This window comes from Hirundo rustica, chromosome 2 (assembly GCF_015227805.2).
Source record: "Hirundo rustica isolate bHirRus1 chromosome 2, bHirRus1.pri.v3, whole genome shotgun sequence".
Taxonomy (NCBI): domain Eukaryota; kingdom Metazoa; phylum Chordata; class Aves; order Passeriformes; family Hirundinidae; genus Hirundo; species Hirundo rustica.
In genome coordinates this window covers 53,793,464-53,865,552 of record NC_053451.1, presented here as the reverse complement: position 1 = coordinate 53,865,552, position 72,089 = coordinate 53,793,464, and the positions used below count along the sequence as shown (strand labels likewise).

At 40.0% G+C, this 72,089-nt stretch overlaps 1 protein-coding gene across 3 annotated transcripts; it reads left to right on the top strand.

The window, feature by feature from the left end:
• Positions 1-16,960: 16,960 nt before the first annotated feature.
• On the top strand, positions 16,961-59,442 carry RNASEH2B (ribonuclease H2 subunit B). 3 transcript variants are annotated; one of them, XM_040054736.2, is made up of 11 exons: positions 16,961-17,078; positions 27,951-28,022; positions 30,932-31,039; positions 33,269-33,345; positions 35,901-36,018; positions 41,879-41,943; positions 43,166-43,271; positions 46,357-46,435; positions 47,226-47,268; positions 52,302-52,382; positions 54,342-55,992. In XM_040054736.2, the coding sequence occupies exons 1-11, from the start codon at positions 16,979-16,981 to the stop codon at positions 54,447-54,449; spliced, it is 957 nt and encodes a 318-aa protein (XP_039910670.1). In that variant the 5' UTR covers positions 16,961-16,978; the 3' UTR covers positions 54,450-55,992. The 3 variants fall into 3 exon arrangements, with proteins under 3 accessions (XP_039910670.1, XP_039910669.1, XP_039910671.1); XM_040054735.2 differs by having other exon boundaries at positions 35,898-36,018; XM_040054737.2 differs by lacking the exons at positions 52,302-52,382; positions 54,342-55,992 and adding an exon at positions 57,698-59,442 and having other exon boundaries at positions 35,898-36,018.
• The last annotated feature ends 12,647 nt before the right edge of the window (positions 59,443-72,089 follow it).

Here is a 72,089-nt window from a genome sequence, read left to right as displayed (position 1 = left end):
TCAAAATTCTTCTTCCAGAAACCTCCTACTTTGCCGCTCCGGGTAGGATCTGGATCCTGAAACTGTCTATATGCAGGTATTTATCTGGGAGCATGTCGTGTAAGCTCCTGTTGCAGTAGGCTGAAATCTATTTACTGCTGACAATGGAGTTCCTAAAAATAGGTGTCTAGTTGAGATTTCCTGGTTCCATAAAGAGGCATCTATACTGGCTGGCAGATGTGACAGTTAGGATAGGACTAACGGCAAACCAGAACCCTGCAGTAGAAGGACGCTACAAAGATACCCTTTACTATCTGACTCTTGACTGTGTTTCAACAACTCAGTTAAGCCCAGTGACTTCTGGTTTTGGCTTTATTGTGACTGTAATAAATGCACTATTTAATATATTGTGCCTTTATTGAGTGACCTAGTCCTGATCCTGACATGCAGGATAATTCTGAAGAAGCTGTACACGACATTTTTAAAGGGAAATGATACCCTATGAGGCACAGCAATGGGGAAAAAAAAAAAAAAAAAAATCCCAATGTTCTTTCAGCTAAAGGGCTGGTCTAGCACTGGTGGCAATCCTGCTTTGGGAGGAGATTACACCCCATGACCAGGAAACCTCTAGGCATCTCTTCCAACTGACATTTCTATGATGCTATGGGCCTGGCTTACTCATTCCTACACAACAAAACACCCTCATAATCTCCTCACGAGATCTGTTCCATTCTTGAGTGGAGCCTGAAGTCAGTATTTACATTTTTCATGACTTTTTTTTTTGAGTCTGAGTTGGTTCAACAATTCCCCTGACTGTGTCTCTACATTTGTAAAAGATCCAGCACACCCTCAGTGATGTGCAAATAACAGTGTCTCAAGATACTGCAACTGTTCTTTAACTGGATCTAATTATATGGAGGCCTTACATGGAGAAATACCTCACCAACTTAAGGAAAATTAAGTATGAATTTAAAGCTGATCATATATTTAAGTGCTTTTCAGAACACAGGTAATCAAGAAAATAGCAAGTATTGATTTTAACCAGACCAAGGCACTTGTTCCATAAGCAGCAAATTCTTCCTGATTGTGACAATTCATTGTATTTATTTGATCTTTTGTCAGGTTTGAGCTGTTAGGAAGTGTGAAGGTGTGCTGATACAAATGGAAGGAGATAAAGCTGAGCTTGAGCACAAAGTCCAGTTGACCCCACTTCTTTACTTTTAGCTTTTTCTCTGCCTTATCTCCAAACAGTTCTCCCCAAAGCAAACAAGAGAGAGAGGAGCTGTAAGCGGGGCAAATGGAGGCACTGATTGCTTCTAACCCTCTTTTATTTTGTAGTAGAAACAGCACTGTTGAGACAAGCCTAGAGCAGCTTGGGCTTAGAGATTTCACAGATTTACCCAGAAACTGCAGGCAGCAGAGGAAAGGGGGAAGAAAGGGTGGATAATACCAGTACAGTAGGTGTGTTAGAAAGTGCCTCAGGGCTGTCCAGCTTTGGAGGGCTCTATTGCGTGGTGTTATGGTGAGTACTAGTACAGTTAGAACAGCTGCATCAGCAGTAATGCAACAAAAAGGCCCAGAATAGGACATTTATATGTCATTTATCCTTTTCACCTAAGAAATTAATTTCAGAACAGAATGAAACAACTGGATGTAATTGAACAGATATCCAGCTTAATACTTGTGTTTGTAACATTTGATAACTACATTTTTTTTTGAGAACATGGTGTTGGATTCTCAGTTGACTCATTCATTGTGCAAGTATCCACTAGATTTCCAACCACTGAGATTTATTTCTTTTCATTAAAAGTCCATGTTATTATTTATATGGTCAAGAACATAAGTAATGTTGGAAAAAATAAGTATTAAAGTCTAAGAAAAAATATTCAAATCAGTAATAACAGAAGAAAAGAAAATACGTAGTACATATTAAAAATGAAAACAATTGTTATAAATATAATGGCTTTAAATGTTTGCTTTTATGTGACAGATGTTTTTAACAAAATGTCTATGTTGGCAGTTTGAGCACACTTATGATTTTAATTTGTGTAATATTCCCTTTTAGTATTGATGTCTATTTACAACATCTGTGAAGGGTCTGTAACCTGAATGTGACAGGGAAAAACTAACAGACTGCTATTGGAATCTTTCCACTGGGTCCATGTAACAGACTATTAACAAAAATCTTAAATAGCTATTCTAATCATCAACAGCGATCTTACACAAATTATATCAGACCCAAAGGACCCGATTAACTTTAAAATGCCTTACAGACCCGAAACATAAATTTTGCTCCTCCTACCTTCCTCTGTAGAGTCAAAATCAGATCATATCACAGGCACTGGTTTTAGCTAGGCACACACAAAATCAGTTTGGAAGGCAGGCTACAGACACACAGGCAGGGTTCCACTTTCATGACAAGGAAAGCACATTTCTGAGTATTAAAATTAAATGTAATCCTCTTTTTTTTTTTTTTTTTTTTTTTTTTTTTTTTTTTTTTTTTTTTTTCCTCATGCTGATCTATAAATCTCCAATTGGAATTCCCATTCTGTAACAACTCTTTCAAACAGCTGGAACTTGGACAAATCCTGGCATGGGGAGGCATTAATATATCATTGAAGCGATACCACTGATAGAGGCAGATACAGGATTTCTGCTGGAGGAAAGCCAAGCCTTACCAAGATGGTTTTACATAATAGGAAAGCGTAAATGAAAGAACATGAGTTGGGTTTTTTTGTTATTAATTTCTTAATATTTGCACCAAAATTTGAAAAGCTAACTGTTATTGTTATGTCCCAGAGGTCTTTTCCACAGAGTTCGTGCTTGTTCACGCCTTCTAAGACAGGAGCCAAGATTCCCCCACTTTTTGCCACTTAGGCCCTCTCTTTCCCTCCCCTCCCACACATACCCTTTGTTTGACCCCATCTATACTACAATAACTATTTAATTAACAACAGTTGTTAAATTTGTTTATGGCCTGACCTCGTAAGTTTGGCTGGCCAGTTAAGATGGAGCCAAACTGTTTTATATCTCGGTTACAAAAAAAGCCTAGGTAGAGACCTCAGCTAAAGAGCGTTTTTTTAATAAAAACTTAAACCCAAAATGCAGCGAAAGAAGGTCAATCCATTTGTATCCCATTGTTGGCCTCATCCACCATGGCTGTCCAAGCTCCATTTTAACCAAGTCCTTGACAAAAGAGCCCAACAGCCATTGACTGCTAAAGTTTTCTATTTCTCATGCAGTGGAGGAGAAGGGGGGCAGTCCTTTGAAAGATTTTATTTAAGGCAAAAATCTTTCTTCATCTCTTACCCTGTTTTGCTTGGCATTTGGAAGTTGGGTCTAGTGTCTGTCAAGACAGCCCTAGGGTCTCTGACAAATCTGGGTCTCTGCTGCGTACAGCAGCTTATGTCTGAGCTGCTGTTATAGTCCTATGGGTAGGAAATTTCTAGTGTTCCCTGCAGTTACTCCTTTCTCCCTCACTAGACTTATTTTGCTTCTCTGTTTCTTTTTATCCTCCTTTACCAAAATCCTCCTTATTTCTTGTGAGTTTATTTACAATTGCTCTTTTCTTTTTCTGCTTTTTGTCCCTCAGAATTTCCACATTAAACCACTTAAGAATTCAGCATAGAAATCTTAGTTCAACAACGACAAAAAAAGGTGTTAGCTTTGGTTTACCTCTCTACTCCTAAGTGCATTAAATGTGGGAATCCTGCGAGGCAGAACTAAGATAGCCTCACCAAGGACTGATAGCATCCTAAATGTGTTCTATGTAATTCACAAATTATATATTGCACAAATAAACCCGGTTTTTTTCCATATTTCTTAGGCTTTCTTCTTTTTTCAGAAATATTTAGAAAACAGTTTTAGCACTTTAGTATTTTTAATACCTCAGTGGAAATACCTCTCCCTGAATCCAGGATGGTTCCCCAAGCATTCTGCTGCTTAAGCAAAACTCACTTGTGAAATTTTATTTCAGCTCTGGTAAGAAAAATGTGACTGCAGTTGGGTCTAGGGCCAGACCATAGAAGGCTTTCAGAGTATTTGCAAGGTGCAGAAGAAAAGAAGCAAATCCTGGCTGCAAGGGAAGGAACTCCCCCGTTTGCCCTCTGAAGGAAGGTTGGTTGTTGGTGGCAAGGAGAACTGCTCTTCCTTGTGCCAATGTCACTGCTCACAGAAAAGGACACAGCATTCCTGTGGGTGCTGTCTATGAAACAAAGCCAGCTCAGGTGATCAGAAATTTATTAGCACTTTTCATGAATGCATACCTTGGCCAAACTGGCACTTAATTGGGGAAAAAAAAAAAAAAAAAAAGGACCGTGGGTGGACAAATAGACAGGCATTCCATACTGTGAACATCAAGGTCTCATAGTAAAATCTTCAGACATTCACTGAAGAAAAGAAGGTATTCTTACTCCTAAACAGCTCAATTCTTCTGTTGTGCAACTGAGTCTGAAACAGGTTTCCTGTAAGACCTCACCTTCACCTACTTCCCAGTCACACTTGTGGTTGAGCTAGAAAAGTGTGACTGCCATCAGAGTATCTCCTCACTCCAGCTTCACCCCAAGAGGACAAGAAGGCAAAAACTTTAATCTTACAGTATTCTTTGTTATTCAAATGTGCAAAAGATTTCAGCTTGAAATCAGTCAGATATTTTGACAACAGGTTTCTTCTTTTACTCGAACTGACTCATTTCAAATTCTGTTACTATCCCTTTGAACCAGCAGTTCTCCTGCTCTTTTATGTAATGAGCTGTACAGGTTCCAAAATAGTCGAAGAGAATTAAATCATAAGAGAGTACATCTCTGATACACCTGTGTATCAAGGAAAAATTAAAACCATATTTTGGAGAAAAATTAAGGAAGCACATCAGCCACTGGTCTGGGTCCTTTCAGAAGACACAAGTATAATAGAAAAGCTGAGTTCAACTGGCGATACATGGCTTTTCTACAGAAGTTCGTATTCAAGAAGTTTTCATCTTCTGTTCAACTCACTAACAATCAGTTCCCTTACCTGAAATGAAATTTTGGCCAGAACTCTTCTACATTTTTGAATTAAATTTTTCCATATAGACACAAGATTTGGTCTTGCATTCAACTATTCAAAAGAAGTTTTAATGAAACTAAATGAAAATTTATTCTATTTCTGCAGTATTTTTCTACATTATCTAGAGAAATATTAAAGCACATAAACCACTATATTAAATACACTTGCCTCCTAGTTGCTATTACTCTTAGCATAGCTTCCCACAATGAGGCAATCTGTCTGTCTTCCTCTCCTGACCTCCATGGCCAGTTTCAATCAAATCGGAAAGAACAAAGCTCAAACTGGAGTCTTACCTTAGGTTTTTAACTCGACCAAACTTTTCAGAAAACTGAAGAATAAGCTCTCCTAGAGCAAAGTTTCCCTCTATAGTCAGTGGAGACAGGTGAATACCTTTGGATCTCTCGGAACACAGACCTTGTCTGCAAAAATTAGATGCCTAGTCTCAGAAAGTCAGCAATGATTGCTTTGGTAGGGCAGAAACACTGAAATAAGGCTGGCTTTCTGGTCTTCTTGAATTCAAGCTCAAGTTAGGTCCCTCAGTTAGGCAGGCTTGAACCCCGCTCAGGCATCTAAAAAACAATGCACTTTTTCTGGAGGACAGAGGTCCCCAGACAACTTTCCCTCAGTGAGACAGAGACACGGTGAGCTCAGCTATGGCAGGGCCTGAGGGCCAACAGCACACTCCAGCTCTGAGTAAGCTGCAGCATGTGATGAGTCTCAGCTGGCTCAAAAAGTGCAGAGGACCTGGGCAGGGGAGCTGGGGTTATGATGAGGGAGGCTGAAGAACAAAGACAGAATTCCATAAGGAACAATTTGTTCCTTTTAGAATTTGTTTGCATTCATTAGTTCTGCTGCGCACAAAACAACTTATTCAAGTGTGTCAGTTGCTTTTGTTTACTCTTGTAAATGCCAAATGCATTCCAAATTCAACTGTTGCAGTAATGGGTAAGCCTGTCCTTACCGTACCAATTCCTTTTCCAGGACATCAAATGAAAATTCTTTGTTGTAGGAATATATCTTTTGTGGGTGGATTTGCTGATATTGCAGTCCAAATGCCTAAGTCTTACAGGAACAACCATTGCACTGACTCTTGCTTACATTTTTAATCTTTCTTTGGCCCCTGGCCATATTCTAAATAAATGAAACATGCCTGTATTGTTCCATCCAGCAGACAGATGATAAAAGGTCTGTTTCAGACTATGGGCAAGTCAGTCTTCAGCCAGTGACTTCTAAAGATATGGAACAAGTACAGCAGTCTTTGAGTTTAATACAACCCTTTCACATTTTAAATCAATTTACAATCTTTCTTTGTAATCAGTTTGGTTACTTCCCAAATCCAGTACAGGGGATGTTTTATTGCCAATTCTTCATTTCTGGTATGATGTTCTTGATAAGGGTTATGTCAAAGACAACAGTTCTTGATCTGTACAGAATCTTTGAAACAGCATCTCACACAGATCCTTTGTTTTAATAAAGCTATGGATGGTACATAAACCTTAATAAGTTATTATTCTAATTATCTGCCTTGAAGGTCACAAAATACTATTAATGATGTTCCAAGTAACAAGGACCCTTTGCCTCCTAGAATTTCCCTTGAGAACGTACTTGGCTGAAATAAAATTTTATGTATATTAACAATATAATCTTTTTGCAACGCTCACAAAGTAAGACTTACTTGCATTAGTGAAGACACAACACTTCATAAGCCAATACATAATTCAACTGAGAATACTAATTTTCAGTCTGAATTAAAAGTAACCTGAGAGTATAGCTAGTTTCAGTATGATTAGCACATGCAGACAGCTAAGAATTCACCAAATACCTAATTACCAGTAAGATTTCTTTTGCACGTGAATTCAGGAGACATTTATTTAAAAATAAATGAAAAACTGGTGTAAACTGTTGTGAAGTGAAAAGCTTTATATGGTATAGGAGCTGAAACTATTAACTCAGGAACAACTGAAAATCCTAAATTCTTAGGTATATCTTAAAATTTCCACAGAAAATATCCCTTTTTCTTCCTGAAAATTTCTACTGTCAGAAAAAAAAAAAAGAGAAACAAAAAACAAACAAACAAACAAAAACAAACCACAAAAAACCCCAAACAAAACAAAAAAACCCCCCCCACACACACAAAAAACCCCCCCCAACCATGGTCAAGGCAAGGATTCCTGCATGCCTGGCTGTCCATTTGGAGCCATGGCAATCATTTTGCCTGGGCTGGTAGTTCTGGGTAAATGGACACCGTGCATGCACCAGTGCCTGCACTCCTCTGCAGTTGTTACACAGTCTATTTCACACAGATGCAGATCTACAGTAAGTTTTCTTCATGTGCAGTAAGTCTTAACATTTCCAGAAATGTCAGCCTCACAGTGCATGAACTAGCCATGCCTATGAAATCTTCACCCACAAGTCCTAGAAACAGGTGATCCTTGCAAGATTTATTTGACTAGTGACCTGTTGTGCCTGCTTGCAGTGGTCCTGTTTGGCAAAATTCTCACTGGCCATGTTATGAGCTATACTGAAGCATGGCTGTGTCTGAACTAGCAAATAACACAGAGAGCCTTCCATGGACCCAAGGGAAGAAGCATGATGTTGACACTGTACTCTTCCCCCAAAACAGGATGTCCCTGTGTGGTGAGTTGACCCCGGCTGAGTGCCAGATGTCCATCAAAGCCACTCTGTCACTCTCCTCGTCAGCTGGGCAGGGTAAAAAATACAAGGAAAGGCTTGTGGATAGAGATGGGGCAGGGAAAAATCACTCAACAATTACTGTCATGGGAAAACCAGATTCAACTTGGGGAAATTAATGTACTGCAAATCAAAACAGAGCAGGGTAATGAGAAATAAACACACTTAAAACACACTCCCCTCACCCTCCCTTCTCCCAGGCAGGGCTCAACTTCACTCACAATTTCTCTACCTCTGCCCTGCCAGTGGTGCAGGGGGATGGTGAATGGGGTCTGTGGTCAGTTCATCACAAGTTGTCATCACACATCCTCAGCAGGATGACTCACTCTTTCCCTGCTCCAGCACAGTGTCCCTCCCACAGGAAACAGTCCACAAACTTCTCCAACATGAATCCTTCCCACAGGCTGCAGTTCTTTCTTCACAAATTGCTCCTGTGTGGGTCTTATTCATGGGGTGCAGTCCTTCAGGAACAGGCTGCTCCAGTGTGAATCCCCATGGAGGCACAAGTCCTGCCAGAAGTCTGCTCTGGCACAAGCTTCTTGTGGGATGACAGCCTCTTCTGGGGCATCCACCTCCTCTGGGTGGGGACATTCACAGACTGCAGATGGATCTCTGCTCCACTGCGGACATCCATGGGCTGCAGAGGCACAGCTGCCTCACCATGGGCTGCACCAGGGGCTGCAGGGGAATCCCAGCTCTGGTGCCTGAAGCACCTCCTGCCCCTCCTTCTCCACTGACCTTGGTGTCTGCAGGGCTGTTGCTTTCACAGTCCCTTCCTCTTTCTGTCTGCAATGGTGCAAGTTTTCTCCCCCTTCTTAACTCTGCCAACCCAGAGGCAGTACCACCGTCACTGCTGGGTTCAGCCTTGGCCAGCAGAGGATCTGTCCTGGAGCCAGCTGTCATTGGATCTCTCAGACATGGGGAAAGCTTCTGGTAGATTCTCACAAAAGCGACCCCTGTAGCCCCTCCTGCTATCAGAATCTTGCCATGCAAACCGAATTCACACTGCTCAAACTACTCATTGGGCAAAGTCTTGTTGTCCCTGGCATTGTCCTGGTGCAGTGTCTGGGAAGTTTACTACTTGGCACAGGACTAAGCTTGGAGCTGCTACCAATTAGACAGTACAGGTGGTTTCTGGACAGTGTTGAGTCCATGCTCTAACCCTGTTTGTTTTACTTCTCCTGATATCACTCACAATTACAGCAAAGAAGCCACAACCAGGAATTATGCAGAGAGCAGAAGACATTTGTGTTCTGCGGGAACTTCCACTCTAACGGTGGAAGAACCAATAACTTGTCTTAAATATGTTTCTTCATCTGTGAGAGCAGTGTTAGTATTCTGCATTATATGAGGCTTCTTGGGCTTAAAACTCGGGTGTCTCCAACTGTTCTAGACCTGGCTGTTCTTTGTAACCCCACTTATACCTGTGCCTTCAGCTTACAGCTCACCCTGCATTCACTTGTAGGCAAAGTTCAGTTTTCACACAACCACTACACAGCCCACACTTCTGGCCCCATGGAGGGATTTCTATGCATGACCACAGATGGGCATAGGCAGATAACTCCTTCTAAAATATTTGGGTTTTAGAATAACAACAGCAAAACAATGTTCTAAATTCACCAGTGAAGCTCGTTTTCTAATGAATTTGAGCTCTGTACGTGATTGAATTTTCCTTTGACTCTGGCATAAGCTCAAGTTCTTGTTAGACATCCCATAATCCATGCACATGTTGGCCATTTTACAAATGCTATTATTCAAAGCTGGGAAGCCTTCAGGAATATTCACACCTACATGTATTGTGCTTTAACCCCAGCTGGCAGCTGAGCACTATTGCAGCTGCTCACTCACTCCCACCCTCCCTGCTCAGGAGGTGATTCAGAAAATATTCAGCCTCATGGGCTGGGGTAGTAACAGTCTAACAATTCAAACAAACAGACAAAAAATGTTAATAATACTAATAATATTAATTATTATAATAACAATATTCGTAATGAAAAAGGAGAGGGAGATAAATAAATTCCCCAAAACCATGCAATGCTCAATACATTCGCTCACCACACACTGTCTGGTGCCCAGCTGGTCCCCAGGCAGTGACCCACCTCTCCTGGCCAACTTCCCACAGTTTAAATATTGGCCATTATGTTCTGCAGTATGGAATACCCATTTGGCCAGTTTGGGTCAGCCGTCCTGATCACATTTTCTCCCAGGTTCTTGTGCACCTGCTGGCTGGCAGAGCACGGGAAACTGAAAAGTCCTCGATTCAGAGTAAGCACTACTTAGTGACAATTAAAATGTCAGTGTGTTGTCAACATTGAGGTATATTCTCATACCAACTTCAAAACACATCACTGTACCAGCTACTCAGAAGAAAATTAACTCTATCCCAGCTGAAAACATGACAACAAGAAGGAATTATTAAGAGAGAGAAATCTTGGCTATGATGTTGATACTCCACTGTCTTAAGGCATTTGATCATCAAAATACTCAAGGCATTTAGAATTTGTGTTTCTTTATCTCAGAATCCTCTTTTTCCCTAGAAAGGTCACTAATGTCATCTGAGATACCCTAAGGTATCTGACATATGTACATGCCACTAAAGGTTATAACAAAAGACCTATGGGAGACAGTGCCCTACTGGACCAGAAGTGGGTGGCCAGGTGTTCCCACTCTGCAACTAAATTGAGCCTACGGTCAACAGATGCCATGGATTTTAGTGAGCAGATGGGCTGTCCAGAGATAGGTATCTGTTTCAGGGGGAGCTGAATGTCACCTGAAAGATGTTTCTTTCCTCAGCCTGGGTATGCACTCTCATAAAATATGAACCTGCATCAGACATGTCTGAAGTCGGTGACCACTTACTGAGGGAGGACTCAGACACTAATACAAATAAACAATATGCTCCTCTAAGCCCTACTTCCTTAGGAGACTGGGATATAAACACTACTCAGAGTTTCCATAATTATTTTACCATTGCTGTTGGTTCCCTGTCCCACTCTGTTGATGGTAGAGAACAGAGACATTTTATGGCAGCACAATTGACAGAAATTCAGTGGGTCTGCTGCAAGACTGTCTGGATTTGAGGTGCACAAATGACCATCACTGGTGCACAAACTGACCATCATTTATGCTTCCCAGACTGGCACACAGTATCTCCTAGGAAAGAAATTAAGTCTACATGGAATTATCTCTCTGAAGACAGCATTATAAACAGCTCTCTTCTTTGAGATTCCACCTGGTAGGTTTTCTGCAAGAGCATAAACGTGTTTGTTTAGATGTGTATGTCTGAAATCAGAACTATTTTAAATTTTAACTATTTTAAATTTCTTAATTAACCATAAGGGATCTCTGTAATGCTGTCTCAGTTGCTACTGGATAAAAGAAATATGAATGTGTTGCTTTGATAATAGAATTGCTGTTAGTATACAGCAGGGAGGGGAAAAATGGCAGAAATAAAGCAATTAATCACACAGTGGTTGTTCAGAGAGATTTCCTCAGTGAGAAGAAATAGGAACATCACAGATCAACAGAAATTATAGCTGTTTAAAGATGTTCAAGGAGAACATGTGGCATTTTCTGAACTATACAGATAGTAACCTAGGATTAATAGTACTTCAGGATACACTAGGATCTTCTAGGATAAATAGTATTCTCACAAATGTCTGAAAAATTTAGACTTCTGTTCCTTAGTATCAAAGAAATGAAGCCTCAATAGAACAACACACAAACATATGCATATACATATTTTATATGGAATATATGTATATATTTAAATGGTTGTGTCAGCATACACAGGCACATGTACAGTGTATGTATCCATGTATATAATAACCTGTGGTAGAAAGGTATTGCTAACTTTTTTTTTTTTTTTTTTTTTTTTTTTTTTTTTTTTTTTTTTTTTTTTTTTTTTTAACCTTACAGATATTGCATTTCTAACCATTGATGTTCTGGAAGGAAAAGTGCAGCATCAAGACTGTCAAAGGACTTTTGGTTTCTAATAATAACAACGATAATACCAACAAAAATAACAATAACAATGCCATCACACGGCACTTACAATGTTCACTGTAACATTCAATCTCAAGTGTTACTTTCTTTCTTACCAACATGGACAGTTTGTTTCAGAGCTTTCATGCTCTGCTTTTCAAGCAAACATTTGCTTTCTCACAGTGTCCTAATGGGGCTGAGAATTTTGTTGAAATACACAGAAAAGGAAGGCAGAGTTAATATGGCTGCTACAATGCTTTTGATGCAACAACTTTTAATCTGAAAACAGAATAAGTCTCATATATTTGGCATTTTTAAAATATATATATATATATATATATATATATATATATATATATATATATATATATTTCAGGGGCTTTGTAGGTTTGGGGGTTTTTTGGTTGGTTGTTTTTTGGGGTTTTTTTGGGGGAGTGTGGTTCTTTTTGGTTTTGTTGGTTAGTTGGTTGGTTTGGGGGGGAGTGGGGTGTTGTTTTTGGTTTGGTTTTTGTGTGTGTGTGTGTGTGTGTTTTGGGGTTTTTTTACCAGCGTCTAAGACATAATGAGGATACTTTGCAGTTACTTACTGCTGTGGATAAATGTATCAAGCACATTAAACAAGCGTTGCTACTGTTCATTTCAAGCCAGCTCACACTCTGTATACTCATTCAACTTTTTTCTCTAAACAGTATACATCATTCTGAGCGGTTTCTATAAACAGACCAAAGACTGCTTGCTATAGCAACACACCTCCAATAAGTGAATTTTCTGTTTGATTAAACAGAGGAACAATTACATTTCTTAGCTCCAGCATACTTGTGTGAATAAATATCTGCTTGTGCTAACCCCACAATAAGGTCCTCATCCATTCTTAGGGTGCGATGGATGCACCAGAAACAGGGGGGAAGGGAGAATGATAACAATGATCACAACTGTATGTAAACTGGGCCCTCTCCCAGTGCCGACAAAGAGAGAGAGAGAAAAAAAAAGTGGAGAAAATTTCTTACCTTTCATCTGAGGTATCTTCAATTTGGATATCTCCCTCTAGATAGGTGGGCTCTGACATAAACTTATGAAGCAGACCAGATGGAATGGATGCTACTGTTTCTCTCCATTTAGTTTGATTATAAAGTGTCTCCAAAAGACACTATATAATCAGATTGAAATGACACATTTACAATGCAAAATTAGACAATATGAATCCCATGGTTTCTGTGGGTGTGCCAACATTTTCCCATCTAATCCTGCTTTCTTCCTTTTTCCCTTTTACTGCTGTTTGACCTGCATACTGGCAAATTTTGGAACTCAGTAAGTTATTTCTATTAAGGCCAAGAACTATAATTGTTACCTACAGGTGCATAAGGTGATGCAACCTTGTTTAGTGCAAAGGACAAAGTGATTTCTGCTCAGAGCTGGTTAGAATATTTTTCACCATTGCTTGAGTGCTTTTAAATGAATACTGTTATTTTCCTTAAAACAGATTATTTTCAATACAAGAAGTACTTGCTCAGACAAATGCTGTCATGAGCAATTATTTAAAATAATTATTTTTTATCTTGACATATTGACTTGAAATTTCAGTTAGAAATTCAAATTATATTTTATAGTTTCTCAATGCCAGTATGTGTTCTTTCAGGTCAATGCCATCTCTGTGTCTGGCCTCCATATTTTCAATTTGTTTCAATGCCACACGTTTTGTTTTGAATAAAGCCAAACAAAGCAATAATTTGGCCTGTGATTAACGTAGAACAGTATTTAAAACTAGATAACTTAAAATGAATCATAATTATCGTGGTACATCAGCTAAAGTTACATGTATCACTCAACCTTTTACTGGGATTAAATGTAACCCTTGCATCCCTACATACAGGTGACCCTTAAATGTGCAGAGCAATGGATTTAACGCCATGCATGTAAATGCTTGAATTACTGAAGGATAAAGTAGATAAACTTGGCCCGTATGTGTTGAAACAGAGTAAAATGAAACATAATTATTGGAAATATTTTTGTCTTTTAATCAACAACCTTTACTTAACAATGAATCACTCTTCTTTCTATACAGTCTTTTGTTTCTCGCTCTGAGCAAAGTTTAAAACTGCCTTCACTTAAAACTGCTGTAGGGGTGAAGGAAGGAGTACATTCCGCAGCTGAAGGTGGACAAGAGGTAGCATTTCTTTGGCACCAAAAGTAAGTAATTTTTGTTTGGCAAAAAGGGATGCTTGCATTTGCACAAATATTTGCATTATAAGAGGCAGGCCTAGCAGAAATGAATGAACAGACAGCATGGAGGTGAAGTCAAATGGCAAAAAAATTGGCATTTGATGCAAATCAAATGGCTCTGAAATGTGCAATACAATTGCCCTCAGATTGGGTTAGGCTTTGTCCCATATTGGATGCATTTAACTTTCTGGACTTAATGAGTCATATGGACCTAAATGAGAATATCCATGTGCACGAAATTAAGATTTGAGTACTTAACATGATATCACTGCAGCAGTTCCGATCAGTCTAGTGTTTTAAATATCAGCATTTCCTTTCAAGGAGACACCACTACAGTTTAAAAGTGTTGGCAAGCCTGAAAGTATTTAATTCTTAAGCAAATAAGATTTTAGTATCATCAGCTCTTGACAGAAATCCTTAATTAGTTTATCTTTTGCTTATAATGATATAGTATATCCTCTGTTTATAAAGGGGAATGGTATGTATCAAGTGTGCATGAGTAACAACAGAAAGTTTTAAATATTTAATATGTATAAATTACTGCATTATTTTTATTCCAAAACTGATGTCATTCTAGAGCCTTGTCCAGGCCTATTTGAGAATTTCCGTTTGGGGCATTTCAAAGTATCTGAGAAAAACATCTCTATCTGAAAGTTCCTGGAAAAGGACATTATAGATCCCAGGGCCAATATACATCTAGCGATTGTGGGAGAAGCTCGTAAATCAAAAGAAATGAACAGCTGAAATGTCCATTCTGCTCAGTTGATGGTAGGAGTACTCAGCACCTCTGAAAATTAGCTTGCTCACCAGGTGCCTAAATAAGGATGGATTGGTGCTTTGAAAAGTGTGAGCTTAATAAGTCAGCTTTGTAAACACACAGCAGTGTTTGCTACAACGTTTCCATCACGCTACTGTCAGGGAGGAAATAGGAGCTCTGGAACAACATCAGCTTATGCTTCTAGACTTGATCCTGACACACGCTGCATCTGGAGGCTTGCAGACTTGGATTCCTGGCTTTTCCGGAGCTTTGTTACGCTCAGTGGTGTACGACATGCTAAGACTCCTCATTTTCAGGGCTAGGAGCCAAAGCTTATGGAGAACCCTTTTTCCTACATGGAAAGCTTTCCTTCTAGGAAGGTTTCAAACACAGCAATCTGCTCTGTTCTGTTCTTCCAGTGGTATTGTACAAATCACAGTGGAACTGGTGAGCTTCTTTTTCTCTTTGCTAACACGAGTAGCGAGCAAGAATTTTACAAGACCCATCAGTGAGTGTTGCAATCCAGGCATACACCACGGCAGAATGCAATCACTCTGAGAGCAAGTGATTTCTCTAGGGACTTCAAAACACATGGTCTTTGGCACTTAAATCTTACTTCAATCAGTGGGAAAAAAAAAAAATCAGAAAAAATTAAAATAAAACAAATTTAGATTAATGTAATCTCAGTGATGAAGGTATATGCTCAAACTTCAGGAAATTATTTTTTTCAGCCTTACATCAGCTCAGCTGCTTTGCATATGCTGGCCTTGGTTGGTTCTGCTCTGTTTTGGGGAATAGATGTTAGTATGTTTTTAATATTTGCTTCATATCGCTGAGATTTACAATTGATATGTATACTTTAATACTTCTGATACCATAATATTTATTCCTAAATCTCTGGGAAGGTGGCCATCAATCCAGTCTTGTGTGGGTAAAGCCAAGTTTACGTACATATATATACATGTGCATGAAAATATGCATTTTGTGTTGTGGCTATGGCTCCTCAGTGCGATCTGGGGGCAAAAAACCTATTTAACAGGATCATGTTGAACACTGGCTAGGATGACATCTATGAGAGAACTGTGGCTCTGCCCTCAACCAGCCTTGTAAGACTGAGGTTCTATTGAATAGCCAAGCATCTGGCAGGCACCTCTGGAGAGGGTCTAGTCCAGCCCCCTTCTCTGGGCTGGGGCAGCTACAGTGGCTGCTCAGAGCAACACCCAGCCTGGTTTTTAATACCTCCACTGATAGAGACACCATGGTCATTCAGGACAACCTGCTCCACTAAAGGTACACTTTCTTATGTTTAAATGGAATTGCCTTCATTTTGCGCCGTTTGTGCCAAGCCCAGTCACGCTGTTAGAAAGAACGAACTACAGTACAGAACTGACATGTCATGACATAGAACAAGATGTGGCTGGAGAAGGGGTCACGCAGAGGTAGGGCAGCACTTTTCCTGGACAAACACCCTTGCTCATCCTGGGGATGAGTGTAACACAGTACAGTTTCAGCACAGGAATGATGAAGCCCGGAAGAGGGCATGGACTGTAGAGGGGGATCAAGACCACCCAAGCCCCGCAAAGCTCTCTGACCCATCTCCAGAATGATCTGAAAGATCAGACTGCACTAGGTAACTAATTTACATGGAAAGTGAGAAACCTGTCTTTATGAGTAAGGTGGAGAAAACCTATCCATATAAAGGTATTCCTCCCAAACCTGAGCAGCGGCCCCTAGGACCATGAGCTAGATCAATGCTGAAATCAGGACTAGTGATCGATCTCTTTTCCTCTTTCTTCCTCTCTCTCATTCTCTCTTCTCATTAACGCATCTCTTCCTTTCTCTCCTCCCTTTCACCCTACCCCCATATCCAAAACCCACAGCCGTGTGCTTACATACTAGGTCAGGGACTAACAAAACAATTTCCACGCCAAGTGCGCAATTCACTAATAAAACTTCCTGATTGTTTGCGGACCCTGAGACCTCTGCCGCTCCTTTGGACCACGAGCGCTTAGGAAGCTCGGGCGCTCCCTTCTCCCTGCGGGTGGGACATCCCGCGGGCCCGGAGAGGCTTCGCCGCCGGCGCTGCGGCCCGCCAGGCCCGCACCGCGGCTCCCTGCGTGCGCCGGGAAGGGGAAGGGGAAGAGGAAGGGGCGGAGCGGCGGCACGGCCGGAGTCATCGCGCTTCAGCGGGAGTCGTGGCCGCGCCCCGCTGCCGCCCGGCCCCTTTCCTTCGCGGCCCGCCCCGCCCGCCATGTTGCCGCGGCGGCGGGAGCGGGAGCGGCGGGATCGCGGGGCGCTCGGAGCATGCGGGGCGCTCGGAGCATGCGGGGCGCACGGAGCGGGCAGGGCGCGGAGCGGCGTCCCGCGGGCGCGCACCCCGCGCAGTGGGTGCTCATTGCCCCAGGTAACCCGGCGGGGTCGCTCCGCGGACGGGCGGCTCTGCCGCAGCGCCGAGCTCGCCCGCCCCGCCGGCCGGCTCGGGCAGCAGGCGGGCGCTCGGCCCCGGGGGCTGGGGCTGGGGCAGGTGCCGGGGCTGCTGCGTGCGGCCCGCCCCGCCCGGCCGTGCTCAGGCCGGCCTGAGACACGGCCCCTACACGAGGCCCCGCACGGTACCCGCCCTCACCTCTCCAGGGACCCCGTTTCCCTCGCTGGATTAATTTATGTGTGTCATTAGGGTTTTGCCAAGGGCTCTTTCCACCGATGCTCCTGATGAGGTTTCCCTGTCCCCACCCCGGAGCTGGCCTTGCCTCCGTCCCCGGAAACGGTTTAGTGCCCCAAGCCACAGCTGTCAAACAGACCAGTCCTAAGCCAGAGTGATATCTCCTCTGCTCTTTATTCTGAAGCAGCAGAGCTCCACATGGCAGCTCTGCAGGTGCGATATCCACTGTGTTGTGGAGGCTTACTGTCTTCCCGTGCTGCTCTGAATCAATGGAAGGTGCCTTTGCTCCTTTACATGTATTTCTGCCTAGTATCAGGTTTAAACAGACAGATCACAAAATGTTTTGCTGTTAAAGAGGATGAGTGAAACAGAGTGTGTTCAAATGCCAAGACATTAAGAGGAAGGAGATGTATTTGTCTTTTTCCTGTTTGGTTTTTGAGGAAATGCGACTTCCATGGTTATCTGTGGGCCAGCTTTGTACTGTGGCTGTTTCTTAGCTTGCCCATAGCTGAAAAGTGTTAATAACCAAACCTGATAAAAAAGAGTTCTTTGGAGTAGTTTTCTGAGCGTTGCCTGTGATGATGTGAGAAATGCTGTAAATGGCACCCCTGAAGGAAAGGTATAGCAAGAGCTTCGTTCAGCAAAGGTTGAAAATATGGCAGGAGCTCAGTCTTATGACATGCACCCATAAGAAACCAGGCTTCTCTAGTTACGTAAGAAACAGAACCAATTGTTACAATTTCACTGATTCCTCTTTTCCTCTAGTTTTAACTTTTCGGTTCCACCCTTTGGTATCTGACATCCTTGATGCCTAAGAAAGGAATTTATAAAGTGAGGATTTTTTTTTTTTTTTTTTTTTTTTTTTTTTTTTTTTTTTTTTTTTTTAATATCGACTCTAGGCAGATTAGGATTTAAAGCAGGATCTTGTATTAGATGACTGGCTATGCCAACAGATGTCCATACTGTGCAAATATTTACAAATATGCTTAGCTTATGCATGAGTAGTCGGTTCTGTGCAGTAAGTTAAATTCTTCAGTAAGTGTTTGCAGGATTGGAGCCAGAGCTTGTAACTTTCATGAAGCCAGACAGTTTGTATTACCAGTTATGCCAGCACAACTCTGACAAAATTTATATAGTACTCCAGACCTGTAAGAAAGTTTATTAAGCCTTAGTTGAACTTCAAAGCACATAGTGATTTTTAAAAAAAGTCTGTGGCTGATAAATTCAGAACTCCACAGCTGATGAGACTTGCCAGCCAAATGAAACATTTCATGACTTTAGTTTTGTTTTAGTGTTATTTTCAGAGAAGCTTTTTTAAGTTAACGTGTTACCACTTTTCAGAATTTTGCATTTCATATCTGCTCTGTTGAATGAATCACAGAAATTTTTCATTGGCTGTTTAGCAGAATGTGTAGTAGGAAGACCTTATTACTTTCGGGAATGAGGATGATTGCATCAAAATGTCCTTTGACAGTAAAATTCTATTTATATGACAATCTCTATCTTCATAATACCTGTATGGCATTATGATACATATGTACATAAAACCAGCTGGTGCAAATAAGTACAGGATCTGTTTCTGGATGTGAGTTCAATGCCATTTGTTCCCAAGTTTGCTAAAAAAAGCTTGTCTGATTTAGCATTGAAGATTATGAAATTACTACTAATTTCCTTGTTTTAGTACACATTAATATGCTGTTATATTGCATGGACAATAAATTGCTGTTCTGCCATTCAAATGCTCTGCCATTTGTGATGACTGAGGAGACTAATTTCAGTTTTATTTCTGATTTCATAGTTTTTATGTTGGTTTCAGTGTTCTGGAAACAGTTCAGAAACAAGGAATCTCATCTGTCAGATAGAACTGCGCATGTTCTTTGTTGAAGTCATGGTTCTGGCTAGAGGAATGCAGAGTGGATTTTTTACCAATGGTGTGAACCGGTTTTAGAGGGACAGACTGTCACTTCCTGTAGCAAGTGACTAATTCTGTCATATTTCCAGTCCTGTGGAAATTTGGTAGTTAGTGGTCCTCTCATGCCTGCACATCACAGGACAGAGCTACTTTGCATGGTTTGTAGAGGTGGGTGAAGGTGGGGAGGGGAAGCACAGCTGCCTGAGGCAGTCTTTGCCCTCACCAGCCCTTCTGTCACACTAAGAAACTCGACTGTTTGGCATGGGAGAATCACACAAAGGGAAGTCCAAGTGGGAAGGGAAAAGGAGAGCCTCACACAGTCATATCTGAGCTGACTGCTAAGCAACTTCTGGGTGAGATAGCAAATTTTACCTTTAGAGATGGTAGCCTGCCCTTGGCCTGGTGAGAGGTCTTGTGATGGTGTTTCTGCTGATACTTGCTTTTTTTTCCCCATAAAGACAGGACAATTTGATATGCAAATACAATAATACTTTCATTTTTATAAGCGTAATGGTTCCTTGGTTAGGGGTTGAACCACGAAGGGCAGGACAAAGAACGAAGCCAGAGGTGGTGGGAGAGGAGTTAAGGAAGTGCTGCTCAGGCAGGGTGAGAAGAGGGTGGTAACAAGTTAATCACTCCAGAGGGGAAACAAGGAACAAACAGGAAGGGTGCAGATGGAGGGCTTGGTTGTTGTGGAGGAAGGTGAAGGGACAGAAAACTTGGTCATGTTGGTAGCGGTAGAGCTGTGCATGCTGGGCTTGAAACAGAGTCAACTCTTTGGGCCATTTCTGCAGTTGCAGATTAACTGTGCAGTGGATATACAGGCACCAGATTTAGCCTGGGGCAGGCTCGGCTCAGAACTAGCAGTTTATTAGTTCAAGTGCTGTGCCATGTTAACACATCTCTGCTGTTTCCAGAACCAGCTTTGCAGTGCAGCTGCTTTCAGACAGTGTCTGAACTAATAAGTCCTGATGGACCAAGCTGGCTCTGTGTAGACCCACTTGGGTGTTTCTGTGCTGTGTTCCATGTTCCAGGGGATTTTATTAGCTTGGCTGGGAATCTGGATCTGAGCTTGCTTTGTGCAGAGTAGTTGACGCCGATGGTTAAGAAGACCTCCCGAATCTGGAGTTCTGGAGGAATCATGGTACAGAGACACCAAAGTGCTAACAAGTCCTGAAGGACCACACGAGCTTTGTTGGTGGATGGCTGAGTTTCCAGAGAGTGCTTTCCTGCATTTATAGTGGTAGTTGGGTAATCAAGGCTGTTACATTACCCATGCATCCAAACTCTTTACCCGTGAGAATGTAGAGATTCCTGTACTGGTGTTCTGTTGTTGGTCTAGCTACTGAACAGGTACAAGAGAAAAGTAGTAGCTCCTGGGGATTAAACCTTGGCTCTCTCACGGCTACAAAGTTACTAATGAAGTGCTTTAATAGGGAAGATTCTGTCTGTATTTACTGAGTATCCATGTACTTAAAAAAAAAAAAAAAAAAAAAAAAAAAAAAAAATCCTGCTACTTTTTAATGTGAATGTAGGAAATTTCTACCGACCTTTTGAGCTGGGCCCATAGAACTATTTTTTTTAATGTGTTCTCTGAAAATCATAAGAGCTAGAAGTTATTTTCTAGACTGAGAAATACTGCTGAGACCCAGCAGTATTTTAGGGCTATCTAAATCTAAAGGTTTTTAATTTTAGGGCTATCTAAAGGCAGAGCTTTGGAAAACTCTCAAATAATGTGGCAAAGTCACAGTGTCTGACATAGATGTGATCTAGGCTCTGTATAACAAACATTCTTATGTAATGGCTTCAAACTGGTCTTCTCAAAATCACACTAGCTGCTTAACAGGATTGGTGTGAAGGACAGTCTCTCTTTCAGTATTCCTCAGGGATAGGTGTTATGTCAGAACTGGAACTATTTATATCCTTCACTGGTTTTAGCAAAGAGGTCAAGAATCGAAGGCAGTTTTCTAAGTGTGACGTTCCACTCTACACCCAAAGTTAGGACTGATGTATTTAATATGTCCTGTCTTTGTATTAAGAAAATAAGTAGGGGTTAGCTGCATGCTGAAAATTATTCTCAACCTTTAGTTTTCTGAGCTTGACGAGTTTAGCTGAGCACATTTTTTCAGTCTGCTGTTTTCTTAAACAGTAAATTGATTAGCTCTTTTATTGTTTTATGAGAACTGCCATATGAATAGAACTGGAAGGGTTGCAGTGGGGGAGGGAAGTTTAACAATCCTATTATTTTTAGGAATTACTTATTCAAAAATAAAAGGAGCAGTTTCACATTAGACTTGGCAAATTGTTTGAACAAATCTCATATGTGCCAAAAGTCAAATGAAGGCAGAAATAAATGGACTGTGATGCCAAACCATGGGGCATCAACACACAGTAAATTAATCCTCCATCCTTTCAATTGAGACTAAGGAACTTTTGTCTCCATGCAGTAACTGAGGAAGTATTTGACTTGAAAATTTTGAGTCATGGTGAGAGAAGGTGTCATAGCAAAAGAAGGTGTAGAATACTTAATTTGTGAAAGTAGTTGGCTTTAAGAACAGAAGTAGACAGGTCTTGCATTAATTTTTTTTCCATCCTTGCCCTTTGATACATGCTTTCATTTAGTGTTTTAAAAAAAGTTCAGTTTATCTGCTATGAAATAGATCACACTGCTGGGCTATTAGGGCGCTTGAATCAAAAATTGTAATGAGTGTCAAAATTGAACAGAATAATTGAACATTAATACTTTCCAGAATAATCTAGGTAAAGAACTTGGAAATAATGTTTGCAATAAACAAATATGTATTTTTTTAACAGCTGAGTGAAAACATCAGAAAGCCTATATAAAATATGTGTGCATGTTTATATACCTTTTTAATAAGGTGAATGTGAATATGCTTATTTTAGAAGTTAGCACTCTGTGCGCATATTTTACTAAACCTCCCCCTAAACTGGCATTTGCATCTCCTGAACAAAGCCTTTCGCCTGTAGGTAATTTGCGCTATTTCTTACATGTCATCTCCTAAAAGGCATACTGAGCTCTGCTGTGAATAAAGCAGATATAACTGGCAAGCTAAGGAGCCAGAAGGAAGCATAGCAAATAAAATAACTGAAAAGAGATGTTTTAATGTGTAACACCATCTCCCACTTCTGCTTTCTGCCATCTGGCTTGCAAGAGACCAACTTATGCCAACTTAGACCTTTCTGCTTATGGGAATAGGGCTGATTCAGCCGGTAATACAGCTGCACCAGTGCTGACCCTATAAATATTGAGAAGTGAAATCTGTAGTTTTTTATCCTTTCAAGTGATAACCAGTTCTTGAACTTCTCAAGACTGACCTCCCCTTTATTCAGCTGAGACTCTGCACATTGTGCCAAGCATCTACGCTTCAGTAATGGATGAATTAGTACTGTCCATTGCTGCTAGTGAGTCCATGAACATGATGGTTTTTTTGGCTAAGAAGTGAATTGTGCCAGCATAAGGGGAAGCCAAAAGATGCTCTCAAGCTTAAGTCTTGAAATTTAGCTGTGTCGCATAGCTGTGTCCTGGAGCAAAAGACCATTCAAACTGTCAAGTAGCATTTCTTTATGAAGTTGTGGTCAACATAGAAAACAGTGCCATTTTTAGATACTGTGTTTTACTGTAGAATGTTCTAAATTATGTCACATTGAACATTGTTGCCTTAGAGCACCAAATAATAAATGCCATGATTACCGAGCTGATAACCATTCTGTCTTTTACAATAGGGGTGGCAAAAGTCCCCTTACTGAAGTGAGTCCTATGTACGGTCAAAGAAGGAGTAAGGTGGTGAGGTAACATCAAGTCTACATATCTGAATAACAAGATCATTTCCAAAAATCAAGTGTGGGCAAGTACAAACCCATACCCTCTATGTAAAATACCTGCAAAATATTGGCTGGTTGCAGAGGTGAATCGAGCTGTGTTCTGTTCAATGCTCCCCAGAGTATTGTGAGCCAAGGAAGCAACAATATAGACCTGTGGTTCATCTCCTGCTTTATCAACTCTGTAAATTTGTGTATGATCTAGTTTTCTAATAAGTGTGCACTGATCAAAGACACCTGTGTCACATGTGGAGTAGGATATATTCAGTACCATCTGCTCCTGCTGTGGGTTCTGTCTCTTGTTCCGATGAGCTTACTGGTAGGATTGAAAGTTTTCTACTTCTTTGTTGTGGCTGGTTACTTCTCAGCTGCATGAGTGAACTGAGCTGACTTGCTGTGAGGCTGTGTGATTGCTAGTTTTGGTGGAAAAAAAGCATCAGAGATGTAAAACAAGAAGGGAGCAGAGCTGGGGACTCCGGGACTGCACTTTTCTATGGCGTGTGATCCTGGGTCATTTGAAGCCATTTATGAAACTGTATCCGTAATCTGTGCATACCTGAATTCTTTTATTATGCTTGCAGTTAAGGACCTTGTAACTTAAAAAAATTATCTAAAATTTGGGTGATACAAAGTACTAGACTTATTAGTTATTTTTCACTGGGCTTTTTTCAGGGCACATTACACAACAAAGGACATGGATACTGAATTAAAGCCATTTTTGTGAGGGTTGAGATTCTAAAAAGAACACAAATAAAACGTTTATTAGATCTAACCTATCTGTACCCTTAGGCTAAATAGTTTAAAGTCTTCCATAAAATGTCTGTTTAATGGACTCCATCATAATGTCTCCTTCTGACACACCTTTCATGCACAGTTAGAAGTTAAGAAGGGAATGGAAAAGACTTGTGTAGGTGACGTATGGCTTAATATCTGTTTTTAAATGAAATCTTAACTATATTTCCAGACTTAAATAGTCCTTTTTTCTTTGCAGGGTGGTGGTAGTTGGGAAATTTGTGCTCTCAGAGGGTTTTTTCCTCTTACACATTTGACAGATATTTACAGCCTTTTTGCTTGCTTGGCTGGCAACTTTTTGCATGGGAATTCCATATAACTTGATATTAGTCTGTTATATATAGTATTCTATAAGCATTTTTTAAAAAAGGAGGTGAATAGACTTTGCATCAACCATAACAGTTTCATGCATCTTGGTGGGAGTTTTACACTATTTTTCAATTTATTTATGTTGCTGTACCAGGTAACGCTTTTTTGTTTTAATGATCAGATTCATTAGTGCCTCATATCTATCCATTGTGGAAGAATTTATTGCCAGAAATTCTTTGAAAGCTGGTTCATTTTCACTTCGTTGTGTTTATGTATTTTATAGAATTTGCCTGGTTGTATGTCTGACCTCCATGAAACTCAATAATCTTTTCTTCTTTTCTTCAGCTACCTCCTGGAATTGTCTGCATTCTGTCTTCCCAGACAGTTTAAAGACTTGCTGGCTGAGATGCCTCCTTGAGACAGGATTAATTGAGCCCCTCTGTCCCCTTCTATCAGTTTTTTATATCATTGTCATGTATGTTGTCCTAGGAGAAATTCATGCTGTAATGACATGTGTTAGTAAGCTGACCTGACTGTGGGTCACTGTTGGTAGAGAGTGTATTGTTCAGAAAGGTCTTACCTATCTCCCTCCAAGTGTTCTTGTAGATGAACAAGTTTCTCAGGGCTGAGCTATGGGAACTGTTGTAATAAGCATGGTGAAAATCATCTGATGTTTTTCTTTGGAATTTAAGAAAACAGCTCTTCCTGTAATGTTACTTTTTTTTCCTGTTTATTTTCTGTAGGGTGATTTCTTATCTGGAGGTGAGCCTTAAAATTGAAAAAAAAAAATCCCAACGTAGTTTAACTCTACTTTTGCTACAGTACTGCTTTTTAAGAAGCCTGTGTTTACTTAGCTATAAGAGATCCTTGCTGAAATACAAGGACTGATAAATGTAATGGCATTAAAGAAATCCAGTTACCTTTCCTGGCTAAAGTCCAGAACACAAATAAGTTAGGTTTGGACACCTAACTACAAAAATCCCTTGCTCAGCATTTTCCTAGCCATGAAGTATTTAAGTTCAGATAAATAGGGCCTTCTTTACCCTTAAGGCCATATTAATACCGCATCCAGTTTTCCAAGCAGGCATTCTCCCAATTGCTTCTTTTTTTGTCTGCCAACTTGACATATAGTAAAGCCAATCTATAACAAAAATATACTTCAGATGCCCCTGGAAATGGAGTGGAATATTGCCTACATTTTGAGGAAATTGAATGTTAAAGAAACTCAAAGAAACCACTTTTGCCTTTGCCCAGTCCTTCCCTTCTCCTTGTGCGTGTGCGTGTCCCTTCAGGCAAACTATTTTCCGTGGCAGCTGTGTGGGGAGTGTGATGTACGCTCTGATCCCCTCGCCATGAGATACTGGGACAGAAGCCTGCGACTCGAACTGCTTGTTAGGGTTTGATCCCTGCTGCTCTCTGTGCAGTGATGAGTGAACCCCTTGGAGCCTGTGGAGCACCAGGGCTCCGTGGGCAGAGCCGTGCTGCTCTCCGCATGGGGAAGGGCAGGGCCAGAGGGGCAGAGCAGGGAGTGCTGAGCCTGGGATAGCGTGGGGCAGGCCTGGGTGAAGGAGGGTGTTTATCTGGGTTGGGGAGGTAGAGGGTTGATGGGGAAGAGAAGAGACGCGGTATCCCTTGGGTTTGTTACGCTTAGTGCTCCCTACTTACAGGTGTCTCCCAGGCTTAGCAGGGATGGATGAATTCGGTGTGTTACTAGCAGGTTAGGAAGAGAACATCTCAACCTAGTAAAGATGCAAATGTCATTAAAAACAGCAAAAAATGAGGAAGGATTTTTGACTTAATTGCTGACAAGACGCAACTTCAGGCTCAGCTGGACTCATTCCCAGGGCTCATCAATCTATGCATGAAGAAAGCAGGGCAAGTGAGCGCTGAAAGTTCCTTTGGGGTTTTTTTGTTTTGCTTTTTGTTTTAAATTTTGAAACTCACATTTACTGTGTATATTTTAACATGTTCATGTGAGACACATCAAAGTAAACACATGCAGTGTGTTTCTTTCGCTATCATTAATCACTTCAGTGTTTTAAAAAGTAACAAAAAATACACTAATGTTAAACTGTGGTCAAGAATTGAAATATACACAGCTCTAGAAATTGGAAAGTCGCCTTTGCCAGGGCAAATGTAGCTTGACAACCATGCGTTTATATATCAACATATGAAGCAAGTCTGGTTAGCAATACAGACTTCTTCCATTTAAAGCCCCCAACTTATATTGAAACTTCTTGAAGCACTTTTTCAAGCCTGAAGACTCAGTTAAGTATTGAAGGGAAGAAAATTACTTTAAATTCTCTGAATAACTCTTGAGAATTATTACCCTCCCACACTTTTATCACTAAACACAGTTGTTTTTTGTGTCCTGCATATATCTTTATCTGGACAACTTCTGTTGGTGACACAACTGAATTACAAGGAGTGGATATGAAGGTTGAGAGTTATTTGTGCAGGTTTTTTGGGGGGGTTTTTTTGGCCCGTGAGGTGTTAGTGAACGGCCAGGTGTGAGAAGACCACTTGTCCTTTAAAGATATGTTGGGCTTTCAGCCAGGGTGGAGGACAGCTACTTTCAGTTGTTCCTACTTCCCTGTTTGCCAAAGAATTGTGCCAGCTCCCTCTTCCCAAAACTGCTGGATGTTACTGAAAGGGGAAGGACAATGTGGCACTTCTATTCCTTTGGATAATCATGCAGTCTGCCTCTGCTGCTCCTCTGTGCTTTCCCAGCAGCACCATAACGCAAACATCAGCCTGATCTCTGTCAGTCCATTCTCTGGGGTCTGGATACTCATTATACATGTGAAATGTTGTAGTGATTTTCCTTGCTCTGATGAATGCCTGTATGAAAGGAATTGGGGAAGAACTGGCAGTGTGCAGGCTAAGAAAGATGATGCTCTCATGGTGCTCTTCACTGAGATGTGGGAAGTTGTTTTCATAAATATAATTTAGACTTTCCCTACAAAGAGAACTTGGCTAGAATATAATTAACTGAGGATACTTATAGATGTGGGGTTTTGTACTTGAGTCGGCATCCTTGTGGTAGCTGTTTTCCTTCTTTTTTTCATGTTCACAAAAAATTTTACTTTTGCGGCTCTGCTTTCTGTCTTCTGTTTGTTCAGAGATACAGGAAAGAGAATAACTGTAAGGGGCTCCAGCCAGAGATGCTGCATTCTCTCAGCTGCTTTTTCTTGTGGGGGGGATTAAATGCAGTCTTTATTTTTCAAGTTTATACATAACAGATAAATAAGTGTGCATGTTTTTTACAGAAGTAATAACTAGAGTAGGCTAATTCCTGCATAATCTGACTTCGGGAAAGCTTTAAAGCATAGTTTCTTCCCATGTGTATTTTACCCACATTGTGGGTAATGTCCACATTGTGCTTGGCCTAACTAACCAAAGCATTCTCACTGTCTTTGTGACTAATCAGGGCAGCATATCAGTTCATCTTACTTAACTGGGATGTCAAATTTAGGAGCTCTCTTGCCTGAAGGCTCTCTAGGGGGAAGTAGTTTTCAAAATCTAAATCATCCTCAGGTGCATATCTTTCCTGTGACAGACAGAGAGTGCCAGGAAGTCTGGAATCATAATTTAAGTGCCTTGATCAGGTAGGATGGATTTGGGCTGAGGCATATAATTTTTAGGCAGATGCGTGTGTGTGTTTTCAAAAAGTGTCAATCCAATTAATTCTGAACGTCTTGGAGAAGCAGATGTGAAATACTTCACAATTTGCAAGTTTGTGACTTTTTCCTCTCCCCCTACAGAGGCTGCTATTGACCCCCCAAAGACACCTGACAGTGAACCCTTGTTTACGAAACTGCGCAACCCAAGCACAGGCAAGTTCTGGAGCTGTGACATGAGCCTGGTTGATTTTCTCCACCACCAAAAGATTCATATTTCACAGAGCTGAAATAATGGTGATAGGTACAAGTCTTAAGTGCCCGAGATACTGCTGGTTATGCCAGGTGGCTAATGCTGTGCAAACATTTAGGATTTCTGTTATAATTTTAATTGGTTGAACTGTTTATTCATCAGGAATATTGGCAGCACAAAAAAGGGGTGTAATTTAAGTTCTGTTTTAAAGTGCATTAGTTTTGGGGAACTTACAGTGTTGGGTGTTGAGTCCAAGTTTTTTTAAAATCCAAATTTAGGCTTCTTAGCATTCATCTTACGCTATAAAATAAATAGAGTTAGAAGAAGTGATTCAGCTGTACTTACCAAGCTTTTTGAGTCTTTTTATTTTTAAATCTAATTTTCTTTTCCTGGCCCAGGTCATGGTGTCTCTTTTCTCCTTAACAGAGGATGAGGCACTTTGAATTCAAAATACATTGGAAGGACCAGCAAATGCAGGCAATACAATGATACCGCCATCCACGGTTACTTTCTTCTAGTCAGATTGTTCTTTTTGTCAAGGATTTGTAATTATTCTATGATTAATTAATAATTGGAGTATGTGATACTGCAACAGAAACTTGGAGTAAGGGTTAACATTCTGTTTGAAAAACGTTTTTCATTTTTTTTTTTTTTTTTTTTCTTTTCTTTGTCTAAGCTCATTTCTTTTCTGAGGATTAAAGTTTTATGGTTTTGGTCTGAAATTGACTGCTGGTATTTATATGTATTTACATATATATGTGTAACTGAGTCTTCAGATGCATTTTAGTGTCACAATATAGTAACCGTACTTGATCTTGAAAGAGGAAAATTTTCAAAAACAATCATACAGAATGTAAAATCAATTACTCATCATGTTACCTGTTTCTTGATTGCTCAGATTTACGGTGGGAATATAAAGCCACATGTATTTTCCACCTGTGTTATTATTTCCTGCTGTAGCATATTGGCTTTGTAGTTTGTTAATGTTTTTAAAAGCATTGGTGTTAATTTGTTTTTCTCTGTGTAAAAAGAGACCTGTTTACCTTGTAGAATCAGAGATCTTGGGAAAGTTTTCTGGGGAAAACCTAAAGTGCAGTGATTGTCTGGGTGTGTTCCTTTAGAATTTACAGGACCTTATTTATAGGCCTGCGTAGACTTTCGGTTATGTAGCCTGTTATAAATACAAAGTCTGAAAAAGGAAGAACTGAGAACACACTATTAATGTATTTTCCTTACCTTTGGGTCTAACAGATGAATTGTTGATGCCAAGTACTGTGTAAGTAGGCACTGAAGGACTCAGCACACTGTAGAATTCATGCTAATCACTTTATTAAATAAAAGCATGCTTTGTCCTTTATATAGACAGGTAAAAAGGACAAAAATTCTATCCCTTACAAAGACTATAAAGTAGGACCAGACTGCAATTTGGAAGTACCACAAGAAGCATCGGTGAAGTTTGCGAGCAAAGCTGCCCGGGTTCTCTCTTCATCCCCTGGAGTTCCTGTCTAACAATACTGTAGGGAACCTGTGGTGATTGTCCTTCTAGCATAATGACATAAATTAGGGAGCTATACTTAAGTAGTAAGAAGGGCCCTTTTCCCACAATTTCGTAGCTCACCAGTGGATTTGGCTAGCACACTCCCTGGTAGGCGTCTTAAGTTGTTCAGTCAGCACTTCTGTGAGTAGTTTGATATGGTGCTGATCAAACTGTGGTGTAGACCCTTGTTGAGGGTTCACGTGGTAATGGTTTAAACCTCTGCTCCCCCTTATGACTACTTGTTGCTCCTCTCCTCCCCTACCCAAAAGAAAAATTATCAGAGTACTGAAATTATATCCTTAAGTGAGGTTAAACATCTGGTCAGCCTTTTGGATAAAGGGGAAAAAAATGCATTATCAGTAATTTTAGGGAATTCATGGAAGTGTGCCCATTTTTACTGACTTTCTTCCACACCTGGGGGTGTCTGCAGACTGAGAGGAGCAGTGCTGATGTCAGCTTTCAGGGCTTGCCCTGAGGCTTCTCTGGGCCAGCCCATGATCTGCAAGTCACCGCGGCTTTGCAGTTTATGTGCTCTGAGCAGGACAGCCCTGCTGTAGTTGCTCTTGTTTCTTGAAGATGGATTGATAACAAGATAGAAGCAGTCCAACCAACAGACTCATCAGACCACATTTCAGTGACACCTTCTGCAGTTGTGGCAACTTCCCATTTCAGATATGGAAAATGCCAGCCTTGTTTGCAATGTGTTTGTCACCCTTTCATTGTAACCCAAAACTAATATGAAATGGTAGAGCTGTGTTATGGGATGACCTAAAATAAACCTTTCCTTTTCCTTTCCCTACTATTGAAGTTCTGATGGGCACTTCATACCAATTTCTTCTACCTTCCTTGTTTACTTCATATGTCTACCCATAGAGTCATCACAATCCATTTTGGTTCAGAAAAAAAGAGTATTTCAAATTGTCCATGAAAGGTTTGAGACTTTTGTTCCTCTAACCCAGAGTCCAATATCCTCAAGACAAACATAATGGAAGGAGAGGGAATTCTCTTGTTTTCCACCTTCCCCCTTCACTGCAGAAAAAAAGCTGATTTCTTGAGTGATTTTGATTTGGGTTTGGATCAAAGGCTTTGCGTTGTAAGATGAACTATTCACACATCTTATTTATTGATTCAAATTCAGTTTCGTTTATAGAGCTGGTAAATGAACATCTGTATATAATAGTGTTTTTTGTCTGAGCTCTCTTTGTAGTGAGTTTATGTAGACTGTGTGTATGTTTGTGTGTCTGTATGTATATAAGGCGCATTCTTCAAACATATTGGGTATTCTTTTGATTTTTCTGAAAGCTTACAAACACAAACCAGATTTCTTTTCAACAGGGGAAGCAACCCTTTACTTATTCAATAGTGGTGCACAGCAGCTGTTTGAAGTAAAAGCTTTTCACGAGGAATGTCGTTCCTGGTTTATAGGTCAGACTGTTCAACAAGGTGAGTTGGATAATGTGTCTTTCCCCCATCTTTAACCAATGTTTGTACACAGACCTTCCCTCTCTCTTCTAGTAAATTTACAGGTGTTTTTCCTAGTTGTTTTGAGACATGCTGTGTCATATCCCCACCTTCTGATAGACTCATTTGCCATATGGATTTAACCAGGGCTGGGGGCTTTGTCATTTCTCTTTAAAAGGTTGCCTTTGGCAGCCTCAATTAGACAGATGTTCATTTGTCATTTTTGAAGGGGGAAGGAGGGGTAAGTAATTCAATTGTGTTTAAACTGAAGTGCCATAAGATAGTTAGCTTTCTTTGTCAATCACACCAGCAAGTCCTCTGTGTAAGTTAATATGTATTATCCTATGGGAAGGAAAAGAAAGGTCTGGAAGGCTTAGCTAGCCAACAAAGTGATGGTTTAGAGCTCCAAGCACTGGAATGTATGGCCTTGTGTTCTTTAAATTACCTCTGTAGTCCCAGCCTAAGTGCTGGGTTCTCAGGAGAGGCCTGCTGTCTGAAGCTGCCACTTCAGTGTTCTCTCTGAAGGCAGCTGCTTTGTGCTACCCTGGACATCCTCTGATCCTGCTCTCCTCTCTGAAAATGAGGAGGAAACTTGTGTAACTTGCTTGTGACAGCTTTCACAATCCCTTTTCAGTAAGGATGTTATTGTAGCAGTGTTTCTCTGCCAGCATGTCCACAGACCGGCATGTCCATAAGTATTAATTCAGGAGATTAAGGTATATTTATTTTATTCCTTTTCATTAGAAAAAAAAAGTCCATTTATAGTAATAGATAAAAGCAACCCTTCCAGACATATGCCTTCTTTAAAAGTAATGTCCCAAAGAGTGTGCAAACTTTTAAACATCCTCTGCAGGCACATAAAGCAATGCTAGCAGTATGTCTCTGAGCTTTTCTTTGCTCTGTCTTGGGGGTGAGCCAACAGCCTGGGTCTGCTCCCTGCTCCCAATTAGGTCCGCGTTGTATTTTCTCTCCCCCTTTCTAACCTTTATTTTGGCCCTTGGGAAGCAGTTGCCTTAAGAAATCATGCGCTCAGTGTTCTTTAAAAAAATACAATGGAAAAAATTGTTCCTGAGTATTAGGGCTGCTGTATCTCTGAAACGGTCAGGAGAAGAACAACACAAAAAAAAATTGTGTGTTTGCAGTTAAAATAAATTATCTTGTTATCTGCAGAGAGGGGCAGAGATCTTTACACACCTCTGGTGAGTCTGAATCTTTAGAACAAACTAAAATAACTCTTCCTGAAGGTTTGGTAGAAAGTGGTTAGTGGGGGTTTTTTCCTTCTGAATTCAATTTCAAAGCTTTTGTATTTGTAATTAGTCCTGATGCTTGCTTTGCCTCAAATGGAGCATCATATTGGTAATACACGATAGGTTGGAAATCAGCTTTGCCCAAACCACATTCTTCCCACATGATCTTCTGTTAGTTTTAGGGCCATCATAATAGGATTTCCTTTACTTTGATTATCTTAATCATGTGATTTAAAACAAAAAAAAATTACATTTATTTGCTTTTGGTTTGCTAATTACTGTCAAATTGTCATCAATTATTTGGTCTCATTAGTGAATTTCCTTGATGTTACATTGTTTCCAATTATCTGCAGTTATACAAAAAGCCTGGCTAAGCCATTGTCCTGCAATGAACTCCAGATGGGCAGAGGTGTCTGTTTCAACGGGAGACCAAGTTTTTCCTTCGTGTGTAACCTTGAATGCAACACACTGAGCCGTGTTTTCTGATCTATTTTGTTCTATGAGGAGACTGCATCAGATTCTCTCTTCACAGATGAAGGCAGCTCTCACTTAACTACCCCTTGAAATTCTTTCTTGTCCTGCCCATGGCTTCTGCCAGTGCAGCGTTGCCTTGCCCAGTGTTAGAGGTGGAGTATTGCTGGATACCTCTGGTATCCCAAACCAATTTCGGTTGCCCCCAAATCTGCCAACAGAGGGCAGCTTCAATTTTGCTGGTTTTAATACAGTCCAGTAAAAAGGCAAAACTCAAGACTACGTGAAGTAGAAGTCCTGAAGTGGAGCTTGTGCTTTGGTTTGGCAGGGTAGAGAATTGAGTTATCTCTGCATTTTTAATATAAAATTAGAAATTATTTTTTTCTGTTTGTTTTATTAAAAAAACCCAATTGTTCACACTCTAAAAAATGTCCTAAAGCCCCGAAAAGTCAATGTATTGTGTAAGCTTACTTTTGCATGTCTGTTGGCCTAGATGGGCGCCTGCTGTTTGTTACACCAATGGACCCTTTATTTCTGATACTTTACTACCTCATAAAGGCAGACAAAGAGGTAAGCTTGCTTTATTTTTTTTTCTCTGGAATTCTCAGGAGAAAACATTATTTCTGACTTTAGTTCTGCAGAAGTTATGTTAATTTTACAACGAGCGGCTTCCTTAATAATGGAAATTTATTTGCATTTAAAGCAGAATTATCTTAATACCTAGAAGTATTTTTGTTTGCATCGAGGTTTTTGGTTGGTAAATTATGTTACAAGAGTCAGCTTTCAATCTCAACAAGCACTAATCATCTTTTTTAAGAGAAGAGAATCTCTTTTGTCTTTTTGTGAGAGCCTGTCCCAGAACCAGTGAATTTAAAGTGCTGACATGTCATCAGATCAAAACAAACTAGTGCCCTTTCTGAGACATCAGTGAAATGGTTATTTTGGGAAAGAAGGGAAAAAGAAAGAAAAATGTGGATGCTAAGGAGGAGGAAGGAGAAACATTTCTGTGGCAGTTTGAACTTGAAAGGAAACAATGTTTGTAGAGATGCCATATCATAGAACAGCAATGGGATGATCAAGTATCCAAAACCAGGGTAATTTAAAAATGGCTTCATTGATTTATTTGAGTGTAGCAAAGCATCGCTTAAATTTCTGAAATATATCAAAATTCATAGGCAAATTTAGTGATTTTATTTTTTAATAAGCAGTCTGTGAAAAAAGGGGCACAAAATAAAATGGAAATGTTGGGGTTTTTTGTTGTGTGTGGGTTTTTTTATTATTCTTGTGTTTGTTTGTTTGTTTGTTTTGTGGCGACAATGGTTTCACTTTATGCATCCTAAGAGTTTTTGTTCTAAAAGAATTTGTACAAGGTTGGTTTCTATTTTCTGCTTTAGATTGCAAGTGGGGAGTGCAGAGAACAATTTTCTTATGGTGAAGAAATAAAGTCTCCCTATACCATTGTAATAGTAACTTACTGTTCTGTAATGATTTTTTAATTATTTAAGGTATAGGGTGTGCAGATGTATTCTGTATTTCTGTGGTCATGATGTTCCATCAGAAGAGGTCATTCCACAAGTAGTTCAGCTTGTTCCCTGGGCACTGCACTCTGAATTCATCATCCCTTAGAAAGCTTTATATCAAACTTAAATTAGGGAAGTAGTAAATCTCCTCTCTTAATGTGGAGGGGTGTTGAGGTAACCTGAGTAAAGGACAGCTTCTGCTGCTGTTTCTGTGCATGGGAAGAGTCCTGTGCTGCCCTTCACTTTTTTGGTACATTGTTTTCTGGTTTTCTAGGTCAGGCTTGATGCCAGATAAATGCAATTCTGGGTCCTAAAAATGGGCAAATGCATTCCTGCAGTGCCTTGCCTAAGTTCGTGTATTCTGCAGTCTTGTGGCAGGGTTAGCCTGAAAGCAGCACAATCACTTCCAGCTTGAAGAAATGGATATCATAGAATCATCCTTTGCACTGTCCTTTGATTTTGATAGTGTGGTGCAGGATTGCTTGGTGTGTCTCTGAGCTGAGCCATCTCCTATACAGCCCCTTTCTTGGCTTAAGCTCTGTGCCCATGCATGATGTAAATGTAGCTGTCTTGCTTTGGAGCACAAGCAGGTAAGTTATCTATAAGAAAGAGCTTTTTGCAGTTCTGTTTTTGTGTCTCCTAACTTATTTTCACCACGGTTATTGTGCCTTTTCCCTTTTAAGGAGAAAAAACCCTCTAAATACTTTCTTGGTTCTGCTTTTTGTGTGTTTGTTTGGGATTTTTTTCTTGTCTTTCTTGTGATTTAACAATAGATGGTTAGTTTTATTAAGCCACTGAGTGTCTAGAAAGAGTATTAATTAATAATGAAAGCAGTGTACCCCAAGTGGGTTTTTTCATGCTGACCAGTATAATGAGTTCAGCCTTGGCTCCAGAGACCACGCACTCTCTAAGTATGAGAAGCTCACAGAGTCTTTGTACTGATGCACTAAAGGACCTTTCCAAAGGGAAGGTTGCCAGTTGTGCCAAACCATGCTGAATGATTATGCATTGTCTGGCAATGGCAAAATTTGTTTGATGGTTCTGTCATGTGTGGGGCTATTTAAGTTGTGCCAAAATCACTTTATATCCCTACTCTGGCCAAACTGGAATTGACTTTGTGGAGGTGAAAGGTTAATACTGTGTTCCAGAAGCTGCCCTGCTCCTTTGAGATTTATCTTTGTGGAAGGAAAAGCAAAATTTGAATGGAAGTTATGACACTGGGTTTAATCCAGCAGGTTTTGGTCTAAAACACTATTGGCACACACTGACTACTGTGTCTTATGTCATCTTCCAAAAAATCCCGCTGTACTTCACATTAGTTTCTCCCCATGTTGTTTTAAATTTGGCTTTTTAAGTGCAGTGTTTGAAGAGTTCAGCATTTTGCAGGTATTTACTGGTCTGAAATAAATATTTATAGCTTGCTTTATAATCAGTTTCTGAACGTGTCATGTGTTACCATTCAAAATACGATCTTCTTTAAATCCTTTATTTTAAAACTATGGCCATTTCATGCATATATATTTATATACATATGTGTAGTGTGTATTATATGTGTCTTAACATTTTAGTAATGCTTTTGTAATCCCTTTGATGTATTTTCAGCAGCAAGGAAAGTTCCAGCCACTTGATCAAGTTGTGCTAGACTCAGAATACCCTAGCTGCCCATTGCTGCTGAAGTGTGCAGATGTTAAACGGTATATACAGCAAGTAACAGAAGAAAAAGGTGAAAAAAAGGGGCGGGGGCAAAGGAGGACAAAAAAAAAAGACTCAATATGTTAGTGTCACCTCATTACAAGATAGATTTAAATATTGTTTTTTGCTTTACCAAACAACCAAAGTGCTGGACTCAGCTGTACTTCAAAAACAGAAGCATAGGCTTAGAGCTTGTCGTTGCAGTCTTGTGAATAGAAATGTGTGGATCAACTGCCGCAACTCTGAAAAACTCATACAGTCTTATTGCTAGTTGTCATACAAATTATAAACCAGTCAGAGCTGGCTTCTTGACATTATTGTATATGTTGTGAACTCTCTTTGACTTGGATCACAATTTTAATTAATTTCTCTAAATTCATTATTTAGTGTAGGATAGGCATGGAAGTAGTCCGTTTTACTTTTTTTCATCCTTTGTCACAAAGCATTGAAACGAGTAGAAAAAAACTGGAGAAGAATGAATATGTTGCTGAGAAAGGAGAACACAAGTTTTCTGGCTTTGCATAATTTAGTGTTGTGGGTTAAAGCTAAAAACTCAATTGTTTTAAAATAAAAAAATTGTGATGCATAAGTATATGAGGGAGAAAATGCAAATGGAAAAAGTTTGCAACCTATCAATTCTGTACATAGTTTACCTTTGCTCAGAATTCCCTTTGGTGTGGGGGCTTTCATTTTATTTCAGGACAATATGTATTTTCTAGGAGAGGGACAGGAGCATGACATTATTTTTGCAGGTTTGCAAAATGTGCAAGACTTCAAGGGGTTTTTGTCTGTCCTTTAAATAACATTCTACTTAGGCTTGCATTTGAACTTCAGGGCAAGACATGTTTCTAGTGAAAATGCTCACTTTCACAAGGGAGCAGAAAATCTAGGTGGGAAGGCTGTTGTCACATTCTGTTTGGGATTGGGGTAGTTGGAATTACGTGCTTCCGTAAACACATAATTATGGAGGAATATTACTATTCCTCCTGCTTTCCAGAAGAACCTACAGAAACATTTAGTTACATTTTGTATCATTTAGACCAAAGAATCTTTTCCTTCTGGTGAGTTCTGACTTTTGAGAAGGCTTCTTTAGGACAGGTGCATGTGAAATATAAAACCCCTTTTGCCTTCTCATGAAGTGACAAATATTTCCATTAAAAAATATTTTTAAGCTTTCAGGCAATTGCTGTGCCCTACAAATTAATTGTCTAACATGGGATAAGTAGCCAGGGTGAGAGAAGAGCTGTTAAACTTCTGTGTACAGAATGACGCAATCATCAAAGTTGGAAGAAACCTTCAAGATGGCTTAGTCCAAGTGTCAACCTGGCACTGCTGTAATCACTCCTAAACCGTATTTTCAAGTGCCATGTCCAGATTCCTCTTGAATACTTCCAGAGACTGATTCCATCACTGACCTGGGCACTTTATTCCAAGGCCTGACCACCCTTTCAGTGAACAAATTTTTCTAATATCTAACGCAAAGATCTTCTGGTGCAACTTAAGGCCATTTCCTTTTGTCCTTTTACTTGAGACATGGCAGAAGAGACCGACCCCCGCTTCAGAGCAACTCCTTTGTGTTTCTGTTAGGTGTAGAGAGCAATAAGGTCCCCCGTGAGCCTCCTTGAGACTAAACACCCTCAGCACCTTCAGCTGCTCCTCAAAGGACTTGTGCTCCAGACCCTTCCCCAGCTCCATTGCCCTTCTCTGGACACGCTCCAGCACCTCAGTGTCCTTGAGTGATGGGCCCAGAACTGGACACAGCATTTGAGGTGTGGCCTCACCAGTACTGATGGGTACAATCCTTGCCCTGGTCCTGCTGGTCACACTGTGCCTGATACAGACCAGGATGCCATTGGCCTTCTGAGCACACTGAAGGTCATGTTCAGCCACTCTGCCCCCAGCTTGTAGTGCTGTAGAGGTTTGTTGTTTGTTGACCCAAGTGTAGAACCTGCCATTTGTCCATGTTGAACCTCATGCCATTGGGTCTAGGCTCATCAATCTAACCTTTCCAGATCCCTCTGCAGAGCCTTCCTACCCTTCAGCAAATCAACACTCCTGCCCAACTTGCTGTCATCTGTGAACTGACTGAGGGTGCACTCAATCCCCCCGTGCAGATCATTGATAAAGATATTAGATAAAGAATTGGCCCTGGGGTCACTAGTGGCTGGCTGCCCACTGGATGTAACACAATTCTCTGGGCCTGGCAACCCAGACTGGTTTTCACCTGTCCAAGCCATGAGCTGCCAGCTTCTGTAGGATGGTGTGGGAGACAGTGTCAAATGCTTTCCAGAAGTCTAGACAGATGACATCCACAGCCTTTCCCTCATCCACTAAGTGGATCACATTGTCATAATGGAGGTCAGGTTGGTCACCCATCTGAGAAGGTAAAAAATGGTGCCACATCCTTTTGGCTGTCAAACCTAAGTCTGCATAGGAATTTAGGACAAGTTCTGGATTATTTTTTCAGTGGGCAATTCCTCCAAACAACAGTACAACCTTATGGCAGTGTTTATGTTCCCAAAACAAAACTTTTAAAAAAAAGTATTTGCTATAGACAAGATCTTGTGTCTTGGTCTAACTTCTGTATTCATTCTGATACGGTATTTACAGTTGTTATCTGTCGGAGCATCCTCACATAAACTGTTTTCTGTTAGATAGTAGTGAACTGCTTGGTTTTTTTTCCATTTTAAGTAATGTATTATGTACACCTATAAGTTTGTATTGTTTTGCCAACGAATTATATTAGTTGTTAAAGGTGTGCTCACTTCCTGGGTTTTGTTTTGAAATGTGAGGTGAACAATGCTTTTGTCATAAAAGCTGTACACACACACACACATCAGCTTTATGTGATGTTCTTGGATTTTCCCAGGCACGTACCTGCTACTTCTTTTCTTGTTCAGGTTTGGATTGGGTTACAGTGGGGCTTGTTCTTAGGATTTCTTTCTTTTTTTAGAACACCGAGAGTACTGTTATGCAACAAACCCATTGGCACTTGCTTGCCTGTCCTGCACACATCACCTTTCTGTTTAATCCACTTCTATGTGTTTCATATTCTCATGTCTTTTATTGCTTGTAAAAAATTCCAGCATTATGACTTCAGGTACTCATTCTTTTCTGGCTCTTAAGATCTGTTGTCCACTTTGTAGCCTTTTTCATTTAAGGAGTAGAGAATTAGAGCAAGAAATATCAGTTGTGTTAAGGCTTCTGCAGCTCTGTTCTGCTTGACAGAACTTAACAACGTAATTATTTCACTCTTCATTTAGTCTTAAGGCATTTAACATCTGTCTAACAAATTCTTACCCCAGAGCACTCACAGTTTACACTTACTGAATTAGCAGAAAATCCACCTTCTCTGGCCTCATTCTTGAAGGGCACTGAAAATTCATTTAGCTGAATTGAATTCTGAATTACCTGCTTTAGTAGTTGTGGAAAGGGTGTGTTACAGCTCACTATGTCTGGGTGAGGCAGGTTGTTTGCTAATAAATTCCGACATTGGATTGCATGTACAGTAGAGAAGGTTTAAGAAAGGGTTATGAATTCCACTTCTAGAGTGTTACTCTTTGTTGCATTTTGCAAGGCAAAAGCTGCGCTGTGATCTTGTCTGATGTGATTAACATGAAGAGCCAAGAAAACTTACCTGATTAGAATAACTAAATAATATAGCCAAGCTTGTATTCCCAGAAGGTAGGAAAAAAGGGGCCATATAAGTTTCAGAGTTATGGAAAACACTGAGAAAATGGATTTTAAAATGTGCTTTAGGCAGTTTGCTCAACAATACATCAGGGAAACTTCCAAGTCTACATAGCGATTACCCGATCACTGAACATATTATTTAATTGTAGAACCACTTATATTCCATCTGTATTTCTCAAACCCAATCTTTCCAGATGTCTCAGACCAGTTTTATAGGCACCAGACACATTAGGGAACAAAAGGCTTTCCAATATATACTCATATTATCAAATGTAGTCACTAACTCTCACCAATATCAAATGTGCATCACATGTTAAATCCACGTTCCAATATTGAATCCTTTTGTCAGCAGTTTGTGACTTTCATAACTCACTTTAATTCTTCAGAGGTCTCAAATATTGTCAGTTTCTAGAGTTTAATAGTCAAAACTGTCAAGCACACAAAATATTTTCAAACAAAGTGATCTCTGAAGGGTTCAGTGTAATTATTTTTCACATGTTTTAATGAAAATGGCTTCACAGTTCTACATTTCCTTTCCCTGAGTCACTCTGAATCATGCTGTTGTGGGGGAGTCTGCCTGAGAATCCAGACTAGAATTACTTTTCAGCATGGGTTGGGGGATGGTGCCCAGAGGATGTCCCTTCCTCGAACTTTCTTAGATAAGAGAGGAATCCATGAATTGCACTCACTATACTTGAACCCAAACCACGTTAGCCCTTTGAGAAGCAGGTTCAAGTATTCAGAATGTTTCTCCATTTTCTGCTTCTTTTCTTTCAGAGCCATTTAGAAACTTCTGAGTTCTAAAGCCTGCAGCCAACAATGTCACAGCTAATTGTTTTACCTGCAACTCGTCATAAAGCAGTGTATATTAGTGTATTTTTCATTTTTGCTCGGAAGATTTTTTGTATTTTTCTATTGTACAACTATTGAGACAGATTTAAACTTTTTTCTTGCAAACAGCTTTCCTCGACCTCTCCATACCCCCTGCCATGCATACAGAAAGAGCACATAATAGTTCACTGTTTGTGTGCAATTTGGAGGAGCCAAAATAAACCCCAAAGAAGGAAATGCTGAAGGAATCATAAATAATATGTTGTTGTTTGCCAAGGGAGAAGGAAAATCCATGAAATGAGTGTTGGAATATGACACTGTATCAGTAAATGACATGAAACAGATGTAGGTATTTATGGGAATGGTATACAGGAGATTAAAACTTACTGAAATACCTGTTAAAGAAAAAGACTGAAGCAGCAGTCTCCAAAATCTCCTGTGAAATCTTATTAGGCATCTGATTCCATTTCCCAAATGTAGCTTTCTCTGAGTTAAAACTGAATTTTTATACTGAAATTTCCCCGAGCCTTTGTAATTTTCCCTTTCCTGGGTGTTTTGAGCTCATGTATCTCCAGATTACTGATTGCATGTGGATAGCAAGTGTTCATGATGCCCTCGTTATCACAGGGGAAGCACTCTCTGAAATTCTTATATCATCAAGTTAATTTGTGTTGCTCCATAACTCATGAGTGAATCATAATTCCTCCCACAAGGAGTAAGTTTCACTATTTTAGATTCTTTTTTTTTTCCTTTCACATTATATTGAATTATGTAAAAGTGGGATAGAAGTAAAAATTCTGCTTTAGTCACTCTGACATGAGAGAGGAGAACAGATAGAGAAAGGGTTTATTGAAGAGGTGGATGGTTTAGCTTCAGTAACCAACTCTCTGTCCTGGCCCCTTACTAGGTGCTGGAATTCAGTACGTAAAGATTTAAGATAATCTGTTGTTTAAAAAAAAAAAAAAAAAAAAAATCGTGGAACCAACATTTTGTGTTGTGAACTATGTAGTTAAAATCACCAGTCTGGTGACATAGGCTGGTAAAGGTGAAGTAAAACTACAAGGGCTTGAGAAGAGTTTTAGTGAATTAAGGGAACCCAAGAGTACACATAAATAAATAAAATCTTTGCTTTGCTGCATTAGGTTCTAATTAAAGAACTATCAAATTGTTCAGACTTGTTTGTATCAGCTCAGTCTGTTTATTTTTTTTGCTTCCAGTATTTTTTGAAACTTGTTGCCCTGATATCAAACATGTGCAAGATGCAAATTAACTTTTATATTTTATCTACAAGTTAAAAGATTTTAAAGGTATTGAAAATGCAATCCAAACCAGACATGACTTTTTTCCCCTTGCTTGTTTTTTCTCAGAGATCGGCGGTCAGAAATTCCACAAATACAGCCAAGAGAAGACACTGAAGTGGTTAAAGAAAAAGGTATTGTGTTTCTCTTTTGCTTTAAAAATTGCTATATGTTTAAAATGAAAATGCTTATTAGCTTGTTCATGTTTGCATTGGTGCCATGTGCAGTGACTCAGTTCAAGGTATGTGTCCTGTCCAAAAAGGACAAACGTCACAGTGAAGTTGCTCCACTTGGGAATGTGATCCAGTGTTAGGGATATTAACAAGCTTGTTGCATTTCTCTTTTTTATGGGACTGGCCATGAAAGGGGCTTGTGGGGTGTGGGTAGGAAGAAGAAGCTGTCAGCATATTGCTGTAGGTCTTCCGTAAGGTGGGAACTTTGCTTTTGCTTTGTCCTTTTCCTAGATGGGCTAGAGGAGAGTTTTGATTGTCACAGCTTCTCAATTCTGCCATGCTTTGAAGCTGGACAGAAGTGCCTTGGTTTTGTGCTACAAATGTGTTTCCTGAAGTTTTGGCAGAGTTCACTCAGAATGATGCTGGTTTGGTTGCTATACCCTGATCCAGTCATGGTGTTCAAGGGGTCTGTACAGAATGCCAGAGATAAACTAGTGTTAAAGCTAAGTTTGATGGGGTCTTTGTTTTGGTATAAAGAAGGTGAATTTCATTTTACTCGTGCACATGTGCCCTTAATATGATGCCACACCATAGAAAAAGATGGTATGCATCACATGATGAGGAGGCCTTGTCTTTTAAGTTAATCAGTACAAGCACAAAATCTAGTCCACTTTCTGCAGTGATGAGGTATGGGAATGAATACCTATTTTGCAATGGTTACCTGATTATTTACACGTGAACAGGTACCTGTTTGCATTGTTGAAAATATCTTCGTCTGACAGTTCTCTCTCTGTTGGATGCAGCACAGCAGTGCCCCGTAAAGTCCTTAATCTTTGATTTCCACCAAGGACTGCCTTTGCCGTCCTGCTGAGCTCAGGAGTGTTCTCTGAGCAGGTGTATTTCTCACCTGTGTAATCATGGCTGTTGGGTCTGAGTAGCTCAGCTTATCTTAGGGTGCTCAGAAGTGGTGCTGTGTTGCCAAGGCAACATGTTCAAAGACTTGCTAGTTTCTTTGGGTTTTTTGAGCTCATCTGCTAGTCATTACAAATGTATATTAAATTTCACCACAGTCCATAACTTGAGTGTTTTATATGCTTGAAGCAAAATTACAAGAGCTTTGTCACTGCATTAACATGTGCATAACAATACTGATACAGGCATTTCATTCTTTGGTTTTCTGCAGGTTAATCAAACGGTGAAAGCACTTAAAAGCAACAATATATTGGTAGGTGAAAGGGTGCTTTCAAGTACATTCATCAACAGTAAACAGATCACAGATGCTCAGGAAGGTAAGAAAACTAAACATGGTAGTGAATTCCATTTTTGTGAAGTCACATAAGTAGAGATAAAACACGTGATTAGAAACTAAAATACATTGAAATTGGCCTTTGCGGTAAATTTATTCCCTGTACAGAAAATTCCATATAAGCTGTAACTGTGTGCCTTGGCTTTTCCAAGTTCTTTGGTATCTTTGTCAGATGACATCGTAATTAACAGTAGGTCTCAGCTGGCATCTCTTAACTTCTCCACAGTTCAAGGAGGAAACATTTTTCTCGGTGAAATATATGCTGAAGTGCTTTGCTGGACTGAGACCGTGTTAAAGAATAGGGCCTATATTTATAATATATATGAGTTCTCAGTCAGTAAAAGTATCTGTATTAGAACGTGCTTCTTTTCTTTATTATTTTTATTATAATGCATAGAATATTAGCATATTAGCATTCATAGAATTCTTCAAAAAGGTGAGGGGGTCTTAGGAAGTCATGGTCACAAAGAAAAGACTCCTGGTCCAAACATTACTGTATACAACAAATGTATGAGTTGGATGATTTTTGTGGGTGCACTGGTGTTTTGCCAGCCTCAACCTACTATAAATACACAAATGTGTAATTATGAAGGGCAAATTTTAGTAATGCGTGTATTAAATTGTAACAGTTCTGTTACCAGAAAACCTGGTGGGATCTTGTTTGCTTCTATTCACCATTTTGCTGGGGAGAGCAATGTCCTGAATGTTACTGATATGAAGAGAAACCTGAAAATGGAATAAAATCTTCCAATGTGAATGAAAATTAAGAACAGTTTAGAGCAAGATGAACCAGAGCAAATTGTTTATTATTGAAAAGACATTCAGGAGTCTTCATGCTGTTGAAAATTAAGGAGAAACAAAGCAGCTTGCTGACAAAGTGGAATATGAGCTACCAAGTAATGATATCAAGGAAACAACATAAATAAGATTTAAGAGGCCAATAGACAGTTTTATAGAACAGAGATTGTAATATATTGTTTTTAAAAAGAGACAAAGTTGCAAAACTTGTGACTTTAACTTCACAGTAGCTTTTCATCTTTTTTCCAACCCCTACTTTTTTGAAGAAGGAGGAAAGTGTCCTGGCAGCAACTATCTTGACTAAGCTTCAATGTTTTTTCTCTGAAATTTATAATTAAATATTTCACCTGCAGTGGTTTTTTTCCACCTTGCTCTTTATTTATAGTGACATGGTTATAATAGTCTTTTTAAAAACCTTGGGGTTTCATATTTGAGAGAGCAGCATTGAAATTGGGAATACTGGGGTTTAAAGTAGGTGAGTTTTGGAGGTAGTCCCACGGTATGTGGCAAGGTGAATGACAGGAAGTCAAATGGACACATTACTCAACACTTGTTTCTAATAAGACTCGTTTTCTTGTCCAATCCTTTCATTGCTGTGACAGTGCAATTTATTTCTGTAGAGAATTGCTTTCATAGGGGTATTATGAAATTTCAGTACCTTAAAAATAGGTGAGTATATGTAGTTAGCATCTACAGATGTTGTAGGGCAAAAATAGGGGAGGATATAATGAGAGCAAATAGGGAGGTAGGGGAGGCTTATCATATGAGGTTTGAGTATTTCATTCGGAAGACAAAGAAGGGAGGTGTGCAAGTATTCCTGATGTTCGACAAAAGGTTAATAACAAAAGCTAGGCTAGAGTGAGAACACAGACTCCCTAGGAGGCAAATAGTGGTATTTTTAAATTGGTAAAGGAGGCCAGTGAATGTTGTTTAGAGTCAGAAATGCAAGGGGAATGGATTTTTTATTTAGTATGAAATGATAGCAGTTGACTTGGACTCACCAGTATCATAATGCAAAGGGTGAAATTACAAGAATATTCTTCTTAAGCAATAAATTGGACATATTAAGTTCTGAGGTGAAATTATCTTGTGTTGGAATTATTTCTTGTTCTCTCCTGACCCTAAAGTGTGCTTATAGTGTGAAAAATCTTTGATGAATCTAGGCAGTGAAGGAAGAAGTGCAGATAGGTGACAGTAAGAATTTATTATCAGTACAGTTGAAATGTGTATGCTGCTGTCAGTTTGTTAATGCTTTCTCCTTCAAAGCCAGTTTGCATTGGGCTTTTCAGGTTAAAAAAAAGAAAATGGGAAAGAAAAAAAAAAGAGAAATTTATTTCTTGCACTAAATAAATAGTTCTTTGCCACATCAAGGTTGGTATACCATGTGCTTCTGAACTCTCGAAGTGCATAGGCATATGAGCAAATAAACTGGACTGTTGCAGTTGGGATTCAGAAGTGAATTTCATTAATTCATTAAGTCTGGCAAATGCTTCCTGTGCCTGGGTGCAGTTACTCCTTAGCAGCCTCAACAACAGCAAGTTTAAAAAGTCCAGCCCACAATCAGTAAGTGCTTGTGTAGAACGTGACCGGAAAAAATCTGGCTTAGGACTTCATGTTATAAAAAGGTCACTTTTTTCCCCCAGTCTCAGAAAAACATTTATAGCAGGAGTGCCCTGTACTGAAAACAGCTTCTAGTAGTTCATATTTCCACAGATAATTATCCTGTCTTGCCAGTGATGTTTAGATAAGCCTTGGCATTTTCTATAAAGTACTAAATATTAAGTACAAGACTTTGAAATAGACTCATTGTCTCATCTAATTGTTTTCAGTTGAAGCCAGAAAATGTTCTTTAGTACTGAAGCCCTTGCCAAATAATTGTAAGATCCAGATGCTTTAAAATTAATGATTGCATATTCTGTTGAGTCAGCTTTTTACTTTTGCAGGTTTTTAAAATTTAATTTCTCCGGAAAAATACATGATATCTAGTACTCTCAGCAAGCGAACAGCTTTTGTAAAGTACATGCAGCAGATATCAATAACATGTGCTGACAAAGTGAGTGTAGTAAGTCTTTACTTTTTAAATAAACCTACAAGTGTCATATAACATAAACTACTCGACACAGAGAAGCACCACAGTGTATCCATTAGGAGTCTAGCTATTGATTCAGCCTTGTGCCTCATGGAAGCACATGCAACATGGCTAAAGCAACAGTGACTATGTAACATTAATATTCTTTTTCTTCTTCCCATTCCCTGACCTCTTCCTGAAGACTATATACGGTATGCCCATGGGTTAATATCAGAGTATATTCCTGAAGATCTGAGTAAGGAGTTGTTAAAATACTTGGGGTAAGTATTGTTCCAGCTAGCCTATAGCTTTACGTGGCTTGGATTAATGTCCATTTGGTCATTTTTGTTGAATACCGAGATTTTTTTCATCAAGGTTTCAGTGAATGACACAATGAGATTATATTTGCCACACTTTAAATGTCATTTTTCAAATGAAGATTGTGGGGGTTTTTTGGCTTTCCTGTGGTTTTAAGGACTGTTAGCTGGGGGAAATGTAATATTAAAAGTCAGATATGTCTGTTACCAGCGCTGCATGATGAAACCCTGAGTAATGTATCCTATTTTAAAGCAAGCGGGAAGAAAATCCAATAAAGCAGTTTGTCCAGAACTGTCAAGCGCAAACAGCAGAGCCAGGAATTGTGTCTTCATCCCCAGTCCTCTTTCCTTTTCCCTGCTCACTCAGTGCTGCTTGGGTCTGACTTATCTCACCTGTGTTAGTTTGTGTTTAAATCTGGAAGGTGAGCCAACATCCTCATCTTGGTGTTCCCTGCCAGCAGCAGACTTGGCTTGGATCGGTGGGACTCTGCACCTACTCATCAGTTCAGTTCTGTTCGAAGGTTTCTGTTAGGGTGTCCTTTGGAAAAGTGGGCAGTTTTCAGCATGAAGCCCCATAGCTTCATAAGTCTTTCATAAGTCAGAAATACAGTCTATGAACTGCTTTTTTTTTCCAAGTGCTTTCCATGTGTGAGCAGCTGATAACCAAAGTAGCTTTCATTAAGAAGGATTTCCAAACTTTAGGTTGTGTAATTCATCTGTCTTATTTTTTAATTTAAAATCTTTTGTTCTTCAGGCTCCCAGAACTTAGAAGCCCAGCACCAGAGCCACCACTGAAGGTAGGAGAACATTAGGATATTGATAGATATGTTGTGTTGTGTTGTGTTGTAAGTTAATTTTTCTAAGTTATTATTGAAACCAGACCAGACTAAGCACTGGGTACAATACATTAAGTTAAGCCTTGTGAAAAGCCAGTCTGAAACAACACAAGAAATTTACCAGGTAACTCATATTTTTAGTTAGGACTGTTTGGTTGGTTTTCCTGTTTAAAAAAGGAGAAGGAAAAAGAGAGGCATATTTTACGGTTTTGGTCAACAGTCTTTTTCATACGTGTTTTGCTTATTTAGTTTTATTGAGGTTGATGGGACAATATGACCTCATAGGTTTTCTTTCATATATAATTTATGAGGACCCTGAAAGGGACCTCCTGGGTCATGGATTCCCAGACAACCATGTTGGATAATCTCTCATATACTGACCATTCTTCACTGTAAGTCTCATTAGGAGTTTTTATTTCCATTACTTCTCTTGGAAGAGTGTTCTATAACTTCATTCCTCTGATGCTCAGAAACCTTTCTGTAAATTCCACCTTGAATTTATTCATGGCCAATTTATTCCCCTGCCCTTTTGTGCTAACTTTATCATTGTTTTTTGAAATTGAAATGGCTCCTTTCCCTCCCTAACATTAGTTCTCTCAATGTATAAAGGGAAAACATATATATGCTTTGTGTTCTCATTTTGAGAAGCCAGCTTGGTTGTGTAAGATAGGTTCTCCATTCCCTCATTGTGGAAACATTTCTTTACACTATTCCAAGATGAATTCAATTGTTTCAAAGCAGGTGACCAGAAAAATGTGTAATTATTTCTGATAAAACCTTTACTCATACAATATGATGGCATTCTTCCCTTCTTATCTTAACTAGAAATACGTTGTCCCATTACAGGCTAGAATCCCATTTGCCTCTATTGTTGTGTGCTCAGATAGCTCTCTGTCGTGCTGTGAATAGTTAAGACACACACACAGTTGTTTGGTTTTTTTTTTCCCCCCTGCTTCAGTTTTTACTTGATCAGTTCTCAGATTTACAAGAAACTTGTGCAGTTAGTTTCTATGTTCGTGACCTTTTACTTCTCCAGTACATTTAATTTGGTTTTAATATTTCCAGTCTTGAAGGTTCCTTGACTTTTTTCACAGTCTTAAAAGCTCTTTAGGTGTTCATAATGCTACTCAATGGTGTACATTCAGCAAATGTTAGCATTCTATTATTTTTAATTAGTAATTAGCTATTAATCTCTATCTGATCAAGTGACATCCCTTTGTGCATTATTTGCTTTTGTCTCCCTTTTTCCTAGTTTCTCACCTATCTTAAACTTCTTGTGCAGTATTTGTTCTCTGTCATTTCAGCTGCTTAAGAGGCACCATGTCAAGTCCTCTGGCAATCCTTCACATTATGTCACCAGAAAATATGTTATATTTGAGAAAATAAAGACAAGATCGTAGGCATTACCTTGTTTAGTTTTTAGGCTGAGACAGGCTGAGAGAATTGGGATTGTTCAGCCTGGAGAAGAGAAGGCTCCAGGGAGACCTTAGAGCACTTTCCAGTTCTTAAAGGGGGCTACAGCTGGCGAGAAACTTTTTACGAAGGCATGTAGTGACAGGACATGGGGCAATGGCCTTAAGCTGAGAGAGAAGGTAGGTTTAAATTAGATGTGAAGGTGGTGGGGCACTGGAACAGGTTGCCCAGAGATGTTGTGTACTCCCACCCCTGGCAGTGTTCAAGGCCAGGTTGAATGGGGCTCTGAGCAACCTGGTGTAGTGGAAGGTATTCCTGCCCATGGCAGGAGGGTTGGAACTAGATGATCTTTAAGGTCCTTTCAAACTCAAGCCACTCTATGATTCTGTGTTTCATTTACTCTTTAATTATTCTTCCTTCTTTCACTTTTTTCTCCACTCTTCTCCTGAGTCCTACTGTGACATTTTCTTCCTTCTTACATTAGAGATGGGTCCTTGGCTATTCTGCACTAATGTGGTCCCTGCCTGATAGAACATATGCCAGGTTCTGCCTCTCATCTTGTAATTTCTGATAGGGTCTTCCAGCTGGATCAGCATATTGAGTTTTACTTCTGTCTTGAATAGAGTGATTTCTGTTCTTTCTTCTGTCCCTATGCTTAACCTCTTCACCTTTATTGAAAATTATTTACTGAGGCAAAGGAGTTCTTCCATTTTGGGTCCACACATGGGTTGACTTTAATATCTATCCAATTGCCCCTCACTTTCTCTCTTTTTTTAATTCCCTTTTTGCCTCTGTGGCTAAACAACCTTGTACTGTTTGTTTTCATTTCCTTTCCAAGGTCTAACTCAGCTTGACTTTTTGGCAGTTCTCACTCCCAGTATTACCTGACCCCTAAACCGATCTTTTCTTCTAAATATTTCTTTTCCCCCAGTCTTTTTTTTTTTCCCATCCACTGCAGAATTCTGCTTGCATCTAGTGTCAGTTGGATTTTTGGGGGGATGGATGGGAGGTGGTGGAATATGCGTGCATCTGTGTGAGCAAGGAGCTGCACTTACTGTGTTTAGTCTGAGTAGCTCTTTCCTCCAAGATTTTCACCTTGTTTGAATTAAAAGATCCGAAATAATTTCTTCATTCTTTGACTTTTACCTTCCAAGTGTCTTCCTCACACATCAAGTCCCTTTACTTTGCCTTAGACAAGTAAGGCATATGGTTTGCAAAGTTTGCCCCCCTAGAACCAATAATCCCACTTTTGATTATCCTTTCCATGTAATTTAAACTGGGCAGCCTATGTCTACTGAAACAAGATTACATACCACACTGGCCTTTCCTGCACTGTCCCTGCTACTTACCGAAACATCGAAAATAACCTCATTTCTGGCTGTTTCAGTGACTGTTCTGTTTAGCAGCACGTCAGCTAGCACATAGAGGAGTAATTGAGCCCTACTGTTATTAATAGCATTTGTTCTCCAATGGATATCCATAGATATGTTATTTCCATGTGGCTGGACAGTTGTTCTGGCTGCACAGTTACTTGGCCCTTTGATTCAGTTAAGAATTATCTTTATGTGTTGTAAGAAATACTAACCACACATCAGGAGCCAACTGATAGTCATTAGCTATATAAGCATGTTAAAACAACTGTATTAAACTGCATGTGATGTACATTCCATATTGTGTACGAATAGCTTTTATACCGTTGGGATAGTTCTGGGAATCTATTTTTAAAAACAGTTTTATTTCAGCAGTTTGGTTGCAGAGGAAATGAGGCTTAGAACTGTTCGGTTGTTGGGCAGTGAGATCTTGCTCAGGATCTGATTAATTTCCAGAGCACTGACCAGGGTGTGTATGATGTTTCTGTGTTTAAGTCTTTGCAACTTCAGAGATTAAAACACTCCTTTGTTTCACAATCTCAGAGGAGCAAAGTAGGCTTATACATGAAAACTTCTAGTCTCCTTCAGACCATTTTTAATCACTTCTGTTGACATTTCTCTTCATGAGGGTAAGTTGTTTTAACAGACATAATATATGATTATTGCAAAGTAAGAAAGTTCTAACATGCATTTCCTGTTTTGGAAAAATAATTGCATGTTTGGACATTACATTAAACTCTGAAGGGAGGAGAGATGTAGAAACTTCAGTGATCAGATGAAAAGCAGTGACACATTCTCTTTCTTGAACAAGAACAAGCTGGGTACAGCCTGGACTTTGTGATTTGATGATTAAATCAAAATTGCATGTTCTTTGTATTAATTGTAAGCTGTTGATCTTGTGTTGTAATCATCACACTGTCCAGTTTGTCAGCACAGGGAGTCTGGCCATTGGCAGATGATGAGAGACATTTACAAAGAATATGTAGGCTTTGCTACGACTAAACAGCAAATGTTTTGCTGAAATGCAAACATTTTTGTTGTAAGTTTTAAAAACTTGTTTATCAGATTCCAAAAAGAGGAGAAGAGTAATTCTTCATTAGATTGTCATTTGAAAATGTAATCACAGCACAGTAAACAGCCTCCTAAAGAGGCTGATCCAGATTCCATTGAAATCAAAAGAAAAGGCTGCAGTTGGATCTGGTTCTAAGAGCTGAGAAATCTAGGCTGCAGACCTAGCTTCTGTGCCAAAGAGAGAGAGGGAGGCGGGGGGAGAGAGAGATATCACAAGCACCATAAACACAATGAATAAAACAGGATCTTAAAATGTATGGTACCATCCAAGTTGCTTGCAAAATCACTTTCTTTGGCACAAAAGCTGGGAAGGCCACAGTCTAGATTTCACAGGATATTAAGGACAGGGTAGTAATACCAGATATATAATAATAATAAAAATACAGTGTTGTAAAATACTCCATACTTTTTTTTTTCCCTTTTGGAAACATACCAGAAAGTTTTCACCTTTAAACTAAACACATGCTCACAGTTTATGGAAAGAAATATTCATTTTTATGGCCTGATCATGTGAAGTGCTGAGAACCGTTCACGTGCGTTATTTCTGAAGTTAGAAGGCACGCAGCACATGCAGAGTCAAACTTCTTAATATACTGTTGGATTCAAGTGATGAAGCAGTCAGTGGAGCTATGGCAGTGTTTTCACTGTTGCCAGCCTGTAGAAGCTAATTAATTCTAAAGGCTGTGAGCAAACAGACAACGAACTAGATGATGATCCACTTGTGTTGGCAGATAGCTACAACACTGGAGTTGCTGCACAGGTCCATGAGATCATGAGCACCACAGTTCCTTGACTGTCAGGTGCTAACTTCCAACAGCTGCTCCAGAAAGTTCTCTAAATAGACTGACACCAAAGTCACAATCGTGGCTGATTTCTAACAGTCATTCTTCAGAAGGCTAGGAAGAAAATGCTTCCCCTGACACTGAATGCTCTCTTCTGAATGCTGTAAAGATGGTTTATATTCACATGTAGAGAAGACGATTGCAGACAGAAATCTTCCACTCTTGCTGCAGATTCTTCACTTGATTGCCAGTCCTGTTTTGGTGCTATGGTTATATTTTAAAGCCAAAGCTTTGAACTTCCATGTGTGTACATCATAAAAGTGGTTGACAGAGCAACTTCCTCACTCTAACATTTCAGAAAAGGAAATTGTCAGATGTCCCTGTGGAACCAGAAGAAGACTATACTAAATTTAACAGCGACAATCTGAAAACCAAAAAGGTAAGCAAGCCTTGCTTTCATCCATGTCTTGCTGAAGTGTAGATTAATACCAAATACTAGCAGAGAGTGCTTAACTTTCTCCTTCAAAACACATCATAAATACAAAACAAATACAAAATTGTATGACATCTATAATTATATCTCTGAACTTTACTTTTGGGTATAATGTGACTTTGACAGTTTTGATTTCCTTTTCTGAGCTGTTTTGTACTATCACTGCTGGGCTGTATTTCACCAGTGAACACTCCAGTGAGCCTTGCAGACTCAGACACATGTTGAGATGCACAGCTAACGTTTGCAAAGCTCTTTGAGATCTTTAGATGAGAAATCCTATGGCTTAATGATAGCAACTGGTAAATTTCAGTTACTTGAAAAAGAAACAAAGATGGCAGCATTTGTTTAAATTCCAAGGGATGCTAGGACAGGCTTTATTTTTACCTAGAAATATTGCTTGTGCACTTACTTATGTCAACTTAATGAAGTTAAATCAACACAGAACTTACTGATTGCCAGCTCCAACGCATGTTTGGAGGCCAATCCAAATCTGAGTCCAGCTTTGCCTGCCACTGTACTATTCCTCGGAGAGCAACAGAGATGTGAAAAGAAATAGATCCTCTTTGTGTCTGCCAAAGCTGTGAGGCTTGTACTGGCTTATTTCTCTGAACATTGAAAGAAAATGAATCTTCCTCCAATCCGTGGGGAACTAAAAAGGCCTGCTGTGCTGGTCTTGTGACCTTCAGTCTAATGCTGACTACTCGTTATCCCTTTGCAAAGAGATGCAGCTGGTGACAGATACATTCCTTCCTCCCCCCAAAACCCCAGATTTTTTTTTTTTTTTTTTTTTACTCATTGCACATTTTAGTTTGGAAGTAAGAGGATTGCCCCCTAAGTGAAAGTGATAAATAGTTTAAATATGCATGTTTTCCCCCTCCCCACATTATATACTATAGCTTTTGAACTTAGCATAAAGATAGAAATAAACTGAGGAGAGGTAATTCATTTTAACATTAAATATGATTTACTTCTGAAATAATGAAGCACATTGATGAGAGAATCTGGGAAAGAAAAGATAGCCCTTGGACTCTGTACAGTGTACTACTCTTTTTAAAATACTTTGGCAGTAGTTTTGTTTGTAGAGTTACATAGACAATCATATGGTTGTTGCCTATCTCCATCATATCCATAACCATCTAGTTGATCCCAAGTACTATTATTGTAAAGTTCTGCAGACTGAGGAGTATCATAAAGAAAGGTCAATGCAAAGTTTTCTTAATAGGGAAAGCAGCTAGAGATTTAAAACATAACACTTTAAAATGCAAGAAAGAAAAGAGGTCAGCTCTATAAAATGTGGTTCATAAAATGTGTTTTAGGTGTAGAAGTCTGGGAAGTTGTCCCAGTGGACTCAAAAGTGCTTTGCAAACATGAGTTACCTTCTTCATTCCTAGTTCTCCCATCTCTTTTCCCTTTATTTCACTGTGCATAGAGTCTTTGATAGTAAATCAGTGTGAATTATTCATCATCCGTAATGCAGGTCTGTAATTCAGCCTGCTGACAGCATAATCATGAGATTGAGTCCTAGGCTACAGAATGCATCTGTTCTATTGCATGCATTATTCCTCTTAATGTACACTCATGGATTATCCCAAAGTAAACGTTTGATTTGGGATACCTCATTCTGCAGAAAGGAGAGATGTTTCACCTCCTTGTCCTTGTGGTTGATTTTCTGTCTTTGTTTGAGGTTAAGTAATTCATGACAAGTATTCTTCAGTTTGAATAATCTCAATTTTTTTAAATGTTTTTCTCCTACAATTCAAAGCCTGCATAACATTATCTTTATGGCTGTATACTAAAAAAGCAATTTAACTTATTGCTTGACTTCTGTATTTAGGAGTTTGTAGCATCTGTTTCCCCCCTATGGAGATGCTGTTTAACGGTTTCTGTTTATCATTTCACTTACAGGCAAACACCAAGATGTCTGCAGCACAGAAGGCTCTTGCCAAAGTTGATAAGAGTGGAATGAAATCCATTTCTGCTTTCTTCAGCTCCAAACCTAAAACATCAAAATAAAGCCTTGTTTTTGAAAGAATTTTATACAGTGGTTATTTTTATGTTAAGCTAAAGATGTCTCCTGGAGTTTTTTGTTAGTATAGCGTATGCAGGGCATGTCTGGGTACATGGTGGAGTGTGATGGAGAGGTCTGTCAGCTGGCAGGGCTCAGAGCCTTTGGGCCTTAGTGGGACAAGGCAATACCATGATATCAGATATTCCAGCCTGGATTGGGAAGATGGCTCAGCTGCATTAGCATTGTGCTGTGCGCTGAGAAGCAAGGCTTAGCAGGGTACCGTACTGTGCTGCTGCTCCTTCTAGGCCAAGCCCAGTCAAGCCCACCATAGAGTTTTCTCCATTACACTTCATTCCAGGCTGAAAACTTGCCTGCCTTTGATGATTTTTTTTAATTCATAAGGAGCATTATTTTTTATAAAACTTTCTGAAGTTTCTTACCCACTATTACACCAGAGTAGGATGGCATCATTGCATTTTTGACACAAATATAAGCGCTGATGTAAGTGTTGTCATTGGTGGCATTTTATTGAGGCAAAGATACTGTCTATAATGGGATTTGGGTTGTTTTCAGTATGCTGGAAACAAATGGCAATGAATGTCAGTGTACATGTAATGCAATAAAGTGCTTTGTGTAAAAAAACTCGTGCTCGCTGTATTTGCTGTATGCTTCAAGAGTTAGGTTGGGTTTCAGCACATTTTTAAGTGGTTTTGGTATTTTCCTGTGTATATATTTTAATCCTTAAAGAGTTCTGGCCTCTCTTTGGCTTTACGTGATAAATCTCTTAGCACATTGCAATATAGGGGTATTTTGGTTTAGTTCCAAGGTCAGGAGGTCCTTAGAAAATAATCAGGGAAAAATTGATTTAAAGGCAACAATGGGTGGGGCTTTTTTTAAGAAGTATGTTTGGCATTGGATGCAAAAGCTTAAGTATGAGTGTCTTAGATAAGGTTTAGTTTTACAAAGTTTCACACAAGGTAGGACTGTTACTTAAAGTGCACTACGCACTCTTTTCTGTGTTCTTTCGTCATTTCAGAGTATTCCTGTGTATTTAGAGGGATAGCTGATGTTGAAGCTTCCCTCAATCACAGAATTGAAAAAGAGATGGAGTCACTGGGACCATTTGTACAGATCTGGCCAGTCCTGCACAATACTCAAAGCCATCCACCAGTTGTTGTACTGAGTCATTACTGTGGCTCAACTACAATGTGTGTTTTTGAGAGACACTCTTAAAACACGTCAGTCTTTGCTACGTCAGCTCAGTAGAGAATCTGCTTGTATCCCTTGGTGATGCAAGTTTCAGAGAAGTTAGGAATTCCCCCTTTTTGAGTAATTGTGCCATTTTTCCTCTTCAAACTTACTTGCTGTCATTTACAACCCTTGGATTACAATGGTGTCTGTTAGGTTAAATAGCTCTGTGGCGCTCTCTTCCAACCAGAAATGAAAGAGAAGCTTTGCTGTGTGTTCTGTACAGTTTTGTAGTTGTTGTTGGGTTTTGTATGCCTTTCAGACTGGTGTTTTTTACAAAGTGTCAGATGCAATTTGTAAATGTGCAGAGGGTCAGCATGGTTGGAATTCCAGATAGGGGAAAATACTTGGAAGTCTACAGAATTATTATCTCTGATAATAAATAGTGTTTGATGAGCCCAGAATGAGCAATTGTGGTTATGAACTGGAAGGGTTAAATTTTGGAAAACATTAAACCTCCCAAATTCCTGTGAGTAGAAGGGATGCAGAAGTGATGGCTCTTTTGAAAAACACCTATTAAAAATGCAGGATAATGCTATTGGTGGGGGGGGGTGGGGGGGAGGAAAAAGAACAGGTGCATTCTGTCATTTTAATGGAGAAGTTCTGTAGAGTAAGCAACAAGTTAGGGGGTGTTTTGAGAGAAAAAAATTGAGTTGTGTATTAATGAAAAGCCAGCTCTGAGCATTAGAAGATGCTGAGAAGGCAGAAAAACATGGCATGGGTGCTTGTTGGAAAACCAAGAAAGAGAGAGAATTATAGTAGAAACAGGAACTACAGGGCAGAACAGGTACATGGTAGAAGCTCTTCTGGATATTTAAATATGCTAGTTTTAGGTGTTTGGGTTTTAACAGTTCAAAAGTTTTGTGAAATAAATTTTGCAAATGCACCTTTTCATTGACTGGAATGTTAAAGAACATTCTATGAAAAAGTCCCAATTTCTCTGGTCAGAATTTGAGACAGAGAGAGAACAAATCTGATAGAAATGAGAGGCCTCTGTGCTGACTTCTCGTCTGGGGTACCAGTTTTGGTTTTGTTCTTGCTCTTTATATGCCTTTCACATCTGCTGCTGTGCTCAAGGACTAAGTCTAGAGTTCTTCCAAAATGCAGGGATGCATTTTGCTTTAGTGCCACATCTCGACTTCAGCTGTCAGCTATGCTGTAACTTACCACAATTGTAATTTTATTAGTGACTGTGCTTTTGGTTGAGCAGGAATTTGTGCATGACAAAAAAACCCAAGCCATTTCCAAAAACCATTAGAGCTTTCACATGGAAACAAAAACTCTTTTCCCTTTGGGAAAGCATGAAATACATTTAGTAACTTTGAAACTTCCTTGACTTGTAGCTGTAAGAAGTTATGAAGAACGTATGATGCCAAGTTCCTACAACAATATTTCTTACCACAACAAGGATTTAAATATAGTCACCCTGCCTGGCCAGCAGTAGCAGTAGGTCGTTATGAAGTGCTGCTTTGCTATTTCTTCCTTGGTTAGCATAGTATGGAGCAATATGCCAGCAGTATTATAGAAATGTGGTCTTACTTTATTTCTTTTTCTGGGTTAACATGACATCTCTACGCGTTCATGTAAATATCCAATGAGCTGTGATGCTTTTATAGTTGTTTATCTGGGATTAAACAGCTCTTATATTTTCACTTTTTCAGACTTTGCGTAGCAAATGGATTGAAATCAGTGGGCATGAAAAACAGGGAAATACGAGCCCTGACTTAGGGATTTGTAAGGGTCAAACTAGCACATCATTTTCAGTCTTAAGTAATAAACTTAGTTCTATTTGTAGAAGTGATTGGTGATTTGAGTATTTTCAGTGGAAGAGGTGGCATAGTTGGCAGAATTTGCATTCAGCACTGAAATCTGGAAGGGTTCAGTGTGCTTGTTTTCAGGTGTTCAGTTGCATCTGATGTGATGTTTATTGGAACAAAATTAAATGCATGGATGGTTATTTGAATAAAGGAATGTTTTTGACTAGGGTTTTCTCTTTCCTTTGTAGATGCCTGAGAAAAGACGTGCAAAGAAGAAATGAAAGGAGCGTAAGGAGACTCACTTATATTATTGTAACTTGCCATAATCACAAATCTGCTTTTGAAGGCTTTCTTTTACACACTTTCTGAAAAATAAATGCTTGACATTGGACATGCCCTGTTCCAAGAGAAAGCAAATCTCAGCAGATTAGCACTGTTAAATATGCGGTGTGTTAAGCATACTCTGCTTCAGATTTTATAGCTTACACACGATTGGTCTATCGGGCCCTTCCAGGAAAGCACTTATGAGCATGCCTAATGTTAAGCACATGAGCAGTGATCCTAAATTCAGCCGTGTTGTTCATGTGAGTAAGTGCTTTGCTGGATCAGTGCCTGAATCCTTGTTAGGTGCTGAGCATCCTGATCCATATCCAGCAAAGCACTTATGTCCATGCTTATCTTGAAGTGGAAGACCCAGTCTAATATTTGTGCATTAGTGTTCACCATAAAATCTCTCTTGGCACAATGACTCATATGCTTAAAATTAAGCACCTGCCCAACTGTTCTGCAAGGTCAGACCAACTGCATCCTTGAGCAAGTCTTAAATACTTGATTTTCTATGATTATTTTTTTTTTACTCATTTTTGTAATAGAATGTATGCTTTTAGTGACTATAATTACAAGTTTTAGAAGCTGTATAGAAAATACGTTTGTATGTTCTATGCAATTTTCTTCTTTTTCAAAATCTATCCAAATTCAGAACGTGGCCTTTTCTGATGGGAAGTCCAATGTCCAGTCATAAAATCAACCAGAATGGAAAAAAAAAAAACCCCAATATTTACTCTTTTTAGAACATTTACATTTTTAAAAATAATTTCACTGGGTTTGATTTACACAGTTTTGTCCAACGCTGACCTGTTTTACAGCAGGTGTCACCTAGCTCAAGTTGTGTGGACAGTCTGACTCTTAAGTGCTAAAGTTTCGGGTAGGTTGTGTGTTCACAACCTGTATTTTTTATTTTTCTTCTTTTATTCTAAGGGATTGAAGCCTTACAAACGTATAAAATAACATGTACATTTTGTGTTAAGAACTAAATCAAAACCTATGTAATTCTTCAGGTTAAAAAAAAAAAACAAAAACACCTTATTATCCTTTTTTTATTAATGTAAGTGACATTTTCTGTGGAGTGAGCTTCAACCAGAATGTCAGCCTGAGTCTACATAAAACATGTGGAAGGTGGATGCTAGTGAGATCCCAAAGAGATTTGTGTCATATGCAGTCTGATGTTCTTAACTTAAATACCTGTGTATCAAACTACTATAAATATATGTCTCCATGCTGGAGAACTTAATAATTGTCAGGATTTTGAACAGAATGAATGTTTACTTCTGTGAATTCCAACTCTGACCCCAGTTCACAGATGCCTACAGGAAATGACCAAAATGCTTGGTAAAGCTTGAATGTATTTGAAGTGTTCTAGGTAAAGTGCAAAGAAATCTTTTACATCAACTCTAGCAGATTTTGCCTCACTTTGAGTAAAGAAGAGTTCCAAGGAGAGTTTATTATGACCTCGCCAAAAACTAAATTCCAAGACGGAGTCAATAGCTTATTCAACTTCCTTTTCAACTGATTCTATTCATCTCTAAGAATATGAAAAACCTGAACTGTTTACTCTTTAGAAATCATATATGAAAGGAAATGTAATCTGAATGCCTATTTTAGGAATTTCCACTGAATTATTTTGTTAGTCTGATTAACCAATGTGCACTTTCCCTTTTTAAGGAAAAAATATTTATTTTAACGTCATTTTTAGGAATACTGCTGGAATATTATATGGGTCCAAATGAAATTTCTATTTTTCTAACTTATATTAAAAATGCTTGATGTATGAATTAAGATTATATATTTCAGTATGTGCTTCCATATTTTTGTAAGATTTTATTTTTAATTCATGTACAAGAAAGAAATAAATGCCTTTGGAATAATTTGTGGATTATTTCTTCACTAGTATCACAGAGAAATGCAAAGGAAAATGCGGTGCAGTAAGACTGCTGATGCGGTTGACCTCCACGGGGTATTCAGTAATTCTTGGGCTCAGTTGGAGGAAAGAATGAATCTTGATATAAATATGAATCTAAAAGTTCATTAAGACAGATTCAGTGATGGAATTAGGCTAATCCCTGAGGACCTTACTGTATAAGTGTTCTAAAGAGAACCCATCTCTGTGTATATACAGTTGCTGGACTACATACTCTGGGTATTTTCATGAACATTGTGGTGAATCTTTAAGCAGTGGTGGGATGGAGAGTGGAGGTAAAGAGAAAGATGTGCTTATTTGTGGGTTTTTTAACATATTTTGCAATCTTCACCATCACATATGTGATATATAGGTGCTCCATCACAGACTGACACAGAACTGATAAACAATTATTTTCCATGTTTTTTAGTAGCAGACAGTTAATAAAACACAGGAAAAGCTGTTTGTTTGCCAAAATATTATCCTGGTATCACCCTGATATTTTAAGTGCTGACAGGAGGCTTCAAGGCTGATAGGATAGTTACAGCCATTTCATTTATAAAATCCAGACAACCAGGGGCAAAGCAAAGGTGATAGGTATTTTATTTGGTTGTCAAGTTGGTTTGTTGGTATTAAGGAAACCAAACAAGAAAAGAAGTAAGGTTTGTACCATTTCATATACCCATTGCTCACCAGCTCTTATCTGAAGAAAGAGAAGTACCAGTGCAAACGACAAAGCAATAGGGCAGCATCTATTTAACTATGAAATAGCATTTACACTCCTTAGTTAAATGAAGTCATCTTGTAAGATGTTGCAAAGACTAAGGAAAACAACACATTGATTTACATTCCTAAAGAGCTTCTATAGCTCAAGTGTCCAAGCTGAAATCTCTAGTACCCTCTCTGTGCACAACTGTTGTCTTTTAGGGTCTATCACATTGCAAATTGCCCTAATTTTTCCAAAGCTCCCTTTTAAAATGCATTGTGTGCCCTGAGATAGTTGCAAAGCAAGCAATGGTGTGTCAAGCAATGCCTCAGTGAGGCTCACCAATTTTTAAAAGGGGAAGCTAAAAGGATGGTGAAAAGTTCCACTTTAAAATTTGGCTTCTGATTTGGGATTAAGATTATTGTTTTGTTCACCCTTTCTCTTTTCAACCTGAGAACCGGATTCTTTTTCAGAAGATGCTGATTTGTTATAGCCCCATCTCCCCTTTACTTCAGGCCAAAGGAGCAAACTGTTTCAGAACAGGAATCCACATCCATAAAGATAGCCAAAATCAAAGCTGTCTGCAGCCCTAGCTGTGAAAGGAATCATCACTAGTTCCTCTTGAATTCCGTGTGCAAGCTGGCATTTCTACAGGTTCTTCAAAAACAATTCAGACTTGATTCAGTAGGGGTGAAAGTGAAAAAGTCAAACCTGACGTACTTTCTTCCCTTGTAGTCAATCCTGTGCTGGAGAAGCTGAGCAGAAAAGGTTAGAGAGACAAAAATGAGGAGAGAAATGAAGAAGAAGGCAGAAATACTGGCTCAAATAAAAAAGACAACATTGAAAATGAAGGAAAAGTAGGCATGAGGACAGAAATAGTGGAAAACTAACTGTTCAAGTGAATGTGGAATAAGACCACAATGAGGCTGGACATGAAGAAGAAGACAGCAATACTGGCACAAATGAAAGGGACTATATGTAATTTCTCCTGAATTTCTCTACCTTTATTACATCAGTCACACTATGGCCTTGACAGGGATCTGGTGCCGCCTGAGAGGGCACGCTGGATACTGAGATGGGGCTGCTGTTATCAGCAGTGGGATTTGCTGCTGCACCTTTCCTCCAGATGCAGATGCAGCAGCACTGAGCTCAATCCTGCCATTTCTTCCATATGAGGTAGAACCCCAAATGTTGTGCCCTTTGCAGAGCCCACATCATCTCCAGACAGCAGCAGATGGCACTGGGCAGCTTGTGTTGTCTGCAACGCCTTACATGTGTTTCACCCTTCTCTTGACTTCAATTCCCACTCTCAAGGTCATGTCCCATCACACCACCTCTTGATTGTGCAACCCCTGGACTATGCCCTTTCTCATATTTCAAAATATCTTGGTGCCACCAATGCCTATAGGCTCCTAAGTAGTTAATACTGCTTGCATCAGCTACTGGTGCTGCAGAGACACATTCCCATACGAGATTTGTGGTTCTCTTCCTGTGTAGTCGCCTTGAAAAGTCAATGGGTAAGAAATATACGTTGCACTGGGAGATCTTTTGTCTTGATGTAGAAGGTACTTGTTTACATTCAGGACAATCATTCACTGGAACAGCCTGTTCCAGTGGGTTGTGGTAGAGTCCCCATTAGTGGAGGTTTTCAGGATGCAGTTGGACAGGGTGCTAGATAGTCTCATCTAGGCTCTTTTTCCATGAATGTTTGGACCCGACAATGTTTTGAAGTCCGTTCCAATATGGGCTGCTCTATAATTCTGTGAAATCTGTAATGGATGTGCCACCACAGGATTGCAGAAAGAGTGAGTGCTATGTACCTTTTTCCCAGCCCACTGCTTAGAGAATGCAGCTTTGGCAGAGTGGAGACCTTCAGGAAGGATTATTTGCTGTGGTTTTTGTTTCCAAAGCAAGTTGTCTCAGTATGCATATGCCTGACTTGAGCATTTTGCTTCCAGAGCTATTAGTTAGTGATAAGCAAATGGGCCAAATGATCTACAGAGATCAGAGGGTTTTGTTGTTGGTTTGTTTCTGTGTTTTTTTACAGGAAAATATCGGGGTGGGGGGGGGGGAAAGGTCTCAAAGGCTGCCTGGGAAGGTTGTGGAGTCTCCTGCTCTGGAGATATTCAAAACCAGCCTGGATGCATGCTTGTGTAACCTGCTCCAAGTGACCCTGCCTGGGCAGGGAAGTTGGACTAAATGATATCCAGAGGTCACTTCCAACCCCAACAATTCTGTCACTCTGGTAAGACTGGAAATAAACGAGTAGAGGTAGGAAGGGCAGAGAGAAGAGAGAGCTTGACTAGCACAGAGAAGCAAAGAGGACCATGGTTCAGCACTTTCCCTTGCTCTCAATTTTTCTGGAAGTTGTGCTTTAAATGTTCTTCATTACTTGTGCCAGTGGTATGTGGAAACCACTAGGTAGCAGGCAACTACTAAAAAGCAGCAACTCATTAGAATGGACATGCTGCTCCATGACAAGAAGAAAATGTTGCTGGACCCTTTTAAGAGAAAAACACCATAGAAATGAGTTTGCCAGTAGCACTTGCAAGGATCAGAAAGATTCTTGGTGCAGTTTGCCAGGGCCTTTTTCAGCAGTTCTTCATAGAAAACTGTTTCTTTTTACAGTGTACAAAAGAGTCCTACTTGGCTTTGAAGCCACTGAGAGATGAGGTATCTGTCCCAGTGGGCTTACTGAATAACTACAAACAGTGACATTCTCAGATGTCCTCATACTTGTGTCCATGTGTTCTGTTCCATGTGTGTGAGTATTTTCAACTCTGCCAGAGTGTAACCGGAGAAATCCTATTGGGCAGAAAGGGAGTTGTGTGTCTGAATTCTGTCCTGGGGCTTGGAAGCACTGAGCTTAAACTAACAGTGTGTATAAACAGTGTGTTTTTTGGTTGACATAACCCAAGCCATTATGCTCACAATTCCTGGTCTCCATGAGTGAAGGGAAGGGCTTGGGAAGGAATAGAGCTTCAGTAGGTAAATACCTGGCTGCACATCTGGTGCCAACAGGAATCAGGCATTGACAACTATGGAACCCACTCTGAGGACTGAGACCTGCTAGGAACAGGTGGGACCCATCTGACAAAGTGGAGAGATTGCCCAAGTGGAGAGTTGTGACGGACTGATACAAGCTCAGGAACAAAGCAGGGAAAATGCAGAGAGGGATCATTGTCTATGTGAAGGAGCCTTTTGAATGTACGGAGCTCCTCTGTGGAAGAGATGGGCTTGCCTTCTTCCTACGTTGTGAGGTGGAGAACGTAACCACCATCTGTACCCCAAGTTGTCACTTTTCAGGGAGGAAAGTGGAATAGATTGGAGTCTTTCATTCAAAATCTGGATCCTACTCAGGATTTTGCAATTTAGTATCCAAGAATCACATTCTCCCTGCTGGCCACAATATTGTGGATGGTGAGGGTGGTCCATCAGTAGTACACTGAGCCCACGTCATGCCTTTTTCTTGCATCCATTGCTTCCTGGGATGGCCTGTGCTCTTTATACCTGGGTTTGGCAGTGCTTCATGGATTGCTTGTGGTCCACTGTCCTGATAATGTCACTAACTTGTTTACCTCCTTCCGCACCCTATCAGCTGCAAGTATTCCTAGGAAACATTTTGGACATTTTGCCAAATTGTTGTAAAATATGTATTTGCAGAGGGACAAAAAAGGTCATGTATCTTTCTATCCCAGCCTGGCTTGACAGAAGCCCAGCTGATGCTGATACTGATTCTCCTTCTGCACCTACAGGGAGCTCTATAATTTGTGCCTGTTGGTTCATTTTTCCCACCTGATCTGTGGGACACTGATTTTTCCCTCTTGTTGACAAAGCTATGTGGTACTAATCTACTGGTGTTAGAGCAGCCCTTGTTTGTCCAGTGATCTTCAGTCTCTTCAAGGAGCTCTTCCAGGTCTCATATGGTTTATCTTCTACAGGAGATAAAGAAATAAATGAGACGGGAAGAAGAATGAGGAGTGGTGTGTCTTAATAAACAAGAGATGCCTTCCCTGGGGAGCCAGAAAAAGAATTAAAACTAGGCCCTGCACCCAGGGCTGGTGAGTGGGCAGGAAGAGGTGGAAGAGAGGAAAAGAAGGGTTCGTGTCCTGAAGCAAATGACATCAGCTGCTTCCCAGCCCAAAACTATTGCAGTAGGCACAGTTGCCCACTGAGCCTTCTTCGGTAGCAGAGATGGGGTAGGGTCTCATGTTCAGCAGAAGTGCCCAGGTGCCAACAATTGTTTCTGCTCTCCATCTCTAGGAGCATAGGAGCAGAAGACACAGGATATCTGCAGCCAGCTGGATCCAAACAAATATCTGTGAGCTTTATTCCCCTCTCACATAGGTAAATGTGACCTGAATGGCCAGAGGAGGAGCTTAAAAGCCCCAACTGGCATCCAAAAATCTGGTTACACTTCTTCCCTTGCTCCAAAATTCCACTGAGACCTGGGATGACAAACATACCTTTTCTGCCTCATGGAGGGGAGGAAGCATATGTATTTCTACCTTTCCCCCATCTCAGTGGTTTTGTGGTGCCTTGTATTTTATTATGAGCTCCTTGAGGCAACAGCCATTTTCTCAGCCATCTTTATGCAGCTCTTGGCTTACAGAAGTCTTGATCATTAGTTATTCCTCTCAATCTCAATTGTAAGAATTTTGTTTTATTCAGAGCTACAGGATTTGCCCATCTGAAATATCCATGAAACAAATAATTTCTCCTTGAAAAGTCCTAAGTGCCTTTTGATATTTTCTAAAAATCCATTTAAGTAAAGACTTGGTTTATGGTGTACACTGGTGTGCTTCTTAACAGACCCTTTTGTAAAATGTGAGGATTTGATTGAAATATTTTTTTAATACTTATTTTTTTTAAAAAAATATTCACTTCCTTGGGCACCAGCTTTCTATGACTTTCAACTGGGCACGAGTACAGCCCTTTGCCTGAGCTTACTGGCTCCTGGCTTTGGGCTGCTGTTGGTCTGTCACACCCGAGGGACTAGTATGAAGCTAATGACCAAGGGCAGAGGAGAGTTACACAAAAGGCTGCTGAATAAAGCCTGCAACAAACCAAAAATAGCCGGGGGGAGATGGGAGGAGGAGGAGAAGGGAAGGAGAGTTGTGCTGCAAGAGGCTCCAGTTGGGCCCTGCGTGCTGCATTACAACAACAGAGCCACGGGGGATGAGCGGAAGGTTCCCATCCCTGGAGGATGTATGGCACCAACCTGCCGCACACATTCCTCACCAGGTGAAGGATTCCCCAGCTCCCTGTCGCAGGGACACCCCCTGGCCAACTCGGCTAGAGGGCTGATGTTCAATAAACTGGGAATCAGCTTGGCTCTTTTCTCCTATAGGACTTGTCTTATTAGCGAATTAGACCAATTCCTTAATAAGCACTACAAATAGCAAACATGCAACAGCATCCTGGTTTGACCAGGAGTTGAAGATATTGTTGAAAGCATTGATTTGTGTTTTAAAAGGCTACTGGAAACCTCCTTTTCAAGGGTGAGTTAAGTAGCCTCATTGTCCTGTCGCTTCTGCATTTTGAAGTTAAACAGCTCCATGATCTATGAACTCAAATCACACAGTTAATTACCCCATATTCCCCCTTTTTGCTCCCCTCCCTCTCCCACTTTACTCTTGAAATACATTATATTTCTTTGGCAGTCCACTGAGAACAATGTCTGCTTTTGTGACAGCAACATTGCCAGTGGTGTAAAAATCTATGCGTCTGTCAGGTTTCCCCATGTGAAACATAATTGCTTAATTTCCATTTGAAAGTACATCCCTGACATTAGAACAACGTAGACACACTACGGATAACAATGATTTCCTGACACCTACAATGGGGCATAATGTGGTAATAAATATGTGTGCAAAATGAATGCTCTGCACACAGAGGGACCAGGTCTGATTTTACAGCTGCAGATGAAGTGTTCCTCAGGAAAAAAAAAAAAAAAAAAAAGAAAAAAAAAAAAAAGAAACCAACAGATTAGCATCAGTGTGAGTCTATGTCAACCAGATGGCTTGCTGTGGAAAAAGAGCTTCCCTGCTCTATTCTAGTAACCCTGGCTAGCAGGCTGAATGTCTGAGATGAGAAGAGAAAAATTATCTCATTCAGTTGGGTTTTTTTTGTACTTGCATACATATAGTTTGAGCTGGAGCACAGTAAAAGTTCTCAAAAGAACACAGACGTTGTCCCCTAATGGTGGCTTGTGATGGACCAGGAAAGCTCCTAGACACAGGTTCAAGCATGCCAAAACACAGTGGACAGCACTGCCAGCTGGGAGGAGGGGAGCCCTCAGGGAACAGCCACTGGGTCTTGCCTGGCATCTACTGTGCACCTTGAAATGATGATGTGCTTCCCCCTCTGACTTCTCCCTGCTTCAGATGGTTCCTAAAATTGTTGGAGCAGAGGTCATCTCCCCAAAGTCCCACTTCCTGGCATCCTTAGACCTTAGTGTGATGCCAGGCATGGCCTGGCGTGTTGGTCCTAGCCTGCCAAGGCTGGACTTGGATGGAGCACATTGGCAGTTCATGTGGAGGCAGCTACACCAGGCTGCTGCCTGGTCCAGGCCACCTAATTTCATTTTAGGCATTTAGTTGAGCACTTAGTTAGGAGCAGTTTCCTTCAGGGTCACTGGGGACAAAAACACGTCTTCATTTGAGTGTTGACAAGGGGTCTGGTGGCGCCTCTCTCAACAGACTGTGGGAAAAAGTCCTGGTGTAATAAGACTCTCAACTTGGCCTGAAGTGAAATGGGATGGGTCCAGGCTCAGACATCTCCCTTCAGGGTGGTGAGTGCTGTCCTTTGCCAGAGCAGGTCAGGACATCCTCACTGTCAGACTATCTGAATTACACATGGCTTCTCCCCAGAGACACTGCAGTTTGACAGCTAAGGACGGGACCTGTAGCTGACGATGAGAAGTCCAAGTGCACTTAACTTTACAGGCATTTGAGACCCAGTATGAGATTTACAGCGTTGGCTTGCTGATAAAGTGTAATTTTGCAAAAGCTCTGGTACAATGGTTCCTAGGACAGACATCATCTTTGGACAATGTGCTTCATGCAGCAGGCAATTTTGCCTGGAGTTTCTGGATTCCAGTTAAAACTAAGGGCATTTCAGTAAAACTGTGTTGAGAGTTGTCCTACAGAGAGGTTATAAAAATAATCAGGGTGATTTGACTTCTCTTATCTGCAACAAATGATGAGTTGTGACTGCTCACCAAGAAACAGGAGATGAGAATCTTCATTTTCTTTGGAGAAGTTGTGACACCATTTGTTAAGAACTCCTTCAAGGCTAGGGCACCATTCACAGGGCAAGAATTGAATGGTTATTTTTCAGTTTTCTTTGTTTAAGTTCTGTTCCCAATGGAAATTTCTCATAGTAAGAAATGAGGACGATGTTTAACTTTGATTTGGTCTATGATAGAATTAATGTGCATGGAATATCCAGTCCTCGGTTCTTTACTTGTCTTTGGCACTGAATGAATGTCTGTCATTGCAAATATCTACAAAATTACTGTTTTAATGACCTGTTTGCTTCAATTAAGGCCTGGCTATTATCTTTCCAAGAGGCAGAGGGTCGGTGAGGGGGAGACAGAACAGGAGAAAAAAGCTGATCACTAAGATGTGTGAGTAGAACATTTAAGGGGCCAGCTGAAACTAAGAGTGGATTTGGAAAGGCTGTGTGATGAATCTGTGACATTGCAATATTTCAATCATCACATTTCAGATTCTGGTTCATGCATCATTTGCTATGAAAGTTTTGAGATTTTAATCAGTGTTTCAAGAGTAAATTGATACAGCCTAATCATTTAGAATCTCTGGCACAAGACCAAAGTGTATTATGTTAAGTGTATGTTATGTATTATAAAAGCTGCTTGCTGAAAATTAATTGAGTATTCCCGTGCTAGATAATGTTGCTCCATTCCCCAGAGCCCATCCCTTTGCGTGCGAGTATTTTCCCAAGTGCAATGCAGATGCCAGAGAAAAGGTGAATATATAACATATGTAAAAGACTGGCTCAGTTTGACATAGCGCAGTATCAGGCCTGCTGACCTCCCTGACTGGATTGTGGGGTTGTTTGTTGTCTGTACGATGTGTAGGAGGAAAACTTCCGGGTACAAAATGACAGAAAAATGTATTTTCCATAGAAGCAAAATATAAGAAAACCTGTTAAAAAAATGGAAATGTGTTTGCATTTCTACTGATGACCCATGCGGACTTGGCAGAACAAGCAGCCCACTTAAATGACACAGTTAGCAGCCAGTGGGTCTAGGTAACAAATGTGCCAACACACTGTATATTGAAAGGCTCACCAAATTCCCATGTTGTGCTTGCCCTGCATCCTGCTTGACCTGTGGCAATACTGATAAAAGGAATGAGTTCTGAGATGAGGAGCTGGGCATACCTTTGGTTTGCCAAAAGCCCACAGCGGGTGGCCACCAGCATTATTTATCCTCTGTGCTGACATTTCTACTAAAAAACACTTCCATCTGTTAAATTTGATTTCTCAAGGGGATTTGGGCTCTTTTTGCAGAAGGGTTGTTTTTGGAACTTTCCCTGTTGACCTAGTACAGAGGAAATAGGATCGAATACCCCTTATGCCTCATGTGCAGTTCTGTGCAGAGACTGAATCTTCTCACCATCAGTGTGCTCTCCCGAGCATCCTGGTGGAAGCTGTCCTAACTCATTTATGGGTTTTGGTCATTCTCAATGTAAGGTAAAAAAAAAAAGAGGGGTGTTTGCTGTCTGCAGTTGCATATAAATTCCTTCAGGTCCAGTCTCAAATCCTCCTAGTTACACATTTATTTCTTTTACCACAATTTAGAAAGTGGAAAAACATCAACACCTGGAGCATGCGTCTGTCCTCTCATCTTCTCATAAGATTTCAGTGCAAGTTCATTAGCCTCGGCTGGGTAGGAGTTTGAAGCCCATTTGTACACATCCCAGGCAAGATGCACCCCCTCCCCTTCCACATTACTGTTGAAGTCCTTCAGCAGTGAGGAGAAATGCAGCATTTGTCTTGATAGCTTTGGCTTGGACACCTAGCCTCCCCCTTTGGCTGTCTGTCTTTCCTTCTTTGACTTCTTTAAAGTCTCAAGGCAACGGAAGGAAAACATTTGTTTGGGGTCACTTCAAATTCTTCAGTCAGACTGAAATAATTGTTTCATTCTGCTGAATATTGGGAATTTCTTTTTTCTTTCTGTTTCAGTTTAATGGTTATTCTCCTCCTCAAGTGGAAAATCAATAATTCTCAGTGGCCTAATTTAAGTACACCCATTACCAGTGTTTCTCAGATCAGATATAGTCCATAAGATGGAGGAGGGAGACAGCTGGAAGGAGATCACTCAGCTCTCCTGAGGAAAGAATACCTCAACGGACTAAAGCAACTCCTTTCTGCTCAGGTTTGTGGCCCCTTGCCTCCACGCATGGCCTAGTTTGTATCACAGAAGTGCCAAAAGTACACGTGCTGGGTGCACACACAGCATCTCTCATGGACTGAGTTGGGAAGTCCCAAATCTGCCTTCCCCCTCAGGACTCTCTTGCCCTCCCATCACACATCTGCCATTCCATTCTGCTATACTCTCTGGCCCCTCTCTCAAAGGACAGCCAGCTGGACTCCTCTGTTGGCAGCTTGCTCATCACCTGGTGGTCACAAAACAGCAGAGATGTGCCTTGTCAGCAAGCCCCCTGCTCCCGAATGAGTCCTCCTGCAATTTAGGGCTGCGGCCTTTGCCCTGCTGCCTGGCCCCCTGACATGCTGTCTTTGGTAACTGGAGAAGGTACTTGGGTGTCCCATGAGAGAGGCTTCATGCTCATGGTCACAGGTGATTCAACATTGCAAGGAAATGCAGTGTAGCCACCAACTCTTACAATTAGCATAAATAATCCAAACATTTATTCATCTATTCTCTGTTTATAGTGACACCCTTTGGTAGAACAGTGAACAGGAAATAGAAATGGAGTATCCAAGAAGGCAAAATACTCCTAAGATTCACAACTGCTATCCCTCTTCAACACTTGGGGTGAAAGATTTACCCTTTAGGAACAATTGAATGACTTAGTGACTATGACATCCTCATCTTCTCCCCTTCTGTCACTGAGATACAATAGGAGACCAAGTTCTCTTTTTTTTTCATACCTAGTGAAAGAGCTTGCAGAACTTCTCTGGAATATCCTTCAGAGGTATTGGATTCTTAACAACAGATGCCAAAAGACACAAATGCTTCTGCTTCAATTAACACTATATGAAATGGCACAACCAGGTAAAAAATTAACAAAGAGCTAGAAGCTTGGGCTGCTAGAGGTGAACATCTCTTTCTTGAGAGTCTGTTTCTTCCTTCCTGCTGCTGGCTGTTTATTCACCATAAGGCTGTAACCATCCAACCACTCCTGGTCCCTTCCTTGCCTGTCCCATTGAGCTGGTCCATAACAGGGACATTTCTCTGATCCACTATAATGCTATTGGCAGGTGTCTTGTTTCTCCAGCCCCTTCAGAGCCCATAAGCCGCACCACAATTACTGCATTCTTCTGTAAACTCATCTCTGCATCCCACAGAAACACGAAGACATGAGATGGCATCAGGACGTTTCTTCTGTCAACTATCTGGAGCTCCTACAACGAGGATCTAAATTGCTTCAAGGAGTAACCAAGCTACCATAAACTGTTTGTAGAGTCTGACCTTGGGAATGCCTGGAGCAGGAAAGGAAGGAGTCATTGGTAAAATATTTACATGGGTCAGTGCTGATATCAGGGAGTGACAGAACCCATCACCATCAGATGCAGGTGTTAGGGCTAGTAACCATAGCTCTACACAGTTCTGTAGATTCATGACTTCCAGATTTTTCTTCCCTTCTTGCAGATCCCTCAAAGTTTTTCTAAGGGAAAGGTACATTGCTTTATAGTGAATTTAAGTCCACTAACAAGAGGCATTCCTGATCTCAAAGAATTCAAGTAAAAAATCTCTGCTATAACTGTAAGTTATGACTCCTAGGTACTTCTTGTTCCAGACTTTATAAGACAACACAATCTTCGTTTCTTAGCCAAGGTATTACATGGGTCACGTACTACTGGACTTCTGGCTCTTCATGCTTAACTTTGTGCTCTGCTTCACCTGTGAATGAAGTCAAGGATAGCGAGCCAAAGTCCACTGTAGCCAGTAACACTGGTCAGTGTTACTCTGAACTTTCTGTATCATGAAAAGGACTTAAATTATGGCTCCAGATCCAACTTGAAGACACCTGCCCTCATGCTGTATGTTTTTTATTAAAATAGTCTCTCATGAATGTCATATTGGCAAACTGAAATTTGGGGGCTCTTTCCTCTTTTAAAGGGCAGTCGTTCTGTCATGACATTATAGCTCATCTTGACCTATATATTAGCAGCCAAAGAGAAAGTCTGTATATTGTATTTGGTTTTAAAAATATAGATAATAAAACTTCATATTTTTTTCATTTTGGGACTCGAGAGCAAAAGCACTGAACACTTCTGTTTACCTTTATTACATAGTATTGGCATTCCTAAAGTCTGGACTGAAAACTTATCATCTTTTTTCATTAAAGTGCCTAATATCAGTCTCTCTGCAATTTATTGTTCCTTATTTTCCATGTATTATGACAAAACACTAATCCTAGAATGTCTGTTGCCATTGCTAATTGGAAAGCCACTCTTCATTGTTCCTTTTTTTTTTTTTTAA

Coding starts and splice junctions, on each gene's coding strand:
- RNASEH2B (XM_040054735.2), top strand. CDS start 16,979: ATGCGGGGCGCTCGGAGCATGCGGGGCGCACGGAGCGGGCAGGGCGCG. Junction 31,040..33,268: donor AGGTCAGACTGTTCAACAAG/GTGAGTTGGATA, acceptor CTGTTGGCCTAG/ATGGGCGCCTGCTGTTTGTT. Junction 47,269..52,301: donor CACCAGAGCCACCACTGAAG/GTAGGAGAACAT, acceptor CTAACATTTCAG/AAAAGGAAATTGTCAGATGT.